This window comes from Eurypyga helias, unplaced genomic scaffold, assembly GCF_000690775.1.
Source record: "Eurypyga helias isolate BGI_N326 unplaced genomic scaffold, ASM69077v1 scaffold3884, whole genome shotgun sequence".
NCBI classification, from domain to species: Eukaryota; Metazoa; Chordata; class Aves; order Eurypygiformes; family Eurypygidae; genus Eurypyga; species Eurypyga helias.
Genome location: NW_010246663.1, coordinates 42,465 through 114,553, shown reverse-complemented (window position 1 = coordinate 114,553; position 72,089 = coordinate 42,465). Strand labels below are relative to the sequence as shown.

Sequence of the window (72,089 nt, the reverse complement as noted above, 5' to 3'; positions counted from 1 at the left end):
TAGAATTACAATTCCTTAACCAAATGTAGTCCTTTGTTTTCCTCCTAATATTTTTTTCATAATAAAATGTGACTGTGGCATTATTGCAAACACAATATACCTTCTACATATGCACAGTATTTCCCTTCTCTTTACCTGGCAAAGAGAAGACATCAGAGATCTCATTTAAATACTTCAGACATAAATATCTTTTAAGATTAGATTAAATCCTTTTAATCTTTAGCTAACAGGAATATGAAATTTAAAATGCCCAGCATTTCATTATCTAATATATGTCAATACTTTGATTGTTAATCAAAAAATAAGCAAATTCATAAACTTATTTTTAAAAAACGAAATGTGGAAATTTTTGTGTGTGTGGAATTAACATATTCAAACCTTTTTAAAGCATCATTTGAGTAATTTGGGAAGATAGAGATTCTATAAACAATAGAGCATTAAATTATAGTCTTCAAATATTTACTCTCGCTCTCTTCTTTCTTCTTGTTTCAGTCTTTCTTGCCTAAAACATGTTATTCACATTTCAGTGTGCATTGTAAATGTTGCTTTTTATCAAATGGCAGTCTTGTTGAATATTTAACCATGAAATTGTTGTTGGTTTCAACACCAGACAAAAAGTTGGTATTAATGAGGGGAGTTGGGGGAGGGGGAGGTTGGATGTTGAATTAATTCTACATTTTATGCTGTATATTAGTGTCCAGCATTCATGTATGAAAGGTTTGCCTTTCCCAATGCACATGCAGTTTTGAATTATTTCTTCATTAAAGCAAAGGCATATTTTCTATTCTGTAGGAAATAACAGGTAGTAGCTGCAGACCAAAGAACAATCTTACTTTTTTCACATTCTCTCTTAGAGACACAAAGCTTCTTCAGGGAGGACTGATACATCAGTCTGAATTTTGCTTTCCTTTTTACCTTGATGCTACTTTTTTCAACACAGCTAGCACTAAGCTAGGGATTGTTTTTTTAAGAAACATTCAAAACTTTGTCAGGTATATTTTAACACCTGTGGCTTTTTCATTGACAGTTACCTGCTTAAATAATATCCTCTTTGTCTATATAGACAGAATTTACATATCATGAGCAAAGTCAGGAACCCTAAAGAGGAAATTATGCAAATAAACTGAGCTGAGTTGTACAGGTAAAAACTGTATACCATAGGCAGAAATGTTCACAAGTATTCACACATTTGTAAAATGGTGTATCAGCTGTGCTTGAATTACATAAAAAAGAGGAGAGGGGGGTGAGAGATAATCAGCATTTGGCATAACACAAATATATTATGTGTCTTCAACTAGCTGTATTATTATTATAAATCTGGTTTTAAGAAGAACAGTTTAGGAAAAAAGACAATATTTACATGTAAAATATTAAAAATGTTAAGTGAAACTGAATGTTATTCCAATCTTATTTTAATACAGATAATTATCATTTCACTTGTGCTGTCAAGCAGATCATGTTCTGATTTTCCTAGCATATCCATCATATCAAGTAATATTTTTTCTAGTTCCTTCTAACTCCCTTGGAGTTTATTAACAATACCAGACAGTACTAGAAAGAGAAGGGATTGCCAGTATGTTGTTACAATTTTTTTAAAATTTTATTTTACATGGCCTAAAGAAAGTAAAAAATCTTTCAGAATCTAAAGTATTAATGTTCTTATCTATATGACAATGATAACACATGATGGAGTATCATAATTTGTTTCTGCATCAGTTGTTAGAGGGTGATGTTTTCAAATGTTTTATGCTCCTGAATTCCATCATGTTTTCCATATAATAGACTTCAGTCGTGTTGCATTTTACATAGTTAAATTCTTCGTGATACTCTCAGCAAAGGTTCATTTACTGTGCAGTGTCACCTACCATTCCTTTAGTCACGTTTCAGTTATTTCAGTATTTATGTTTATTTCTAAAACATATTCCATGTTTACTACTGTGCTTAAACTATTAGCAGTAATTTAAGATACAGTCTGCACTGAATTGAAGATTCAGTGCTGACTATAGTATTTTGATGAGAACAGTCCTGTGTAGCTGAAACAAGACCTTGCCTATCCTCACATCCTTTTGATGCAGGCTTTTTTACTGACTGGTATCCAAAAAAATCAGGTCTGATAACTAAGCTCAATTAAAGCCATACTAATCACCCTCCTCCTTCTGTGATGACATACTGGCTTTTTTGCTTGTAAATACCTATATGTATACGTAAATGCGGGTGTGTGTATATGTCAAATGTACGACACAGCATGAGCCTGGAAGACGCTGCCTTTAAGCATGATGTCTGAACAAGGAGAGCTTGGGAATACCTACAGAAATAAACCTTAATGGTCTGAGCTATGAGCTTAGACAGTATCTGCATCTATGCTTGACAGTTGCCTTTCCCATGAGGGCCTTAAAGGCATGGTAGTGCTTTCCTTTAACTTTCTGCATTGGAGGGAGTGGTAATCCAACAACCAGACTTAGCAGTAATTGTTCTAAATCATCAGTAAGAGGTGCGTGAAAGCTGACACCATTCTCATCCAAGATCTACTAGACTTAAGAGGTGCTAAAAAAAGAAAGAAAAAAAAATCAAAGTTTGTCCAAAAAGTTCTCTAGGATAAGAGATGATATAAGGATGAGATATAGAGATAGATATGGCTTTGAGCAACCTGGTCTAGTGCAAGGTGTCCCTGCCCATGGCAGGGGGGTTGGAACTAGATGGTCTTTAAGGTCCCTTCCAACCCAAACCATTCTATGATTCTATGATTCTATATAGATATATAGATATATATATTATCCTTAGCATTGACAGTGAGTCTCCTGGTAAGCTCTAGCTGACTTACATGGGAATCACTGGGTATTTTTCACTTGAAAACCCAATTCCATTTTAAGGTTACTAAGTACAGATTTAGAAGAGAGAAATTTAATCTCATAGTTGTGTAAAGTCTGTCTCTGAAGTACTCCACCTTTTGAACTTCTCTGAAGAAAAGAAAATTTAAAATGCAGCCCAGGAGTCAGTATCTTGACTTAGAGCTTTCTTTCTAAAGGGAATTGTATAACTGAAGTTTCTGAAATATCCGTAGGGGAGAGATACAAGCAGGCATCCAGAATCTGGAGGGTTCTGTGTAAATGGAAGGTCACATCTAAAGAATTTTTCTTCTCAAAAGTACGGCTCATCAGTATAAGATTGTTTTTTTAATATTTAAATGCAGAGTAGATACCTAAGAAAATTATCAACATGTCTTTTGGGTCTGGGAATATTTTTAGGCAACTTAAATAATGTATTAAATTTTTTAAAACAAGTATAAATAACGTTAATTAATGTCAAACAAAGTTTAGCTAGGTTCAGATGTACAATACTGAAAAGAATGCAAAAGTCTTTCTAAAGACTTTCAAAAGTCTTTTAAAGATACATGCTAAGAGAAACCATTTTTAATTCATGTCAGTCGTTCATTCAAGGAACATGATCTCTACCATTTAGAGCTAAGTGTCATTTTTAATTAACTTGTATGCTTGATGATTGCATATTTAGGTTCAGACAAAGATAAAAATACATTCGTAATAGAGTATGAGTGAGAAACTTGGTTTCTCCCAGTAAACTTAAACTGGTATGTTGGATGGCTGCTTATAGCTCTGCAAATTAATCAGATCAGTGCAACTATTTCTAGTTGTAATAGCATACGCAAGAAACAGAGAGGGGATGGAAATGAAATTAAATTTATTAGTAGTAATCAAAGCATGTTTTCATTTTACAGGTGAGTAGTCTAGCTTTGATGGTCTGATTCAAAGCACTGGGCATCTTTTACTGAAGCTCCTCTCTGTTGCTGTACTTATGCTATCATCATCCTTGTTCTTCTTGACAGATAAGATGTTCTTCTGGGTCCTATAAGGAGATTAAAAGTGTTTGTTTAACATGGCCAGTACATGTACATTCAATCGAAGTTCAATGAAATATTAAAATGGTGCATCAATATCCTACTTTCAGTTCTTTGATGTTCTTCATGACCTAATAATGGGTGGGGGGAAAAATTGCTGTGAAGTCCTCATTTCTTCCCTCTTCTGTTCCTAAAACTGCTCTAACAGAATTCAAAAATGGCCTAAATATGTCTGCCATTTCAGACTCGATGAAGAAAAGCTTGTATTTTGAAAGGAGGCTTTTTTGTAGTATGTGTGCTTTCTTCTGAATTGTTTTAGTTCATTTACTAGCTGATATAGTTCATCTTGATTAAAGACCTATAGGTTCTTCTTCCTGCATAAAGTAAAAATGAAAGGTTTCACTGGGAGTTTCTAAATTGTTTTCATTACTTTTTATTTTAGAAAGTGCTTTTAGAGAAAGGTGTGGTTCCTCTGAAATGAGAGTTGCAGACTTTCATGCAATAGTGTGTTCCGGTTCGAGTTAACAATACTAAAGATCTTATTTACTGAATCAAAATTTCCTAAAGGTATTTCAGTAAAAAAGAGTATGCATTTCTCATTAGCATCTAAATGTGTTGGTAAACTCCATGTTCAAAGCAGCGTATCCTTAAAACTCACACAAGAGTATTTTCTCCAAAATAACCTTTGACCTAAAACCAAGGACAGCATGTGTTTATCTAGTGATTTCTCCAAATGGGCACTGATTCCTCATTTGTCAGGCAGCTACACATTTGAATAAAATGACCCCCCGTTTTCAGCCACAGTACTGCTCCTCAGGAAGCACAAAGTCCTAATGGCTCTTGACCGCAGTCGGTGTCATCAGTCCTACTGTGTTCTTCACCATAAGAGACAACGATGCTAATTTTATTCTGATAATTATTTTTCCATGTTTTACATTCACAGATATAATAAGAGTTGTGTTTGGCTGATTTTATGATTTAATGCATGAAAAGTAAGAACAAGAGGTGTTGATTGGTTTATAGTCTTTGTAAGGACAGTAGGCTTAAGAAACAGACTCTGAGCATAAAGTACTATTTGTCCTACCCCCGGATTTTGTGGTCAAGAGCCAGAGTTTCCATTTCTAGGGCATAAACATGTTAAGATAGGTGAAATTGCATTACTGGAATGAAAATGACAATACGAGTTCAAAAATTATTGTAAACACTCTCTGGGATGCAAGTCTTTTTGTGCATACAAGGTACAAGCAAAAATAGTTCTTTGTGATTCTAACAATTTGAATTATAGCTTATGTGCCTGATGCAGGGGAAATAGAAGAGAAATTCTAGCTGAAGGGCCAAATAATGCCTTCATTTCCTGTAAAATATATTAAAACAATTTTATTTCTGTTTAAGAGGCAAAGTGATGCTTTGAAAAATGAATTTATTTCATTTTATTGCAGCGTTTTGAAAGGTTTATTATTTAGCTGCATATAACCTCAGCAAAATGAGTAATGAACTCTGCCGTATCTGAAGTCTTGTCCTTCATGCTTTGCCTCACATACGATTGCCTTTTCTTAGAGCTGTTTTATTCATCAGATTAGGTCTTGTCATCTTCGCAACTCGCACAACAGGAAATCAATAATTAATTATGGATAGGTAAAGCGATGCCTCAGTGATTTCCTGAAATGTCCCCAAGTTGTAGTATTTAATACAAATGGGGACAGCTACCTAGCTGTTTATCCCTTGGATAGATTTGGCAAGTAATTAACATATCTCTCCCTTATCGTGTGTCTCTTCATAGCTCAAATCAAGGAATGAGATGTAAAATTACAATACAGGATAGGTGATGACAATGCTGCACACATAAAAAAAAAATAGCATTTGAAAAAGAGAATACTGGCCAAGGCCATATGTGGTATTTTGAAAGAAAAAAAAAATGGGTGATACTCTCAGAAAAATATGGTTCCTCAGGCTCTGTGATGACAAGAGAAAAACAGGGAGAGAAAATATTCCTAACGATATTTGCGGGGGGAACACTGACAATAGAATAATGGCTTTGCTCTCAGAGAAGCTGAGATGGAGGCTGGGAGGTATGTGTTGTGTCTTGTCTTGAAAAGAATGAGTTTAACCACTGATTCTGAAAATGTCACTTTAAATAGTCTACAGAAAACTTAATAATCCTCATCCAGTGCCAGACAGTTTTGCTGTGGTTAATGACTGTTTGACTAGGAGCGCTTTAGGTGCCATGCTGCCCTAAATACATATTTCTCTTCCAGCTTAAGCAATTCGACTTCAGCTGTGTCTGGATGCAGAAATGGTCACTTTTAAATAAAAGTCATTTGTACATTGAAATTCCGAGTAAAAAGGAGAGAAGTGCTGAGGTCAAGCCCACTGCTCACCGCAGGAGCGGAGACTGAAGCGGTGCATGTGTGTATCGCACAGCTGTGCCAGCTGGGGAGCGGCGGGGCAGCCCCTCAGCATCAGGCACCGAGGCAGGGGACTGAGAGCCCCTGGGAGAGGTGGCTGCTCCGGTGGCAGCTCTGCCGCTCAGCCGGCTTGGGCATTGGTCATTCCCTGCCCGGCCCAGCCACCGCTGCTCCTTGCCCTGGCTCGAGTGCTGGCACTGCTCCTCTGGTGCTCGCAGCGGGGTCTCCATCTCCTCCCCTCAGTTATGTCTGTGCAAGGGAGGAATGAGTGGCCCTTCCTCCCAGGCTTGCACAGCAGCAGGTGTTGTACTCCCGACATAACCAGTAACCAGTAAGTAACTGGCGCCAGTATCATCATCAGAAGGCATGGGAAGCAAACTGTATTTTCCTTTAATCACTTCAGCCAAGTGGTCATACTTTGAGAAATTCCTGCACTTTTATCCAAATTATTAGAATATTTATGAATCCCACAAACTTGAGTAATTTCTCTGTTTTAAGTAATTTTCTGGCTTTCATAAGCTGTTGAAATAAGACTATAAACATAAATACCAAAATCCTCAAATTAAGGTGAGCTTCAGTGTTCCATGTCTTCACTTTGTTGATTTTGAGGGCCTGGCTCATAGCATTTTGGGAGAGGAGAGGAGAAAGGACAATTTGCAGCCCTTCGGCTTTTGAAGTCACTGAAATTACTCCAGATTTCCACTTGCAGACGTAATGCAGAATTAGTCCAAAGGATTTAACAAAAAACAGCAACCGCTGGTGTGTAAGCTGGGAGAATGCCAGGATCTTCCAGGGTCAGGACCTACTCCACTGTTCAACGACATACCTTGAGTTCCAGCTTTTGAAGCAAAAGACACAATCCTAGGAGTAAAAATGTCAATATTCTGCTTATACTTGTTTGTAACCTAGCTGATGGCAGTAAAAAAACATCAGTGAAGTAGATTATTCAGAATACATCTTAAAGCAGATCAGTGTCTGGGAATTCTCTGATGGTTTTGAGTTTTTCTGGAAACAATATAAACAAATCCTGAAAGGCCAATCCTTTCAGGAAGCATTCACAGATAATAGGATTTGGCACTGTAAGTTCAAAGACAAAAATGAAAGAACATCATTACTTTTAAATTCGATACTTTATCTAAAATGGTTTGTTTTTCAAGAGTGTTTTTAGAGTTGTTGAAGTTGTAAGAATTTAGTTGAAATACCTCTTCCAAAGTCAACACACTTCCATACAAAGGCAGGGGCATTTTTAGAGAACAGGCACCTCTCCATCTCTTCTCCAGCAGCTGACATCTCCTTGTCAGCTACTTTGGTGGCACGCAGGCAGCACTCCTTCTAACAAACTCGAACATTCAAGTGTGTGGCTTGGTGGTTAGCCTCTCCTGCCGTGGGGCTGGCAGAGGGAGGGGAGTCAGGCTCGGTACCGCTGTTGAGAAGCACTGAGAAATGTGTTTATCCTTCTTGTTTTAAAAGAAAACAGTATGATCCCAGGCTGTAAAGCCAGATGATAAATGTGGTGGTTGGCGAACATTTAAACCACTTTGTTTCAAAAGTCCCATTTAAGAGCTCCGTGAGATACCTCCATGGATCACCCCAACCTCATTACCATTTTAGATTTCTCACCGCAGTCAAGCCACGCACATAACTTTTGTATGTCAATGTATGTAGATAATTTGATCCAGTTCTAATTTCTGTTATGTCTTATTAGCGTCATGACAACAAATTCCCAGTGAAGAATTGCCCAGACCTGTGTAAGCCTGATGAGCCTTGACTTAATTCACATCAGATTTATCTTTCACTCTAGACAGTGTCACACTGGTACACACCAGTCAGGATGTTTGATTTGACCTGACAGCGGTGCTTCAGCTGGAGAAGGAGGCAGCACCAGCAACTCAGAGCAATGCCTGGCTGAGTTTCAAAGCGAGCAGATCCCTACGTTACGTACTTACAGGCACTTTGCCTTGTTACTTCTAACCTACTTCTGACACTGGGGTGGGACTAGTTACTGATTTCTGCAAGTGGTTGCCTATCAAAGCTTCACATTTCTCCAGCTTATTACCATTACAGGAGCAGTTATTGCTGTAATTAATTCCTGGAACCAGTAAAATGCTGGCTTGCAGATAAGGAAGTAGGATGGCAAAACAAGTCTGGCCCTGTATGCTTCAAGCCATTTGGAAAAATGTCTGTTAAATCAAGACACAAGAGGATCAGGCCTGAAGCAAGAAGTAAGATGCTGGAGAGGTGTAAACCTGGGAGAGGCAGGACACAACATCATCTGTGGTTTCTTAGGTTTTAGCTGTTTCATGATTGGACTTTTTGCATCATTTCTGTTTCTTTCCCAAGTAGGATTTCTCTGCTTCCAAGAAGTTGCTCTCTTCCTTCCTGACAATGTTAGGACATCAGTGGCCCGGAGTCCAGGCAGACTATGCTCTCCAGCATATGAAGACACTGACGTGCACGCAGCCACCGTAAAGTTTTTCTAAACCACTCGGTGCTTTTTAAAGTCAGTGTCTTCTTAGCAGCTGATGAGCATAATCAGCCAGAGGGTAGGGGTTGTTCTTATTTTTTGCTGCATGGCTATTAGCACATGAGCTTATGGAGGGTTTCTTTCTGCCTGGATCCTTTGAGGTACTGGTTATCCAGTACCTCAAAACTCAGTACCTTGAGGTTATCCAGGCACTGCACCGAGTCTGGCGATGTTGGTGCTCCTTCCCAACTCCACCATGCGTGACTTGGCCACCTCATTGTGTCCTACCCCCTCTCTTTCCTCTCTGTGAATTCTTCAGTCTGTGAATTCTTCAGGCAGAAGGTCTGGTTTCCCATTGTGTCAGCATGGTGTCAGTTCCCGTCAGAGCTTAATTTTATTCAGTCCTCATACTGTTACTGTACTACAAGTGAGAAAATGGTGTGTCTGATGTGACCTACCTCCTCAAAGCATTTCCTCAAGTCAGGAACTCTGCTACCAGAGAGTTCTGAAATTTGAAATCCTGCAAACACAATAGCAAACTGCTTTCTCTTTTTGCCTACATTGTTAACACAAAAAAAAAAAAAAAAAGTGGAAAAACCACATTATATTTTCATCAGATACCTAACAAAATAAGTATTTCTCAACAACCCAGAGAATTTTATTTTCAAAACAACCTAAAGCTGAGTGGTGGGTCAAAGGACCTGTACACTCCTTATGCCCACTAAAAGGTGATCAATGAGACTGAGTATCATTTGTGTTTTCTACAGTGGTTATCCAACCCCTGCCCCACATCTAATCTCTGCAGCTTTCCCAAGAACATATAGAATCATAGAATGGTTTGGGTTGGAAGGGACCTTAAAGATCATCTAGTTCCAACCCCCCTGCCATGGGCAGGGACACCTTCCACTAGACCAGGTTGCTCAAAGCCTCATCCAGCCTGGCCTTGAACACTTCCAGGGATGGGGCATCCACAGCTTCTCTGGGCAACCTGTTCCAGTGCCTCCCCATCCTCTCCAGGAAGAACTTCTTCCTGATATCTAATCTAAACCTCCCCACTTTCAACTTAACCCCATTACCCCTTGTCCTGTCACTACAGACCCTTGTAAAAAGTCCCCCCCAGCTTCCTTGTCGCCCCTTCAGGTACTGGAAGGCTGCAATAAGGTCTCCCCGGAGCCTTCTCTTCTCCAGGCTGAACAAGCCCAACTCTCTCAGCCTGTCCCCATAGCAGAGGTGCTCCAGCCCTCTGAGCATCTTCATGGCCTCCTCTGGACTCACTCCAACTGGTTGATATCCTTCTGATGTTCAGGGCCTCAGAAACATGCCAACCAAGCTTTGATATTTGGACTTTATGAAGTATAATTGCGGGAGAATACATGTACTCATTATAGTCAAACTATAGAGAAATTCCTGGGGGAAGATACCTTGGAAGAGATGATAGAGATATATAATGGTATTTCTGTACTCTGGTTGTTCTGTGCCCTCCTGTAGTGTACAGTTGCCACCTACTAATTAATTGCTGCCAGTTAACAGATGCATCCATTCTGTAACAAAATTGCATTGAATTTTTTTCCAGTTTGTCAGATTTTTCTGTCTTGCTTTTCCTCTTCTAGATCATGTTTGTGGTAAATTGGTTTCTGAAATGCAGTCTGACACACTTTGCTTTTGAGATGGCTTTCTTCTCTGTAGGACAGTGCTATACTGTACCTTTAAGTACCCAAATCAATTTAATTAAATTTCATTACAGGCACTAGAGCTGAAACAAACTAATGAAAGCAGCCATCACGTCAGGTAGTATTTATCTCGGCATTAAATTGAAAATACTCCCTTTAGGGTCTTAAAAATTAGTTTCAATATTTAACACTAATAGCTTTTAGAATTGTGGATGAGGATGGTTTTAATGAATTTGTTACAAACTGTTTACCTTTCCAAGGAAAGAAGGTTGTTTCTTGCAGGAGAGGAGAGCTAAAGATAGATGACTGAAAAGTATTAGAGTTTTGAAATATGGTGAGGTCTGGGAGCAGCCCATAATGCTGTTGAAAAACACTGTGAAGGTTGTCATACAGTGATAGCAATATGCCTTCTTTAGTCAAAAGCAATGCCAAGTCACCACAATACTTGTGTCAGAGTTAATTCTTTGCTAGACTTGTTTTATTGAGCTGATCAGGCTTGAAAACTCAAATATCTGTTGCAGATTTTATTTGAAGACCTCATTACAAGCACTACTCTCAGCAGAGACAAAAATGAAAATTTGCAGGCAGGAGAAGGAAGAACATCTGCCACACGGAAGAACACTATTGCCAGCATCCCAACTACAGCTGGATTTTGCTCCCTTGCTTTTGAGGCACCTTGCAGTGTTGTTTCTGAGGAAGCAATGTTGACAAACTACCTGTCGATATTTTGCTGATAACATAACAGGGATTTATTTCATCCACTTCCCATCAGAGCCAGGGTCCAGGTATTAATGTAAATGATAGAGATTAAGTAGACACAAGGAAAAAAGCTTAAGGGGAAGACACAGGTCAGTTTTTTCTGATCCACATGACAGGGATTTATTTGAGGGAAGCAAGAGTGCAATAGGAGTGCAGTAGGAGAGTGTACCTGGCCATGCATGCATCTGGATCCACAAAGCTGGAAGCATCTCTGACTTGCACTATGTAAGCATGGCTGATGTCTCCTTCTTTTGCAGGCAGACAGTAATAAATAGTCTATTCCTTTTTTATCAGATCCAGAACCTGCCCTCTTTATATCTTACTCTAGAGCATTCTGTTTAAAAGAAAATAAATGATCATAAAACTATAACTGAGTGAATTGTAGAGTCACCTCTCTGGTAAGAACTCCTGACCTCAGAGAAGGAGGAAGAAGGGAACCATTTTTCATCAGGATAAATCCATAGGCTTCTCACTTTTTTTTGCTACTTCATTTTTATATTCGAGAAATCACCGTGCAAGTTATTATTAACAGGAGATATAAAAATTATGTGAAGTGTGTTATTTACAATCTTGATTAATTTCTTGGACTTAAGCTATCCATTATAGCTATAAACTATTAGTTATTTTTTAAAATATTTAAGTGGTACATATATACATATTACATACATATGTTGAAAAGATTCTAATAATTTCCAGTTTGATTTAACATTAAGGTGTTATGGCTTTACAGGTGGGTTTGTTGGCATTCTCATTGAGCATCCCTCTAGGCTGGAGGACGCAGCTTTTGTAGAAGCTGCTTGTTGGAAATGGAAGACTGGATATAAGAAATTTTGGTTTAAGCAAGTGGCATTAAAGTTTAACTATTTCTTTTTTCAATTTGCCTTGAAATTTTGGCAAAGGCAGAGAGTGGAAGGAGGTGGGATTCATGGTTGGATGCCTGGAGTAGCCTGGGGTTGGGGGCTGCGAATATTCTTTACTACCCCAACAGAGAATTATTTGTCTGTAAGCATGAGGAAAATTCCAGCTGGTTTTGGGTAATACTATATTGTGTTTGTTTTTATTCAGCATTTCTTTGCAAAAATTTTGTTTAGCACCATGCCAGGTGCTTGGCTCCATTTCCACTGAGCCCAGCAGAAAGTAGGCATTTCTAAAAGGCTTATGCCTTTGGTACAAGACTGGGAAAACTGTATTACTGATTTAGATTTTAACATTAAGCAGTGATAAAGACAGTTAAAATCTATCCATACTTTAAGACATTTGAAATATTGTCATTTAGTAAGAGCGCTAGCAAAAGTCAATGTATTCTCTCACAATACTTTCAAACTATTTTAAATATCCTTTAAAAAATGTAAATTACATTGTTTTGGATTATTGCATTATGTTATGGTGCAGGAACAAAACATGAATAATTAAAACTCTCCTTTTTTTTTTCTAAACTAGCTGTTTCTCATGTTTGTATTACTTTGCTTCTTTTTTTTTTTAATACATCACCATTACGCCACTTTTAAATAGAAGGAACAGATTATTTCTGTACATCTTGGAGAAAAATGCAGTGAGGAAAACGGGATTCTTTTTTCCTCACATGTGAACAAATGAGCAGTTAATATAACTAAACTATAGCTATGCAAATAATTAAAATTATTCTGATAATCTGGGAACTTCCCCATCTATGTACTCCAAAATTTCCTTATAAGTTACAAATTATTTAAAGCAAAAATTGATTTTCAGTGTTTTCAGAATTTGAGTCTTTCTGAAATGTGTTATTTTACAGAACTTTCTGCATTTTAATTTTTCTCCAGGTGTGTCAGTAGTCACCGCTAAGAATATTTGCCCCCCAGTGGCAGGAAAAAGACAGTAGCCCACTTGCGTAGTGAAAACACTAGAGGAAAATACTCCGTACTTAAAATGAGGGCCCGTACGGCCTTTTCGCTGACTGCTGTCGTAATGTTTGATGTTGCAGGACGGATGGTCGCAGTATCACTTTGTAGCCTCATCTTCAACGATAGAAAGGGATCGGCAAAGACCGTACTCCTCATCACGCACGCCCTCCATCTCTCCCGTGCGCATGTCTCCTAACAACCGCTCAGGTAAGACCGGGCTTTCAGGACTCAAGTGAGGATGGAGGTAATCCATCACTGCCGTTTTCCTTCTTTAAGCAATGTCACTAGCATCCGAATTTGTTGTTCACAATGTTGGAAGGGCACAAAATACATTCTCCACTCTTACCGGAATGATCTATTCAGAACAGGATTTTTTTTTTATTAACACCTTGCAAAGTTTTACAGCAGAAAGAATATTCCATAACCTGTTGTCATGAATTCTCATGCAGTGTTTTCCTGATTGGGGTTACTTGGCCAGATCTCAGGGCAGCAGCGTCCATTTGTAGCATGAGGAAGTTCTGTTGCTCACTTTGCTTGTCATGAAAACCGCTATGTTGTTTCAATTTAGCAGAAGTTGAAAGATCCACTTTACTTTTTGCCGGCTTTTATTCTGGTTATATGTGTATGTAAGCGTGCATACACTGGCATACATAAGTTTCACAAAACATTGACTACAGGTCTTCGTGTAACATTGATGGCATGTTTACACCAACTGTCGTGAATTCTGTATGATCCATACAATTAATTAATGTATCTCAACTTCTGCCACAGTGTTAATTAATTTTTCTATTCCGAAATCTGGGCATTTTCCCCTCAGCTTATTCTAAGGTAGAACATACCTTGGTTAGGTAAAACCATTCTCAGTGAAAAATCTTCCAAGATAAACACAACCAAAACAGTCAGCCTTTCAATATGCTTTTTACTACTTGTTCCATCAAATGCTCTCATTCGTAGGTATACCAACTAGGATTAAAATTGGCCACACTGATTATTGCCATCAGCATTGTGCCATAGTTTTGTGTTTAAGAAAATTGTTTTGTTAATTGCGTAAAATCTGCATCTTAGTCCTGCAGAACAACCACTGAGGAAATGTGAAAGTGTAGCTAGAAGTACAGTGACAGCTGCTTTTCAATTTTCAGAATCTGTCATTACTCAAGGCATAAAGGGCTCTTGTTCCTTTTTTTCTTCTCCAAAATCTCATTTTGACTATAAGTGCAAGGCACTGGAAATGTCTGGCCCTGAGATCTTACTTCTGTCTCTTACCAGAACTGTCTTCTCACTTCTGTTACACAGTTGCTTAAAGAACATACTTTAAAAAAATTTGGATTAAATCTTACTGCCATCATCACTTATCATAAGACTGGAAAAAGACAAATATAGTGGCTGTTTCTGAGGGAATAGGAGCCATTATTACAGACCAGTCAGCTTGTTCTAGGTAATTGCTGGAACAAATAATCACAATCTGTGCACCTCAAAGACAGTGGGAACAAAAGATACTGTTTACCTCTAGGAGTTATCTATTTCTACATAGTATTGTAAGTTACTGTCCTTTAGTAACCTACAAAATAAGTTTAAAACTTACAAAATCTGTATCAAATCCGAACAATTGTTCAGTATGTTTTATTCATATAAAATCCACCTGAATTCCTGCTACATCACACCTTAAACTCTGTGGAAAGAACAGTCAATAAATGAAGTGTACTGTAATCAGTAAGACACCCTCACACAAGATTCTTATGGGGAAGCTAGGGCAAGCTAACACAGGCCAGAAACTACCATGTGTGGTAAATACAAAACCGGCTGAAAACTATTCGCAAATAATAGGTATTGCTTACTGCCAAAATGGAAGAATGCTCTGCTTGGAGATTTTCCTTGGGTCCAGTACTCTTCAGTGGTTTCATGAATGACCCAGATAATACAGAAAGAATACCTATTATCTTTGCTGGTGACATAAACCTGGGAGAAACTCATGTACCTTGAAGATCATTATTGGAATTCAGAGTGAGAAATTGGAGATACTGGCAAAAGGGAAAAAAAGATCCAGTCCTTTGCAAATACATTATAAGGAGAATATCTGGCTAGACAAAAGTTATTTAGAAATTTAATCGCTGAATAGGTATTTAGGGATTTTTGTCAGTTGCAAACATGAATCAAGAGATGGAGAAATCAGGATGTGAGGAAACACTGAATGGGCTGTAATTGTTTAACTCAAATAAGAGGCACATCTGATGGGGGCAGCGGGCAGAAGTACACCTTGAGTATTCAAGTGTGTAACAGCTGGCTGTGAAGAGGAACAGCATGAACTTTCTCTACTTTCAGAGAGGACAAAAGGAAATGATGAGTAGCGAGGAGTCAGGGAACAGTACGGAAACAAAGCACTGGAACAGACTGCTTGGAGCAGCTATGTGCTCTCTGTCATTCGAGATCTTTAGTTTTAGATGAAAATCTGTCAGGAATTATTTTGGTATACTGGATCCTACCTTGGGGTAAAGAGTTGAAGTGAATGAAATCACAATGTCCCATCCATCCCTAGGACTTGTTGATAAAATGCTGTAGCTAGTGTAGAGACCACTGTCTTCTGCGGCCTTTGAGAATAAGAGCAGAAAGCCTTGATGTCACTTTCCAGTCTAATGTCAACCAATAATTTCATGTATGCTTCCAGTAAAAACTCTGAAAGAGGGCACTTCTGGATTCTAACACTTGCCAGAAAGCAGTTATTCTCACAAGGGAGGAGAGAGATAATTCCCCCAGGGTACGGAGACAGACGATTTTGTCTTTATCAGTCAATTTTGTTCAAAACACCAGAGCGCTTAAAAGCGTTACCAGCGTATGTGAAACAAAATGCATCCCCATGTTAGCAACTTTTTCAAGGTTTGCATTCCGTCTTGTTCCCTACTAGAGTCAAGTTGCCATTGGCTGAGTTGGTAATTTACTGTCACGTTTCTTTATATCTGCTGCATTCTCAGCTTTGGAGTTACGTCACTACTGACAAGCAATTTAAAAGCAATCCCCAATTCTAATGGCTTCATAAGAAAAACCATCTGTCCCACGTTTGCTCTATAAATTCAGGGCCAGCAGAGTCAATCTAAGCAGAATTCAACATCACTTGTGCTTCCTTAATCCTTAAATAAGTACAAGTGCTTCCCTACTCTTTAACTAAAGACAGTAACGTATTTTAGAGATGCTGAAAGACATAACTTACCATCAAGCTTCATAAATGAGTTTGTCATACTTTTCTTCCCCACTTTTTTTAAGCAAAGACATTGTTATTGCTTTTGAGGTTCTTTTGACATATCAGATATCTGGGTGGAGGCAGGGGAGGGAGTGGAAGTAAGCACCAATAATTTAATTATTTTTGGACCACTGTGCCTTCATGAGCCTCTGGGGTGCTCTGCCACTCACCTTGTATTCCTTCCCCTGCCCTCTTTAACAGGGAAAGTGCATCTTATCTACCAACACCTGAATGTACTGGTCAGTTTACTTGAAAGCCGTTATTTTTAGCTCTGCTTTTCTTCTTTTGCTCAGCATTGCAAGCTCTTAAGTCTTCATGATCACTGCCAGTGATCACCTTCACATTTTCCAGCGTGTGAGAATCAAGTACAAAACCAGTTCTCCTCCTGGTCACTTCGTACTTTCCTCCTTTTAGTCGTACCACAAGTATTGGTGATGAAGGATTTAGTTTCAATGATACTTTAAGTAGCAGTTGTTGTTTTGATGGCAGTTGTTCATACATAGATATTTAAAGACAGAGGAATTATTTTAATTACCCTTAAGTGTTAGGCATTCTTTGTTATGTGTTTTCTATGAAACACACCTTTATTTTCTTTTCATTCCCCTTAGAATCAGAATGGTCTTGTTTATTTTCAACAGGGAAGGGAGGAAACCATTTTATAAGGGTTTTTTCCACACTTCAGCAGAAAGAAATTAACCATTTTTAGAAAAAGAAAAAATGAAGTGCCTATACCAGAAAGGTTTGACAAGTTAAAGAAACTAAAAAATCATAATTATTGTACTTTTTTCTTAATTATCATCTTGGATGTTCGGTGTAAGTGAAAAGAAGTAAAACATTCAAAGAGAAAATGATGTTTGGAGTTGATTGTCCCATGAATACGTTTGTCTTGTATTTGAAGTAACAACACATTTGCTTCCATAATGGGGTAGTGTTTCTTCAAACAGCTTAATGTTAGTATGGTAACAAATATAAACTTTAGTAAAATGTTTACAGTGTAAACGCTGCACTCAGTCATATGTGTTGAGAAAAAATAAATTGTTTTTGTGATTTAGCAAGTGCCCCAGCCTCACCTCGGGAAATGATCAGCCTAAAAGAAAGGAAAACAGACTATGAATCAACTGGAACAAACGCCACTTACCATGGAAGTAAGGGAGAACACACTTCTAGGAAAGACACCATGACAGGTGAGATTATGCTGGCGTAACATGTATAAAAATCAGCTGTGGTAGGCCACTGATTTTATAGCCTTGGCTGGGCGTAGTGCACTACAGAGAAGAGTCAACCTGCTTTGGTCTCACCTAGTGAGCTCACTAACCTGTTAGCGTTTCAGTAATTCTAAAATTCTGAGCGCTTTGCCTATTGCTGCACCTCTTTGTCGATTCTCTTGCGAATGTTAGTCTCTGTCACCATTGCACAGGCTTGTATAATCTCTGCTGAACATTTCTGTACGTTTATACGGTGCTGAGCACCACGGTGTCCTCTCCTCCGCAGGCTGCTTCAGGGTAAGCAAAAAGCCACAGTGGGGAGCGTACTTTCTGAACGCCTGTTACCTCCTCCCACACTCTCTGTAGAGGTCTTGCTCAGAGGGTGCCAGGTTGGGCTGTCTTTGTGTTCCTCAGCTCACGGGGGACACCAGTGGCACGCTGACTCGGTGTCAGGCCATCCATACTGGCTTTCAAGACTGTACGTAGGATATGATGGTACTCGTACTACATCTCCTGTGTTGTATGCTCTTCTGTAATCGAAACCTGAAGGCCAACCCTTGAATTTGGGTGAACAGAATGTTAATTAGCATGAAAGTGAAAATCTGAAGAAGAGAAATCACAGTCAAGAGCATTTGGAATCCACAGAAATGAGGAGCATCCTGAATGGCACCTGCGTTGTACCGCATGGGGTTGCAGCAGCTTCAGTCAAGGTACTGCTTTTTATGTATCTGTAATATTTTGAGTGTTTCATAGTCACTGCACCAGGTGGTTCTCTAAAACACATCAGTGGTCCTTACTTGTGTGATTGTGAAGGACAGGACTGGGTTTTTTTCAGCATTTTGTCAAGGATCCGTGAAGAGGGAATCTCAGGAGTAAGAGCAGCAGGCTGAAAAGGCAGAAACAGTAGTGGTTTGTTCTAGCAGTATCTGCAAATTTAGACTACCAGATTATATCAGAAGGGAAAAAAAGCATTTCCATGTGGAAAATCCATGTTTCTTGCAGATAGTCTTGTCTCTCTCCACACTTAAAAAAAAAATGGGGTTTTCTTTTTCCCCATCCCTTTTCATTTTGTCTTTTCATGTAGTGTTTTTCTTCTCCCATTCCTGTTTTCCTTGTTTCCTTTCTGCTTCAATATAATTTTCAGAGCGTGATGTTTGTACTTCCCCAGCAACCTTTCCTCCACTTTGATTTTTGCACTGTGTTTTCCTTTAATATCTGCTTGTGTTTTGTCTGTTCTTATTGATCTTTTGGGTGGGCTTTTAGTAAAGAAAATCGAAAGTCTCAGCATCGTGCTCAACTTTCTACTATTTTTCCAGACACTAAGCTCAGTGAGAAAAATCAAAACCAAAATCAAATTGAAAAGTTTATTAATATTTCACAATCTTACGTGACCATTCTACAAATGAATATGAAATTAGCAAATCACTTTCTCTCTCTCTTTCAGGTCACCAAATCTCTGCTTGTTTGGTCTGAGCTTAAATTAAGCACCATTTTAAGAACAAAAGACCATGAGAGTTAGAAGGAGTCTCGCTCGTCAACATCCAGCGTGAAATTTGTGCGACATATTTGTAGCTCATAAAATAAATATTTCATTAAAGAACAATATAAAACCAGTAGTTGTGATTTTAATTGTGAGACATTTTGACTTTGCTTGGATGGTCTAATATAAGCTCGTGTAGCAAGTTCTTTGCAATGCCTGTGTTTCGTTTTTGTGCAGCAGACAATGCGTTGCAGCTAATACATCCTCAGAGCTTAGGGTACTCAGAGAAATGTGTTCTCAGGTTCCACCTGGCGTACACATATTTTGAGCTGCTCTTGGATTTTGTGCCAAACTGATGTATTACACAAAGCTTTCTTTGACTTACGGATTGACACAGAATGTAGAGACACAGCTGTAGTCCCAGTTCATCCATGGCTGTCTCCATGCTTTTCTCCAAAGCTCTTCTCAGTTTATAGCTCAAAAATTTTATGACCTCTTGGCTGGGACTGAAATGAAGGGGTTTTGATAGATTTTCAAAGTACAAGCGTTCGCTTCTTGCCTTTGTGGGGAGTTGTCAGAAAACCTCTGGGAAAAAATGGAGAATCTATGAAGTAAACAGTTTGGCTGAAGATGGTAACTTATATTGATTTCACAAGGACAGCTGAAAAATAGAGGAACAGTATCAAAGGTCTCATTGCCCTCTTCCCTTCCAGGTTTATGATGCATGGTATATTTACTATCCATCTTCTCCATAGAAAATAATAACCAATGATAAAATTTTATCACCTAAAGTATATTTTTAAGACAAAACCTATTATATTCCTTTAAAAAAAACCAGGAACTGTAAGTGCATGTGATAACGTTATTTATGCCATGGTGTGTTCGGTCAGAAGAGGGAAGACAAGCTCACTGTATACGATCATGGGACTCCTACTCTCAAGTTTCTTTCACTTTGCTTGTTCCTTTGCTGAACTAATACATGTGTCACAGCCTGCACCCTCTATCTTCACTTCCACCAGCAGAAACACCTTCTGATTAATTTATTTCTTTTGGCTATCGAGAATCAATATCATCTATATTTTTGGTTATTTAAACTTGCTCGCAAGCCCCTGCCCACTCAGAACACAACCAACCACCGTGATCAGCTGCGGTAGCTGCAGATGCTCGCGCCACTTGAGCTCACTATTACTTTAAAAACCATAGTACACTATAATCTTTTCTCATACCCTTACCTCATCTTTCCCCGAACAGGGAGGTGGCAGTGATAATGACAGGTAGCGATTTCTGTTAGCTGAGATTTGTGAGGAACAGAGCATTTTCCTCTTGAACTAAATTTTAGAGAATGGAGCCCTGCTGCTTATAGGAGAAAAAGCAGGTTATGCAATACCGGTTGAGGATGACTGCCTGTCCAGCTGAGCCGTCCTTCCTTACCGTCTGCATTTTGTGAGGGCAGAAGGCTAGCACCTTGTTATTTCAAAGTGCTTGTAAATGTGTTCAGAATAAGTACTTAGAAAAACTGAAAGCTGAATGTTAAACCATGAATCAAGTGACTGGGGTATATGGGGATGGCTTCGGTCAGTGGTATCTTTGTCACATAAACCACCACATGACATAATTTTCAGAGCTGTTTCCAGCTTTGCAGAAAACTGCTGTGGGAAACTATATGATTTAAAAAAAAAAAAAAAAAATTACCTTGAAAGCTGAACAGGAGGAAAAAAGGAAGATATTTTTCTATATTGTTCTTTACGCAGTGCAACCACAAAGGTTGATCATAGTACTTATTTTAGAATCTTCACAATTTTGCCCAGTAAAAACAACCTCTGCAGTACTATCATGTGCTGTTGTTTAGATACTGCATAAAATACACACACACACACTCATCACTCCTCAAATCATTTCATGTACAGCTACAATTCTCACATCTGTGTACAGAAGTGTGGCTGCTGTAAAATCTCCACCTCTTGCTCCTTGTACCTTTTTCCCTTCTCTAGCCATGTTTTAAAAAAAAAGAAAATTACTCACCTCTCTCTCTCTCTGTTTGATAATTTTACTGTGATGGTACATACACAACATTAGCAACAAAAACCATATACTAACCACACAATATCTGTCCATTCCTCTAGCTCATTCTTTCCCTTCTTTCTTTTGTATTTGCCCTCTGCTTTTGGACAGCAAGAGTCAACTGCTCACTGAAGCATGGCAGAGGGGGAATGGAGTTCCCAGGGATGCTGCCTGCGTGTTCAGAAGCAGGTACTGGAGCGGGGCTGCATGCACTGCTAGCAGCTACATTGCTTGACTTACGTTTCCTCCGGAGGCAGGATTATCTCAACCTCCAAGCTAAACCAAGCCAAGCTTTCTTGTTCTTGAACTCCTGACCTTCATTTCCAAGCATTTGGTGTGTCATTATATTTCTTTTTATTATATTAAGAAAATAAAACTACTCTTTTTTTTTTTTTTTTTTTCATTTTAAACTTGTGATTTTGTGTCCATATCACTGCAGTGGAATCAGCAATGCAGACTTTGCAGCTGTTTTCATAAGCTGAAACTATCCATTTTTTGCATCGTGGAATATGTGATCCGGGAGACTGTAAGTCTTCAATCTGGCATGTGACAGTTCGGAGCCCATCAGTGCAAATGTCACAGTAGTGCACTGGACAGCTATGCACCAGCTCTGCGCTATTTCTGTGGTTTTTAATAGTCATGGCTATTAGTGGCACACAAGTACCATGTGCCTTCTTAAATACCTGTAAAAAGATGGGGAGGTCATGACCCTCCATAAAGTCTCTCTGATTGCCTGTAGGAACAACATATAAATTAGCATGTGTCCAGTTTGCTGGTTTTCATCAGATTCTTCATAAAACCCGCAGATATTACATCTTACACCATTTTTTTATTCTTGACATTAACCAACCATGAACAGTATTGCCCTGTCTGGACTGAATATGACTGACTAAAAACTTGCATGCATGAAACTTCAATTCTGCTTACCTTGCAATTTGTATACATGAAAACAAAATGCTTACAGAAAGTTTTTCCCCTCTTTATGAAAGTCCAACATATTGTATATCACTTTCATGGTTTTTTTCAAGAAGTAGCACTTCACAAAATGGGTAGCTGAAACACTGAGTATCTTCAGGTCTTTAGAGGGGGAATTTGTATAACCCAACTTCTTCTAGCACTTTGTAGGACAAGAAAAAAGCTCAGAAAAACAGCATTAAAAAGATGGTATCAAGGAAAGATCTGGCAGTTGTACTACTGAGAGTCGTGCCATCATGAGATGCACCGTAAATAGCAATCGTGATTCAGACTCCCCTAATACCGAAGACTCTCATCAGGAGGGAGGGGTTCAAACACTGAAGCAGAGGATGCAGCTGGAATATAAAAAACTCTGAAACTACAGTCAGCTCTCACACATCACTGAAGTTTGGTGAAAAAATTCAGCCTGAGCATTTGAAGAACCTCTGCAGATTGGCCCTTTGGTGCTAACATTTATGGCAAAGGAGAAACTACTCAAGCAGTCATCACTTCCATCTGTTGCCACCTATTGGCACACAGGCAGGATTAAGACTACCTATCACTGGAAAAGACCAATCATCATCTGTTACTAGAGTTCGTGTTCTTCTCACCTCCAAAGGAAGGGTCTCTGCTGCATGCCTTGGAGACCTCCAGAGCTCTTCTCCAGTTTCTACACAGGACTATGCAATGTTTCCGTAACTGCATCCAGCGCTTCAAGAAACAGGAGTTCATTCTTCCCTATCAGTTAATGGTTACCAAGTTTGCCTCTTTTTCCAGCGGTTAGGGCTCACTACCCCACCATATAAGCCCTGTCTTTATCCTGACTCAAGAACACGCTGGAGATCTCTGAGAACACCATCTGAGATCTGTAAAGGAACAGTGTGGAACAGTGCACCAAACTGACAAAAATTACACCCTCAGCACAGACCCTGTAGCAGATGTGAAGATCAGAGTCGGCGCATTACAGTCGACTTTGACTACAGACTGTGCCATTCCTTTCTGCAGCGAGACGGCGGTGGCGGGGAGAAGGATGGAGGCAGTCGTACATGCTGGGATCCATGCTAGCAGGTTGCCAAAGGAAGAAAGTGGTTACTTGTTCAGTAACTGCGGCTCTTCTTAGTGATGTGACTAGCATGGGTCCCATACCCAGCTCCCAGCGCTGGTGCTCAGTCCTCACCCTCAAAGGTTTCGAGTGGCGAAGTTGTTTAAAGCAACTCTTGGTGCCTCCAGGTTTTACACCATTGCACAGTGACCTGAAAGAGGTTGTGTGAGCAACCTGTTTCAGTTCCACTGATGGCTGATTCACAACATGTCAGTTTTTACTCATGACAGCATCAAGTCATTGGTTATAATGTCTGCAATGTTAGTAATGAGTGCCCATTAAGGACAGCGCACAGCAGCCACACAAAATCCTACCCTCATATTCTTTCAAATATGAGAAATAATAACTACAATCATTCTGATTCTCCCAGCGAACTGAGCTTCCTTAGCTTTTTATGTGGTTGGGGGATGGGGGCAGGCTGGGAAATAAGTTTTTTGCAAAACTGTATGGTGTTATCCTTTCCTTTAGAATTACTCCTGACTTTGAACTCGTAACACAGTTTTGTTCTTGCATTTTAGTAGCAGGGCATCCGAGAAGAGACAGAAGCTCATGGATTTGAGAATATCTTGGCCAGACCTTTTCAGTATAACTAACTACGTTTTACTTTTTTGCATAACTCATTTTGCAGTTGCATTTAATCACTTCTTCCATTAATAATTTTACCATATAGCAAAAGCACTGTAGGATAAATAATCCAGGATTTGGTGTAACATCATCGGACTGACATGAAAGGAATGAAATGTTTCTTAATCTCAGTATTTGCAACTGTCACCTGTTCAATGTGTGTGTGATATAAAATCCCACATATAACCAGAAATACGTTACTGAATGCTCGCTGTATATGGAATTATTTTGGCGATTTATAGGTGAAGTGCACAAGATTGTTTTGAGCATGACAGAGTTCCTGTTACTGTTAGCAAGTGTGTACCATGTACCTACGTGTGCACCAAAGACAAGGTTTTGATTGTCAGTGGAAGGAAGAGAAAACAGAAGTCTGCAGATTCTTTAAAAAATTTTTGTGTACAGGAAACAGATGGTGTATAATGTGTTTAAGGAAACCTGCAGAATTCATTTTGAGGCTGAAGAGGTATGTTTGGTAATCCTGCTTTTTCCTTCTTTTTTTTCTCCCTCCAGCTCAGAACACTGGAATCTCAACTTTGTACCGGAATTCCTATGGTGCACCTGCTGAAGATATCAAACATAACCAGGTAAGTAAGGAGGCTAAAATGTTTCTGTTCTATGTGGCATGTTCACGAAAGCTATCTGGGATGTTTAAGCCTGTAATTTATGATGAAATCAAGAGCAGCTTGAGACCTGAATGCCTTTAAAGTTCTGGATATGTGTGACACAGATGTCATGGTTTAGGCCCAGCTGGCAGTAAAAGAGAGAGTGGCTGCTCACTCACTCCGCTGCTGCTGGGATGAGGAGAAGAAAATATCAGGAAAGGCTCGTGGGTCGAGACAAGGACAGGGAGGGATCACTCACCAGTTATGGTCATGGGCAAAACAGACTCGACTTGGGGAGAAAAATCAATGTAATTAGTTACCAGTGAAATCGGTGTAGGATAATGAGAGATAAAACCAGATCTTAAAAACCTTCCCCTGACCCCTCCCTTCTTCACAGGCTCAGCTTTGCTCCCCATTTCTCTACCTCATCCCCACTGGTGTCACAGGGGGACAGGGAATGGGGTTGTTTTCAGTCCATCATGCGTTGTTTCTGCTGCTTCTTCCTCCACAGGGGGAGGACTCCTCACACTCTGCCCCTGCTCCAGTGTGGGGCCCTCCCTGGGCTGCAGGTAATTTATGATGAAATCAAGAGCAGCTTGAGACCTGAATGCCTTTAAAGTTCTGGATATGTGTGACACAGATGTCATGGTTTAGGCCCAGCTGGCAGTAAAAGAGAGAGTGGCTGCTCACTCACTCCGCTGCTGCTGGGATGAGGAGAAGAAAATATCAGGAAAGGCTCGTGGGTCGAGACAAGGACAGGGAGGGATCACTCACCAGTTATGGTCATGGGCAAAACAGACTCGACTTGGGGAGAAAAATCAATGTAATTAGTTACCAGTGAAATCGGTGTAGGATAATGAGAGATAAAACCAGATCTTAAAAACCTTCCCCTGACCCCTCCCTTCTTCACAGGCTCAGCTTTGCTCCCCATTTCTCTACCTCATCCCCACTGGTGTCACAGGGGGACAGGGAATGGGGTTGTTTTCAGTCCATCATGCGTTGTTTCTGCCGCTTCTTCCTCCACAGGGGGAGGACTCCTCACACTCTGCCCCTGCTCCAGTGTGGGGCCCTCCCTGGGCTGCAGGTGGGTCTCTGCTCCCCTGTGACCCTGTATGGGGCAGGGGCAGAGCCTGCCCTCTCACCATGGTCTGCAGGGGAACCTCTGCTCTGGCCCCCTCCTCCCCGCCTTTCCGCACTGAGCAGGCAGTGGTCTCTCTTGCACCCCACTCCTCTCTCCTTCCTCTCCTCTCTCCACGCTGTTTCCGCTTTTGCAGCTGGCTCTCTTTTTTTTTCCCCTCTTCAATATGTCAAATCACAGAGGTTCTGACTGGCTCTGCCGTGGCCAGAGGTGCATCTGGCTTGGAAGTGGGGGAGCTTTTCTTGAAGCTTCCCACAGGACCCAGCCCTGTGGTCCCTTCACCGCTACCAAAACCCCATCGCAGAGGCACACCACAACGGGCTACAAAAGCCAAGTTAATGGGAACTTCTGCTGGCTCCGGTGTCTGATAATGGCCTGTGCCAATGAATTTTGTTAAGTCCAGTCACACCATATTACCTGAGTATAGCCATCACAATATTCAGCACTGCTACTGACACCCCGCGGCTCACGTGCCGGGGCATCCTAGCAGAAACTCATGTACTGAACAGTCCTGGAGGAAAAACCTCCTGTATCTTTTGCGGAGACACGTATGTTATGCTGACGTGTAGCAAAGGCCCTCAGATTCGCCATTTAGTCACTCCAGAAGCATGATTTTAACCAGGCTTTTTGCTAGGTTGTTTTTTAATGTATGCAGTGAGGTGTGAGCGAGAGAAAACGTAGCGTTTCATCGGCGAGGACGCTTTCTTACATATATACATCTGAGCCAATCATTCTAGAACTTTGGGACTCTTTTAAAATGTCTGTCCCTAAAAGCCATAATGCAGTAAGTATGTCTGGATAAGGTGGACGTTACAAAAGCGTAATTGGCACCATGGGTGCCAAGTTAATGCGCTCACAGAAAAAAGTCCAATATTGACATATATGGCATTCATACAGCTAGTATTTCCAGTTTCAATCCCTGGGAAACAGACATTTTTCTGCACCCATAGGCTTTTGTTTCATCTTTATGTGTAATGCTACTTTGTGTTTAATTATGCCAACTCAAATGTTTTCACAACTTCTCTGTGTAAGATGCAGAAGTTAGAGCATTTTTCAACTAGAGAAATGGGACCAAAAACCATTTAAGGAAAGCACTTAAAATGATTAGTAGTGTCAGACAGGTAAATGAATATTTAGTAGAACTGATTAAAAAAAATACTTTTCTCTGAAATTTTTTACTGGATTACATGAAATTTCAATGTGAGTGTCTTAAATCTTGGTTTTAATCCACAAACATTAGATGAAGAGAGTTTCTGATATTCTGTGCCCCCATGTCTCTTTATTGGTTTTGATTTTTAATTAGCCAGTGTTTCCTGTGGTGCACCATATTCCTTCTTTGTGTGAGCCAGGTCTGTGCGTGAAGGTGTCTCTGCTTTCATTGCATTTAGAGATGAAGCCCTTCTAATTAATACAGTATTTAGGCAAAATAAGGGTATAAGGTATTGTAACAGCAGATGCACTCTAACTGCAGTCATGAATCAACTAATTTGATTTTTAGGGTGAGAGTTTGAGCGAAAACAAAACAAACCAGATTAAAAAAAAAAAGTTTTCCAGCTTTTCCCACTTGCGTTCTCAATGAAATGTCAGGGTCATGATTGATATATCAGAAATAATGTTTTCAGCTAAAAAGAACCCAGAAACACTCTGTCAGTCCCCTATTTTCTAGTGAAAATTTGACCATCTCTAACTTCTGGCATATGAATAAGTCGCTTAGTATGGAATTTTTCTCATGTGTCCAAAATTAAACACCTGTGCTTACGTATGTGAAATGACCAGAGGGGCCCAAGGTCCTGTTCACCTTGATAGCAGTGTTAGAAGTGAGAGTAGTAAGGCTCCCTTCTGCTGTCCTAATATTGGACCCAGTGTGGGAAGATTACTTGTAGGATCGTGAGAAGACATTTTGCACTCTATGCATAGAGTCTGATGCAAACATGCTTAGGAGGGATATCACGGGGTTTGGGACATGGGAGTGCAACTCTTCCTCTCTTCTTGAAGGAGCATTGCTAGCTCTTGCAAAGTCAGCAGGACCTGCAGAGAGTCTCCCGACACCATCATCTGAGTGTCAGTATTCCCAGTACGACCATGTGAGGATGGAAGGTCTGTATCATTTTGCAGTCACAAAGTCTACCCGAAGAGGTAGAGGTACACACTCTATAGAGGTGACATAGAGTGAAAGGTAGTGTTCCACTATAATATTTAGCAAATGTTTATAAATTTCAGATTTTAATTAGGTTCCAGCTATAAAAACAGACTCACTAGGGCTGTCTGCAAAAAGTTTATTGCAAACTTAGGTGAAGGGACTGCCTGAGACTTTTAACTGCATAGCAGAGATGTTTCAGCTCCAGAGCAACTTGCTGGAATGCACCAACAACACCAGATTGCCATCCTGAAGCGTTGAGGAGGTGGTAGGAAGATGGTTCAGCTTAACAGCAGCAGAACACATTTCAGGGCACTCTTGCTTGAAATTTTCTCATGTCAGTGCCCTGAAGGCTATAAATGGTTCTTTAGGGTACGGTATCGCTCTAAATCTCACTTGTGGCAAAGGCAGCTGCAGAATGTGAGGTATCTTTGGAGTGTGTATCGCTTCCCTTCAAATTCAGGTCTGAGTTTTGGCCACCAGTGTTTGCATTATCTGGTCAGAAAGCTATATACAGATTACAGTTACAAAAGTAACTGTGAGCTACGCTGCTCAGAGCCAGATTTGAATTACTTTCGAAGTAAACCAGCATCTTCTAGCAGCAATATCATTAAAAATAAATCTATTTAATAATATGAAAATTTATAGATGTAAAAAAAAAGTAGTGACAAGTCATAGCTGTGGCATTAATTCACTACCAGGCAGTATTTTGAGCAGATATTAAGATTACAAAGGTAAAACTTTGTATTTCCAGCATGATAAACACAGAGTGAGGCTTACTCATCCTTTCCTCTCGTCGCCCACAGTAAGTTGTATCTAACAAGCTGTGGTTACTCCTGTCTTTCAGGTTTCAACACAGCCAGTTCCACAGGAGCCCAGCAGAAAAGATTACGAACCGTATCAGCCGTTTCAAAATTCCACGAGAAACTATGATGAGTCCTTCTTTGAGGACCAAGTGCATCATCGTCCACCTGCAAGCGAATACAACATGCACCTGGGACTAAAGTCAACTGGCAACTACGTCGACTTCTATTCAGCTGCTCGTCCCTATAGTGAACTTAACTATGAAACAAGCCACTATCCAGCCTCTCCCGACTCCTGGGTTTGAGACTTGGGCAGATACAAAAGCTCCAGGAACTGTGCATGTGCATGCATACCACAAGACATTTTTTTTCCTGCAAATTTAGTTTGTTAAAGCCTGTTCCATAGGAAGGCCCAGATAACCAGTATGGAAAAAAATAAGAGAATTTTTTAGAAGGCTAAAAGATACGAAAGCTAATCCTGGGAGTAATTAGAAAGAAATATATATACATATATATATATATTTTACAGTGTGGGGCAACTTTACTGTTGGCCTGTGGAGTCTAAAGTTCGGTGCTGTGTATTGAATGTGGCTGAAGGAAGGAGGGAGAACATGAGAGTGGATGTGGGTCAAGAGTTAAGCACAAGTAACTGAGCAGCGTACATACTTTATGGGGAACAGCTTCTCACACTTTGTTTAATATCCTCATTCATTGTGAATCTAGGCTTCAAGTTGCATTTGGGGTTTCCTCTGTACAGCAAGATGTTTCTTGCCTTTTGTTAATGCATTGTTGTAAAGTATTTGATGTACATTACAGATAAAAAAGAAAAAAAGTGCATTGTGTATATTACACCAATGCCACAGTGTTTCTTCATCTATGGTTCTAAATATTGCTTCAATTTCAAATTTTGAAAGATGTATGAATTTCCAGGTTTTTGTTTTCTTTTCCCCGGTGCGTTTTAACAAAAAAAAAAAAATCAAAAAAATCAAAAAAAAAAACCAAAAAGGAATATTTAGCAGTATTGTTCGTTCTGATATGTGAATTTGTTTGTGGCAACTAAAAGAAAAAAAGGCATTCAGCAGTTTCTGACAATTAACATTCATCATTCCACACTCCTTGTCAACGAAGTGCTTTTTCACTGCCTAAAATTTTAGATGTAGATATTTGAAATAGATTTTTTTCATTTATACCAGTTTTCTTTATGATGATACAGTGTTAAAAGAAAATAAATTACAATTGATCTGTCATCCATATTTGCTAAGAATGTCTATTTCCAAGAACCTAGTGTACAAATACGCATTCTTACTTGTGCGTGTCCACGTATGCACAGTGTTCTGTGTGCGTGTGTGCATTTGAGCGTGTGCGTTTGTGTGGCTTAAGACTTCTTTTCATCCAGTGTTTTCCTTGTTCAAGCTTCAGTTTTTTGTTTGATTTTTCAGGGTTTTTTTTAAACAGTGGAAACTCCAGTATGTGCTTTCTCTTACTCACTTTCTCAACCATTGATAGCGATTCAAAATTTTTCGGCCGCATACTCACAAAGGAAGGGGTTATCGGATTTTTTTCACTGACTCCTTCGCTCTTAGGTACCATTTCCCTTAAAGTAGCATCTCCTGATCTTCTCTTGAGGAAATTGCATTACTCTCCAGCCGCCAACCAGCAAGTGCTCAAGGTAGGCAGAGTTTCATCTTGCCATCTCCCTGAGAGGATGGAAAAAACAAAGACCCAACAGACTTAAGTCTCTGTAGTCTCCAAACAGTTTGGGCTATAGAAAAGTCCAACATGTGAATCATTAGGACAATCATTTGTTTTAACCCATACCAAAAAGAAATCCTGATACCCAAAACACATTCCTCAAATATGAAAGTTACCAACCATTTCTGTGCATTTAAAGTAAAACCCTGAAAAAATAAAAAATGTAAGGGACAGAGATTTGTTTGCTTTCTTTTTTAATTAAAACATAGAAGAGGAATCTAGGCTAGGTGGCCAGATGAGCTGGCACGTTCGTCTTAGCTCTTAGGATTCTGGAAGTAAAAGAAAAAAAGAATCTAGCATTTCTTAATTTCTTTGAGTCAGGCAACAGTTCAGCGTAGCATTTTCACAGTGTAAGACCCACCACAAACAAAGTAGTTGTAAATTGCTTAAATTACGATTAAGGAATTAGTTGTTGCAAACATTTCTGTGGTTAGTCACTGTAGTAGTTTTAACATCACCCGGCACAACTCTGGCTGTGCGCAGGGGGAGAAGTCTCTCGCCCGTCATCGCCTGCTCTATAGGACGCAGCCCGAGTAGTTCGCGCAGGCGGGTATTGTGACATAGAATTGGTTTATCGGTGATCTAGGACCATAGTTTAATCTTTTTTGGCAGCTTTTCCCGGTGTACGATATGTAACCTTATCTGCTCTTTGTAGTAAACGGGGGAAAAAAAAACGCATGCAAAAAAATTTTTAAAAAACTTAAGAAAGGGTGGGCGGGAGGGGCACAGTGGGCCAGATGTATAGTGAGGTAGATAAAAATATTATTCATAGTTTTGGACACAGGTTGTTTATATTTTATTTATTACATTGATTTTAATAAGTGACATTTGCAGTGCTGTTTTGAACAAAGCACTTTTTCAGTATAAGAACTTTTTTTTAATAAAGAATGTCACTCGCAACTTGAAGTTCTTCTTGCCTGCCTGATAACCACCAGGCTGCGACGGTTCTCCAGGCGCAGGATTGCCAACGGGCCGGAGGCATCCCTCATTCTGTTTGAAGATCATAGGACGGGAGGTTATTGTAAGTTGGATTTATTTCCATTCTTCAAACTACTGAAATGCCCACATTGCCCCCTTTCAGCTCCTCTTAGGAATTACTTGGAGTCAAGTGTTGACCATTGCTCGAGTGAGAGGTTCTGGATCAATGAAGTGGCATAAAATACCTTTTGTCCATAGTTTTGTGTTGTTTCGTTTCCATTCTTCTGTAGTGGCAAGTGCTCCAGCTGCTGTTTCCTCTTGCTGTACTGAGTTTTGAGAAGGTGTTGTATTACCTGGCTTCATTTCCAGGCTTGGAAATCCAACACTGCTGCCAGACTGAGCAAGATATCTCTGATGCTTTCTTTTTAATATTGAGGAAAGTAAGGTTTCCTACTGCTGTTCCCTTCATTCTTGTACTAGATCACACACAAAAATAGAGAAGAAACAAAACTGTTCCAAAAAAATGTATAAAATGCAACTGATGTACTGTAAAATGTTGGATTTTTTTTTTTTTTAACAAGCTTAGAATCTTGTTCAGCTGTGTAGAGCTATATAAATCTCACTGTTTTATTAAATGCTGTTTATGGTATGGAAGGAATGGTTAACCTATCTCAAGATTAACAAATTTGCACTAACATGAGCAATATTGATCTGAAAAAAAAAATAATATTGATTCAATATTTAAAAGATAAACTATGATTTTAAAGGTATATTAACAGTGAAAGTACATTTTGACAAATAACATATTTAAGCCCAAAATATAAATGGTTATGTCAGATAACACAAAAAGAACTATAACAATATAGATTGAGAAAACAAAAAGTGTGTTTCACTGTACATGTTGCTAACATGTACAAAGACAAACTCATATTGACATATTTTCTATTAATAAATCCTACTGTATTGTGGAGAATCGCTGGTCATAGTGCAATATGTTTGAACTCGGAAGGTGACTCCGTAGCCGGATGGCCCCAGCTCCGCACGGCCAACGAACCCCGGCCGTTTATTTATTTATTTTAAATATTAACTGCCTGGATAACTTTTGGCTTTCCAGTCATGTGCTCCCCTCTCCATCGGGTTTATGAGCACAACCTCCTCTACAACAGGAAGTGAAGGGGAAAAGGTATTTTTGAGAAGAGTGTCAGCACTCCGTCCCCCCATAATTATGGCTGCAAGCTGCCACCGCCCTCAGGGAGACAGTATATCTACACCTGTATAAAAAACCAACCAGCTCAAGACTGGTGCTGCAAGGGTAGGAACACGCTGTAAAACATAGGGTCTTGGCCCCGGTGTTACCTACACCGTGGCCAAGAAGCGGAGAGCGAGCCATTAATTTATTCGTGCGTTGCTGGGAGTCCTGGCCTGCCAAAGCACACAAGAGCTCAGGAATAATTTTGTCCTGGGACTGGGTTGCATTAGCCTGGGGAAGCGTCGTGACGGGGAGACTTACAACTAAAATCAGCAATGCTGACTGGTTTTTTTTATACCTTGGCGCAGCAGAGGCTGTGCACGCCAGCGCGCTCCAAGGGAGCCTTTCTCAGCCCCGTGGCTCTGTTACTCATCCTCCCCTGCCAGCAGTGCGGTGTTACTGCTTGTATCACAGGGAGCAGAGAGAGGGGCGGGAGGGATGGAGACAGCAACGCGAAGCGGGGGGGGAAACAAACAAGAGACCTAAAAATACAGAAACCGGAAGCTTGTGCGTGTGAAGACGGATACATGCCCGTAACTGCTAGCAGTGGGATGGGCCCAACAGATTTTATGCACTGAGATGATCAAATATTACTAAGAAGCGAATGCAGTGAACATTTAATAGCAGCTATGTGATGCACGCAAAGTTCTGTGCTAGAAAAGTGGGAGGGAGCAGCAGAGGGGAATCCCAGTTGGCACTGCAACCAGCGGAAGATGTTGGGCACGAGGGCAGACACTAATTACACTGCGAAGGAGAGAGGAGGGGGATGAGATAGGCTCTCGATCAAAGACTTTAAGACTCTGTCCAAGACTTTCAGACTAGGTCAAAAGGTCATTAGGCAGCTAGAGGTACCTTTTGGCAAACCCCATCCTCCCACTCCACCATCCTCACTGGCAGGGTGGTCTCCACATGCAGGGACACAGTGCATATGTGGGACAATCCCGTCAAGGACCCAGCTCGCAAAGGCCCTTTACTGTCAGCCAGGCCGTGCCCGGTGTGTGGCTGAGCGGCCACCCGTGCTGACCTCTGCTGGTGCTGGGACTAGGTTTGCCAAGAAGCAGCCCCAGCCGCTTGCGGTTGGAAGCCCAGAGTTTTTCCTGGATGCCAGATGTACACCGGCATCTGCTAAAGAATGGTTCAGGGACTGCTCTTTCCCAGAGAAGCAGCCAGTTTCTAAATAGTGGCCTAAATCCAGTTTCAGATACGTAGGCTGAAAGTGGGAGATTTGAGTGTCATCCCCGGGCAAGGGGATTGAAGCCTGCAGCTGATACCTATAGGGAAAGGGGCATCCCTGGCTTCCAGGCTGATCCAAAAATTGTGAAGAGCAGTGACTATCACATCTGTTGCTAAGTCTGGGCTAGGAGCTATTCCTCCTAGCTCTTGTCCCACTCTTCTGAAGGCCAAGCTGAGCAATTCCATTGAATACCAGTACTTCAAGTTCTTTCTCCCCAGTGACCACCCCGAGTTTTGCACCATCTCAACCGAGCCATGTTTTCAAAAGGTCGGCACACGACAATCCTCTGCAAGTCCAGCACGGTGCACGTGTGAGTGCTGATGCTAGCCAGACACAGTGCTCTAGCAAGACACCATGCCAAAGCGGTATTCTTAAACCTAATTCCCAACCAAGCTCACTGTGATATTTTTAATGCTGTTTTAAAGCAGTTTTCTTCATCTGTGGGCATTGGTATTGCTTTGCCATAAGAAAGCACGTGCTAAACTCTTGCAAAGTGTAAACCTTTAGCTTACCCCTAATTACAAAGCGCACAGAAGTCCCTGGAAAGAATTCCATCAGCTTCACTAAGCCATGGATCAAGCCCAAAGTGAAAATAGGCAAAGAATTGGTGCAACCTTCCCAAAGGGTGAGCGCATCGTGGCCACCCTTGACAGCACGCCAAAGGCTGCAGCCTTCTAATAACTAAAGGAGAAACAAAGCGAGTTATTTACGAGCACCTGTCTGTCAAAATTTACTATAGAGCCTACGGCTCTGTGCAATTTTATTTTCACCGCTCTAAGAGAGTGACTTAGATAAAAAGTACTCGCAGTGACTGAGTGTTGCGGTTGATTTCAGTAGTCAGATGAATAGTTTCAGACACTGAAATACCTTTCTTTCCCAGACAGCCAAAATCTGAAGCTTGCTGCTAAATCTAAGAAAGCAAAATAGCAGTGGTTTGCTGATTCACTATTTTTCACAAATTCAGTTAATACACAAATTCACATAAGCATTTTAATTTATACATAGCCCAGTGGCTATGGGGGTTGCTTTTTATATAATTGACTTATTTTACATTAATGTAATATAGGCAGAAAATGTTGATAACTAAACACGTCAAGACAATAGCTAAGACATCAAGGCTGAAGAGCAAATGCATGGCAGAGAGTTCAGGCTGCTGTGTACAGACACAGTCAATTAGTACCTCCGTTTGACATCAACTGATAAAGAAAAAAGGAAGAGCATCTACTGTAGGAAGCCTGGCATCTTCCATAGCAAATATGTCTTTTTTAAAAAAGATTAATACCCTTTCTTCCAAAAAAAAAATAAACAATCCAAAACCTTATCCTCTAAGCTACCCTGGGTTTCACTTTTTTTTGTGGTGGCAGGAGGGGAAGAGAATTTGCATTATATGCAATATTTGAGCTTTGTTTTCTGTTGCTTTTGTTTCTGTCTGAGGTCTGTGGATGTGAATAAGGTGGCCACTCACTAGTACTGCAACAGCATTAAGCAAATCATAATATGCAAAATAGCAGTCACATTAAAAAAAAACAGTGAAGAGCATCACTTCTAATACCCTGGCTGCCACTGCAGGCTCACCATCGCGGGGAAGACAAGGAAAATCGAGTGACTGAAATTACAGCCGCCTCTTGCACAGACACACTCGGCCAAGAGTTAACAGAGTGATGGGCACAAAAGCTGCCCAGAAAAGACCCACTGACTTTGGGGTGCCCTCAGCCATGGAGCGGAGCAGGGCAAGCTGTGGCAGGGCTCGGGGCAGCCTGCTCCATGCAGGGCACCATCGGCCAGGGACAAAGGGATGGCAACAGTGGGCAGGAGCAGGCAGAGGCATCTCTGGCCTTGACTGCCTGGGTAGCGGGACACAACAGGTGCCGGAGCCGGGGAGCCAGGGCTGGCTGGAGGAGCGCTGCGACCTGGGGGTGACTGGCACTGACCAGGGCGCTACTGCCTTACATTTCTGCTGCAGCTCAGCCAGGGGCCTTCTCGTCCTGTTTTTTGCTTTACCTCCAGTTAGAATAGTTTGGGAGGTCACCCGTCTGGGCTTTTTTTATCTCTGGTTCCTTTTTAATGATGTTACAGTTATTATGATCTACTCCGATTACCAAAACCTAAGGTGCACAGCCAACGCTTTGCATGTCAGCAACTCGTTCTGCTCTTGCAGTCACAGTTCATCTGTGATGGAGGAAAAAAACCCCACACCTCCGTTAGTAGAAACTGATAATTATGCTTCTTGAACAAAATTTGCCTTTTGCTCAAATTTTAACATGAAAAACCTGGAAACTTTAAGTAAGCCTGGTTTGCTGACACTCTAAAATCTGGGCAGCGCTTGGCTCAGGGCTGGGTGAATGGCAAGAAGGTGTTTGAGCAGGAGGCTTACAGGTGGCCAGCGTGAGGAGGTCCACCAAGCAGGAGAGCTCCATGCCATCACACAGGCATCTGCAATGGCTTCTAAGTTAAGAAGGAGAGAACATGAAGTTGGAAGCCAAAGACCAGGAGAATTAAAGGCACATTTGTTAACACAGGGGAAAGTGCGGGATACCCTGCCCACAGCAAAGGTCTGTGGTTTGGACTTTTTTGGCTTGTTTTTTTACTGTCAGTAATTAGGGTTTAGAGCAATAACATTTTTGAAGTAACTATCTGTGGGTCTTGTTTTGACTAAGTAAAAAGAAAAGTGATGTTAATACATATAATTGAAAAATACACTTGGAGACAAGCTGTTTTGACTTCCTAAAATTTGATGTATATGTGTATGTTAAAAGATAATGATTTGGTTTAACAACACTGTGATATAAATGCAAATTATGTACTCTAACAGGCTGTGAAAATCCAGATCAAGGTATCAGTGTATACCGTATGTAGTTAATTAATGACTGTGCAAATCAGCAAAATTAAGGTTAAACAGGTGTTAGAAGATAGCAGAATTTTGGAGCTGCTTCCTAAAGTGGCAAATGATGGCTGTCATTCGTCATGTCTCTGCCATGCCACAGTTTAAGTGTAATGGCTTTTTGCTGTATTAACTTTGATTTAAAAAATAAAAGCAGTTTTATAAACCAGAACAACTTCAGTCACAGCTAAGCCTGACCTTAAGGATGTAAAAAGTGAGAAATTAGGTGTATAATCTTTTATTATATATCCAATACCATGTCCAGAAATCATGAATTATCCCAGAAAGACCGAGACTCTTCTACTTCCAGGGATTTACTGTGCACCTTGCTGACTGCCTCTCACAAGACCATCCATCATGGCATCGATGGAACCCCATATTACAGCCAATCATCTTCCCATGAAATCTCTTCAAAGAAGTATGTGTTTTGGGAAGCAAACAGCAAGTCTGTGTCTTGCTACAACTGAAATCCTGATCTTTACTGCAAGAGCTTCATCCATCTTCCAGCAGGGCTGGAAGAGCAGAAGAGGGAATGTAAGCATCCCCACTCACTATATGAAATAAATCACCGCCTGGAACTAGGAGCATCTAAAACTGTTTAAAGACATCTTAGCTCTAGGTGTTTTTTTGGGGAGTGGGGGAGGGAGCTCTAATATATAGGTTGATTATATGATTTTATCTAAAAGGCAATAGAAGACTTTTTTTTTTTTTTTGGCTGCAGGAACACTTTGGGGCAATTTTAGCTTAGACAAACCCAGTGGAAACATCAGGTAATTCAGATGCTATAAACCACGAGGTACCAGTTGCTACTTGCTCTTCTGTGCCATCTGGATAAGTCTAGTTGTCAATGCCTAAGAGCAATCCTACCTGCAAAATTATTCCAGAGTGGAAAAGGAGCTAAAAAGAGGAGAAGTACTCTACAAACGTGGTGGAGAGAAGGAAAGATAAGTGGGATGAGCAGTGGGCAGGCCTGTAACTGGTAGAGCGTGCATTTGTCATTTCATTGTGCTTGGGAGGCATTTCATTTACATCCCACTGTAAAACAGTGAAGGGTTTGTAGCTGTAGATATTTGCATGGCCGGACCAGTTAGGTGCCTGGGGTGAGCAATTGCTCTAAGGTAAAGCAATGGCATCCAGTCCCCTCATGCAGAAGTTAGTTACACTCTAAAAATAAAGCACCAAACACTTTTTTTTTTACTTCTGACCTTTGTAGTCAACTGTAAAGTGAAGAAGCTCTTCTAGGAGTCTCCTGTATGCAAAAGGACTCCATAGGTCCTAAGTGGTATATGGATTTTGTGGCACGGTGAAATAACAGAACCGCTAGTGGAGCTGGCTGGAGTAGCTGGCAGAGCAAGGCACAGTGTGGGTCACAATTAGTTGCCATGCTCACCTTGTTAAGTTCTCATTTTTCTCCCTTTCAATAAAATATTTTAAGACAATGGTTGCACCATGGCAAAGAGAGAAATTCAGCTTATTGAATGCAAAAATACTTTAATTTTCTTTTTTTTTCCCCCATCCTTCTGAAGGCTGCTAATGCCAGTGTTTAATTAGCAACCTCCTGAAATGTGCCCACTGCTCCTGTTACTGCCAATCAAGTCCTTGCAGACTTGACTAGTCATCGTACCTGGGTCAATAAGCAAGGTATGAAATACTGCCACCAGGAAGTTAACTGGAGCTTAATGCAGTCAGACCGGTTTAATGAGATGGAAGTGACTTGCAAGGCGAAGGTCCCGAGAACATTTAAAGTGCCCTCTGGAAAGAGATCTGCCCTACCACAGAAAGCGATGGAGGGCAGTGTGCCCACTGGAGGGGCAGAAGTGAGCTGACTCTGTCAGGATACCAGAAGAGGATGCTCTGGACAGAAGGAGCTCCTGATGTTTCTCAGGCCTGTCAAGCTCGGGGAAGGAAAATCAGCTTAGCTATGAATGTACCTGTTCACATGGGCAATATCTTGCTAAAATTACACCAAGAATCAGGAAGTAGTGTCAAGTGGTTGTTGTGCAGCACAGGCAGTACCCAAGACCTGTAGAACAGTGTAGCACCTGTGCCTGTCCCAGAATGAAAACTCACCAGAAGGGGAGTTGCTTCTCCCTAGAACACCTTTGGCTGTGAGTTTGCGGGTAAGGACCTCAGAGGTTATTTATAAGATACTGCTTCAGTCAGTTCTCAGCTGACAAAGTCACAGAGCTGCTCAACTTTGGTTTTGACTTACTTTGCTGGAAACGAAAAGTTCCTTGGGCACATCTGTTAATGCAGGGCCAAACTTCAACAAAACCAGAAGCTTTCAGGAGAGGAAAATGCCGCATGGCATTCCTTCATGCTGGAATATGATGGGAATGGACTCAGTAGCCTGTGGAGCAAAGGCCCTGCTGAAGGCTAGGTCCAGCTGAGGGGATCTCTGCAAGGCAATGAAAGAATTGTATTGATCAGGTGGAGATATTGCGATATTCAGCCTTTCTTTTTGACCTCAGTTTTCTAAAAGCAGAATGGGAGTACCCTTTGCCTACAGCCTTCTGAAGCTGGCTCTGATTAGGACAGATGCTTTAAAATATAGACAGAATTCAGTGTAGATAGATGAGATCAAATACTGGTTTTGTTCTTTGAGCTCTTTATGCTGTTGTTATTGTCCCCTGAAAGGATCTTGAATGTTATTTTTATGTTTGATAATTGATTTACATTTTTAACTTATTTAATTTCCTTAATGTTGATAAAGTTAAGCAGTACGATATGGATTATATTGATTTTTCTGGAACCAAAATATTTGTCTGCAATTTCTATTAATTCACTGAAGACATTTATGCCTTACAGTGATAATCAAATAATGCATAACTGGCTTTCTATTGCTTTCAGAAAGCATCAAGGGTGAAGTATGATCAATTCAGAAAGTTCAATAGACACTGGAGCACTGTTCTTTATGAAACTGTCTTAATTGTCTTCATAAAAGGAAAAAGGAGATCCTAACATTGGATTTACAACAGAGAGTGCCTAGGGCTCTTTGTCCTGGGTAAAGCTTGGTTCCAGAATTCACTTGCTCATGCTGTTGATCAAAGTCAATAAACATTTTGTGTTGCAGGGAGCATCTCTTGTTTTGGACTCCCCAGATGTGATGTAGGCCAGAGGAATAACTTCTGAATTAGTATAAACATCCATTTCAATTGAGCTTTTCAGCTATCTATGTGTTTTTTTGAAAAGCACATGCTCAGGGACTTGTTAAAGAGAATTTTTATAAATTTAAGTAAGTCAATATTGCTTTTCAGTCCTGAAGGGAAACCACACTCATTAGAAAAATCTTCCTTGCCTGGGTCTGCATTACAAACTATGAAGAATCTCTATGGCAGTATCCCATGTCAGGCTTCAACACTTACCTTCCACTATCCTTCTAGAGCAATGTAAGTGAAGTCAAATGTGTTTGCCAATTCTAACACCTGCTAGCATAGAAAGACTTCTTTTGTCAATATATTTTCCAGATGGATTCCTACAATATGTCTATGAGGACAGCCTATTTTACCATGTTGAGTAAGGATTGAATGTATATTTCGCCCAACAAAATAAGAAATACAAGGCTGCAGCATTTGTCAGAAATGCAGTTCAGTTTCTGTATGTAATCCTTCCCACTAATTTGGCTCCTATTTTTGTTAATATCCTATACAAGACTAATTTCTTTTTCATGAGGAAATGATCTTCCAACTTAATCTGTTCTAAAGGGTTAAGTAGCTTTTTCATCATGTTTAGGAACATAACTGTAACCTTGAGTTTTTCATAAAAGCCTTTCTCTCCTTCAAGGGCATGCTGACTAAATTCATCCAACATTGCTGTTCTGATTTGCATATTAAAGAATTGTTTCTTCTTGCAGAAAAACAGTGTGAGCAAAATCCATGGCTTTTGATGCCAACTGTAAGCTAGATTAATATTAGAGAGAGGAATTACAGAGACCAAACTAACATATAACATGCTAGAGAATTAACAAGGCAGTAGCTAGTCACAGGGTTAACTGCTTGAAGAGAATTCTGTTTCAAAGGCTTTTATCTTCCAACAGATTTCTAGTAAACAAAATCATCATGAGACTATCTAATACTTAAATACCATGCTGTATCAGTAGAGCTGAGTTGGGAGGGCATGGATTACCCACACAAAAAAACCAAAGCCAGTATTTGGTGGCCATATGCAGAACAAGTCAAGGACGGGGTAAGTGCATGGTGCTGTGGACTCTTCAAACAAAATTCCAGCATTTAGACCCGGTTTTCAGCCTCTTTTGCCTAAAAGTGCTGAAGTGGCCAATATGACAGCAATCTCATGAAGGATTTAACAGGCAGCGTGACTGATGGTCACAATCAGACTGTAAACTTGAACGTTGAAGGTGATGGGACAAAGCTCTGTGCTGCTAAAGGGAGGAGGGAGAACCAAAGTGGCACTCTGCTGGCTGGCTATACGTATGCTTCACGTACCTACAGGCCATGTTTTTCCTTTGGAAAGATGAAGGAACTGAACACATCCATAATATATCTTATTTACCTGTGTTTGAGGAGCCAAATACATTTCCCCGTGTTTTTTACTCCCAAAAGGTATAGTACCTTTAGATAATGTTAAATATTTAGAGAAGAGACACAAATCATGAAAGTTCTTCTGGCATGCAGTTTTCTTTTGTTGGCCTTAGCAACATTTGCACATTTCTTTACCATGTCTGTAGCCAACTATCTCCTACAAATTTATGTGCTGCTAAATCCTGTCTGAATGTGAGGTCTATGGCTTCTTCTTTCACTGTCATTTTAGGACTATCCTACTAACACAGTCCTGAGGTGCATATATGCCACTCAAAGTTCAGCCCTTATGTTTTTAATCCCAGAACTTGTCTTTGACTGGAACAACCTAAACTAAAATCCCCTATTCCTTCCTTTTTTTCCTTTCACAGATCAGCCAACCATTTGATCAACTAAATAGCATCATTTCCAGGAATTGCAGCATACTGATTCCGCATGCTGAGACTATCTCTAAAGAACAGAGTCAGCGTAAGCTGCATTTACACCACAGACCTAAGATGCAAAGAACAAGCGATCCTAAAGAAGCATTAGAACTGCTTCCTCTGAGGTGTCGTCCTTCGCTCTCGTTTGTGGAGGATGTCTTTCACCACTTGTCAAGGCTTCAGTCTTACCAACAGTCACTCTAACTCATGCCTATGTAAGAAACTGTTGCCTTTGTAAGCATTTAGCTAATATGACATCACAACTTTTGTGTGTCTCCTTAAGTAACAGCACGTTCTGTGGCAGTTCTCCTCATATTTTCTCGCTTTTGAGCACCTTTTTTGGTAGAGGTGGCACATACAATGTTCTAAAAACCAGCTTGCTTGTTCTCATTACATGAGCATTTTCCATTTCTACAAAGACCATACCAGTAGCTACCTCTTTTCTTAAGTTTCCAAGCAAGTACAGAACGCTCTCCGTTGGTTCCACTCTTTTTTACAATGAAACTGTCCAACACCTCTAAATTTCAGTTTCTTTACAGATGCTTTCAGTAATCTGTGCCAAGGCTTCATATTCTGCAGTACTATTTCATCTGGATAATTTGTGCTGAACTTAATACTTCTCCACATTTAAATATACACTCCGTGAAGCTTTTACTACACTGGTTTAGTACTTCTCTGACTTAGGAAAGCAATCAAACATGCCTTCCATAACAAGTCACTTCAGAAAATGCATTGGCACTTCATCAGGGACTTTCCTCACTTTCATTTCCCTACCTGCTTTTATGACTTGCTACTTCTAAATACAGGCAATCTCATCTTGGTTGGATTTACATGATTTAATTCCTCTCTTGCATTCTCTTCATGTGGTACTCTTGCAAAATAATCACTCCAAGCATTGCTAATTAATTCAGCATTCATTTCCAATATTATTTACTTCCAACATAAGCAAGGATGTTTGTATCCCTTATCATTTGTTCTCTTGCCTGGATGAGCTTGCAAATGACTTTTTTTTCTATATCTTGAGTCTTCCCCTCCCTGGAGAGCTGTAAAATTCACTGCTAACTCCACTTTTAGCTGACATTGCTTCTTTGGCTTCCTTTCCTTTTGTCATATTTTCACTGTTCAAGTGGTTGTCCCTGTCTTTTCAACTCAACAGATTCTTTTACTCGAGTTTTCAATACACAAGTCTATTTTATTATCCAATTCAGCTCCAATATTAGTACTGGGGAATTGTTGCAGAAAACTTACTTATAGTTCCTAGGCTGCTCCATTTGCCCTAATTGTCTTAACTGATCACAGACCTCAGAGATCTTGTTAATACTGCCTGGAGAATGGGGGCTGCGTGTGCACAATAGGATATGGTCTTGCCCACCCAATGGGTTTGTCTCAGTGATTTTTCTGAGGTTGCAATGGTATCCTAGGCAGCAATGAATCCCTTTGCCACAAGGTCTGTAAGTACACTGTTATGTGGATGACGAATCAAGATAATACAAAGGACAGAGGTAAACCTAACAAGCATTGAACAGATTTTATAAAATGCTCAGTGCTTTAGAACTTCAAATATAATTTTCATGGACAGATTTTTTTCAGAAGATCTCATTAGCAAACATGAGTTCCTTTTGAAAAATGGTAAAATGGCCCTTGATCTTTTATCATGAAATATATCTTCTACCAAAGAGCTGATGGCTGCACAGTATGTTTGTAGTAAAGCCAGGGAAACTGGGCACCGTATCCTGACTCACTATGTTGTGTTTTTCCTACCCAAATTCCTTCCACTGAGCAACCCTTGTTTTGTCTGGCTACTGTGCATAAAATTCAACAAGAAAACAGAGGAAAAAATTTGCTTTCTGAAGAAAAGGAAGGATTAATCATCTTTGCAATGCGTCAATGTTGCAATGGAAAATAATTTCAGTGGGGCAGCGGAAAGTGTGTGCGCAACAGCCACTTGCAGCCAAGAAGCGAGAAATGGGATAACCTCTAACCAGAACATCTAAAGCTCTGTCATTTCACTTGAATGTTAATTTAATTCTTTGACAAGGTTACCTTAATTAGTTGGCAGATGACAGAAAGAAACCTGACAGGTAAGCATAACCTGACAGGTCTTGAATCACTGCTCTCCCCTCTGCCTTTTCATTTTGAGGTGGAATTCGAGCTAAAATATGCATTGCCATGAGGCTAAATGTTGGCATGGAAGTTCCTGCACCAGCTGTTAGTTTTACTTTTAGGAGATTTTGGAGGCACAGTTAGAATATTTTAACGACAACAACAATAAGAGGAACAGAAATGTCTAAGACCTTAATTTTTAAAGGACCAAAGTCAAGGTTGACCTTTTCCAGTTTTAGTCAGCAAATAGGAACTGACAAAGACTTCCCAATTTGAGAACTTTTATTTCTTTACTAAAGGGTGTGGGGACCTGACAAAATATGAAAATCAAACAGCTTTCAGGGTCAGTGAGAAGAAAATGTAGTAATATGCATTTCAGAGGGAAAAAAAAAAAAAGTTTAAATCTGGTTTTATTTTTAATATGATTTAAAGAATTACACAGTGATTAATAGCCCATATAATTAGGACAGCAGGCTTGCTCGTTTTCAGCCTGCCTTGTGGTGGTTAGAAGTATTCCTGAAAAAAGAGAATTATGGACAGAATGCATGGGACTGCCACCAATGACTTGAGCTTGATCCTGCAGATATATCTGCATGTGAGGACCACTCCCCACATGAAGAGACCCACAGCTCAGCAGCACCATTCATAGGTGTAAAACTGCACAGGGCTGTGAACTATTTCCATGGTCAGGAATATGGTTTCCCAATTTCTGACTCTGTTTATGAGGTGCAAAGTATGCCTCCATAACCTGAACGAGAGCACAGCCCACAATTTTCTCCATCTCTTCCAGCCAAATCAGTGGAATTTCTGCTTAAAACTACTTTTTTCTCTTAAGCTGATCTGATTGTGTTCAATCCCTGGAGCCCAAATGGACATGATATTTAAAATGTCAAAAACTTCTTTATGGTATTCCTGTTTTGTAATGTTCTGACCAGCAGTGAGTGTGAGCGAAATGACAATGGAAAATCTGTCAGGGAACAATTCAGGGCACTGCAGCTCAGCTGGTTGCATATCGATGTGATAGGGGTTTCCTTTGTTGCTTTTATGTTACCCCAGTTGTAATATTACACACTACTCAGTAAAGCCGCTTGTAATTTCTCTGTTGAGACTTTTATACCTTTCAGGCTCACCAAGCAGTCCTTTCTCTGACATCTGAAGTGTATTATACTGACAACGGGTGACAACCTCTCAGCGCAAGCCGTTCTTGTCTGAAATTTTGAACTTCTCACATACTTGACCACAGGTTGGGAAATTTTTTTGTTGAGCTTAAGAAAATATTTCGCTTCAAGTTATTCACTATTTATCAGTCTTGTCCAGTTTGGCCCAAGGGACATTCCTGTTTTCTGTGTATTATAGAAAGACCTTGCTCAGCCCTAAGTAAGGGTCTGCTGACTTTTCCCGCAGAACCCGCTGTCAGAGCTTAGCACCTCAGTTATAAAACATCTGACATGGCAAGCAACGTCTCTTCTCATGCAAGATACTATTTCAGTATGGAAACATTGCATTGTAGACTAGTCACCATTTCCAGCTTTTCTTTCTGTCTTTTCAATAATCAAATGGCATTTCTCTTTGAGAGAAGCATGCAATACATGCTGCTAAGACCCCCATTTCCAGGGAAATGACCCCTTCTGCATCTAGTAACAGTCACTGTTTTCAGGCTGCCAGGAAACATCCATCTGACAGAGCCTTCATTTCTTGTCCTGTCCCCAAGGAGAGGTGTTGTACCTATACACTGCCAGCTTGTGTCCCCTACAGGTGATGTGCTTTGCACAGGTCTGAACCTTGGTCCACCTGTTACGAATGACAGCCCAAGTCATTGCTGAGAACCTTCACAGAGAAGTTGCAGGTACATAAACCAGGGACATGGCCCGGGGTTTGCTTTAACTGCCTAGGACAGTTTTCATTCCCAACTGAAAACCCTGACAATCACCTCAATCAAAGCCATAAGGAGCCTCCAAGAAAGGAGACAATTCTCCCCATCATCCCAAGACGGTTTTTTCCTGATCAGGTAGTCATTTGGGTAAGCATTTGTGATGGTTTTAGTCAGGATGGAGTTAATTTTCTTCACAGTGGCTGGTATGAGTCTATGATTTTGGATTTACCCTGAGAAAAATAAGGTGTCATTTTAGCTCGTGCACCAAATTCAAGGTCTCTCTCAGCTTCTGATACCGCAGCTGTGATCCCAGCTCTCTCTTGCTACAGGCAGTGTAAGGGACACAGTGCAGACAGCTGACCCAAACTGACCAAGGGAGTATTCCATTCCATAGCATGTCGTGCTCAGTACATAATCAGGGAGTGGGCTCGGGAGTGTGGCTGCAACTCATTTGTTACCTCCTTTGCTAACTTTTGCGCTGGCTCATTCGTTAGTGAGTTGGTGCAACAGTTGGCTTTCCTGGCCATGCTGTCACGGACAGGGCTCGCTCGGATATTGCTGCGATTGCTCTCAGGCTCTGACTCTCATTTCTTGGGACCCGGCTGCGTATTGGTTGGTTGGTGGTGAGAAACTGTAGCATATGTTCTACTTTCTGTTATTTTAATTACTTATTAATAGTAGTGTTAATATTATTAGTATCACTATAATATTATTTTATATTCAATTATTAAATAGTTCTCATCTTAATTCATGACCTTCCTTGTCTTTTCCTCCAACTCTCCTCTTGCACTGGATGAGGGGAGGAGGTGTGCCAGCCGCTTCGTGGTACCTTATTGCTAGTGGAGGTTAAACCACAACAGTGTTGTATAATTAGCAACACACAATGTGGTCCTTAAAGGTACCTCTCCCTCAGCAGAGAGGTTGTGAGCTGGTCTCTCGTGCAGCTGGAAGGGTTCATTGCGCCTTGACTTCTGACTGAGTGACAATCATTTCAGAGTTTCATAAGGGATATACCAAAGGTTTTTGGTTATAATATGAACATAAACATCTGAAATACTGACTTTTTTATTATTATGATTAGGATTTTGCATTCCAAACCAAAAGGTAAGTTCCTCTTGAAGTCAGTCGTAAACTTGACTATATGACCAGCATACAGGTATGTAACTTTGTTTACTGTTGCTCACAAAATAATACGCTTTGAAATATTTAAAAGATTCAGTTTCTGGTTCTCAGAATAGTTCCTGCTCTCTCAAGTTTTATTTCCGTTTTATATCATGTCATTTTGATGTCTATTTACAGCACCTGGCTTGGGATCTATAAATAATAACCTCACTTTCAAAGCAAAATTTCCTTTCTAATGAAAAAAGATAAAAGCTCTGTTAAAATTGCAACAAAGTTGTGGGGTTTTTGAAACAAGAAAAGCCAGAACATTGAAAGCCAAATTAAAGCTGATGTTTGTAGATAAAGTGAAAATAAACTTAAGTACAGAACTTTTTCAGAATGCTATTAAATAATTCTGCAGTCATTCATAGTTACATTATATGTATGTATATATTTTCATAGTTTTTTGCATGTGTGTTTATGCATGCACATGTGGAACAGAAGTATTTATTTCAGCAGCTGGCTTAGCACAATTCTAATGTTGTTAATGATCTAATCCAATTAGACCTTTACACGTGTAATGTACAGATCCATAATACCAAGACAGGCAGAAGTTTGGACCATCAAGATTGCAAAGATCAATACTAGACCAAGAAAACAATGATGACAGCACTCAGTCTAACCGGCCAACCCTGCAGTATGGCCCAGCTCTGCTCCCTAGGGTCACATCCCTGCTTTATAGCAGGAAGATGCTTCAACAACCTGGTGCCCTTCCAAAACAAGAACTATGCACAAAGGCAGGAGAAATCCACAATGAGATTCTAAACAACCCTTGTTGGAAACAATAAGAGCTGGGAAGCAGGACACCCCAGGAAATGCCTTTGCTTGGGCAGGTGAAGAGCCTCAGTTTCTCTTGCTCACTTACTCTCTATAATTTTAAAATCCTGATTATGGCAAAGTATCACACTCAGACTGGAGCAGTTATCATCTCTAGATTCAAGCCTATGTTCACAACTGTTCAAACAGTTCTTGACAGTAATTAAGTCAATGAAGTTCTGGAGGCTCTATTAAAATTGTGAGAAGACAGAGTCCCTAGCCTTCTTTTGCAGTTAAATAATTTTTCAGCACTTTTACAACGTCTCACATCATTTGCACAGAAATAGATTTTATTAAACTCTCGTAACACATGCTTTGAAGAATTAACTACTGTGTAAAAGAGAACAATTTTTATTAAAAAGGTTTTTTTTAATTGAAAGACTCATTTGAGCTGGCTGTCAGCTTGCTGCCTCTTTTGGTGCAAGCATGTAAGAGAACTGGGAAATTGCCTCAGACCACTTCAAAGAGATGGGGTTTTTCCTTTTCTTTTTGGAGAAGGGAAGAGTTCAGGCATTGCCATTGCTCCATGCACAACCCCAAACATTGTTGGATAAATTAAGTTGAGGAGTGCAGTCGTGTTTTTGCTTATTGAGCTTGTACCTGTTGGTAAAGAAGTGGTAGGCCACAGGTTGGGCAGGTTTTACTCAGATTTTACAATCAGTTTTTCCAACACACATTTCTTTCACATACAACAATACGTAAGATATTGCTCAAATGTTCACTAAGTCTGTTGGAAAGCAGATGAAGGACCTCACTCTGAGGCATTTTTCTTTATTGGAAGGAGGAGCATTGATGGTTTTTCTAGCAAAGCTAATTAACTAGAAGATTATATTGCAAACACCACGCTAATTGTGCAGGTCAGTGTAATGCTTTTGAGATGCTGTCTTAAGGCCAATTGCCCCACTGCAAAATGTTAAATACACGTTGTTTCACAGGTGGCTTTGTAGTAGTGCCATACAGATATGACAGCGATATACTGATAGTAGAATAACTGTGAGTAATCCAAGCCTTTACAAGTTATTTTTCAAAGCAACTACTGAGCTGCAGGGGAATTGGAGCATCCAAGTTTGAGAAGGGCATGATTTGAAGTCTGTACACATTGCATGAAGGCAGGTGCAATTGCTCCTCTCCAACGTTGCTCTCAGTAAATACCTAACTTAGTTTTATGAATTGGCTCTGTGAGTACATCATTAACCAGCACAGGGTAAATTCATCATGGTGCCCAAGATAAACATGGAGAGATCCACCACAGGAAAGAGAATGTGACTAATGGGTGCAGAGTTTGGAGAAGAATTTAAAACTACAAAGCAGCTGCAGTGCAGGGGGTTTGGCAGCCAAGAATGTTGTATTTCCAGAAGAAAAAACAAAAACAAACACAAACAAACAAACAAACAAAACCCACCAGTTAAAAGTAGACAGAGCCCTATGGTTTTGGAGAAGGAGACTGGGGTGCTTCTTTGAGAAAGGACACAAATTGAAAATAAAGAAGAGAAATTGTGTCTTGTCTGGCAAGATAATGTGACTGGGGGAGGTTCAGGTGGGAAACTGCTTGCTTATTTTCAAAACAAACAAACAAACAAAAACCCACATGGAAATATTAGCAGTGAAGTCAGAGAAAAACCTTAAGCAAAATGTATTAGCTGGTAATTTGGGGTTTGGTTTTGAAGATCTAGGATATGTGTGCTTCTACATGCATATGCATACAAATACATGCATAAATGCATGCACGTTGTTATATATAGGTATGTATGTATACATACACACACAGACACATTCAGTTTCACACATAGCAGATGTCTGGTTGTCAGTTCCACACCTCCTGCATGCTTTGAGTGCCAGTTGTTACCTGCTTTAAGAATAAAGTGGGATATTGAGCAGGTGATGAAGCAGTATGCTCCCTTAATGCAAGTAAGAGGTAAATCACGTTAACAGTTAGCCAAGACATGCTTATTGTTCATTTTGTACCTGCAGTGTATTGCAATGAACCTGGCCATAGGCTTAATGTTTTTTTCCTTTTACCAAATGACCAATGAAGTGAACCAGAGAGATATGAAACAGTAATTGTAATGCATTTCTTTTGCATCCACAATGTTCTATTTTAGCAATACCTTATCACACACAGAACGACTATGGAAATAGAAACTCATCATTCCAGTTGCATGATAAATTTCTCAATCTGCCAAACACTAAATATAATCCAAGGTGAAGAAGTTTTACTGTTCCTTTATTCTGTTTCCAGGTTTTATTCTACTCAAACAGTCGTAGAAACTGTAAACTGGAAAATAGCTTTAGAATGAATCACTGCAAAGAAGTTCGCAATATACTGCCTGAAAATTTTATCAAAGAAATCCTTGAACCTCACTAGTCATTTACAATATCTGTGGATTTCTTTTACTATCTTTTTATCAACACTTTTTTTGAAATAGAGAATGTTCTTGAAAAGGCTACCATGAAACGGAGTCTCTGTGTGTCACTATCAATTCAAAGTCAGAAGAGAAGCCTCACAATTACCTTATGTTTTCTTTGTGGACTTGGGAGAAATTAAAAGAATTGTGAATACAGCAGAAAAAGTATTACACACAAATATACTTCTGGCTACATTTTGCCTTGTTTTAAAATACAAAATGAAATATGTAAGCATAGTAAGACAATAGGATGAAATGGAAAACAGAAGAGTTCTTGTTTCAGAAATCCATAGCCATTTGAAAATCCATTTGCATTGTCCTTTTTTTGTTTCTATCAGGAAATTGGATAATTAAATGAAATTCATCAACATTAAGTATAATCAACACATAATACTCATTAAGACATATTATCTTGAAATCCCCTTGCTAACCTTTAGTTGAAAACTTGCATCTTGCATGAACATGTAACACTTAACACAGCCATGCCTACAGGCAACACATGATGGCTTAACAATTCTTAAATTCTATATATTATACGTTATTCAGTCTACCAATAAACTATGAAATCAGTGGCTCAAACTTCAGCAGCTACGCAAAGCTGCGACTGGACCCTTTGCTGTAGCACTGAGGCGGCAAGTCGAGGACAATGGTTCTATGAAGTGTTATCAAAAGCCAAACATCAAACACGCAAACACAAACACTTGTGAGAGTGTCTGGAGGAAAAACTTTCTCAGCGCTGCAATGCTCTTGGTAGACTTCAGAGCAAAGACATATTTAAAAATTACATGTATTCAATGAATTATTTGCTTATATGATTGTTGCCAAATCAGTAGAGAGAAACATCATTGCAAATTTGAATGAATATTCATACGGTGCAAATAAACAATGAATACTCATCATGGCAAGCTGACAAAAATTATGCTAAAATTATGTTGAAATTGGCTTTGGAACAAATTCAAAATTCATAGCCTGTTGGCACATAGTTTGCTGAAAGAAAAAGAGCTACAATTGTCATAAAATCATTTGCATACTTCACTTATTGCACTCAGTTATTTTATTTAGCCACAAGGACTCTGAGACTTTCAAGTCTGAAATCAGTTCTTATGTGAAATAAACAGGTTTTAGGAGATATGCTGATAAATTGCCTTTGGCTCCCACCATTAACCCTCTTATCAAGACAGATGAGCAAGCCTGGTCTACAGACCCTCTTATTTAAACATCATTACATATCCTTGGATATCATTACTGGAAATTAATACATATTAATTTTGAATTCCTGGTCCAATACTGAACCAAAGCTGATCTTTCATTGTCTTTCTCTTCACGTCAGCAGATGTTTTAGGTGGGAGTTAAGCAGGCAGCCATCCACAGCCTGGCCTGACTTTTTCATACTTTTTGGGTCAAAAATCAAAAAAATCACTTAACACCTGGTATACCTCTCAGTCAGACTTTAACTCACTCTTGTGACTTGTTTGGCTGCTTCTTAAGGTGGCTTTCACTGCAAATATATCCACCTTTTCTTTTGTTCTTACTGTGCCCCTTCCAGCACCAGTTTATTACCTACTCTATCAAAGCATTTTACCTCAAATAGTCTATGCAGACAGCTGCATTGACAGGTGCCCAATTTCCCTGGGATGGGTTTAGCTTTCTGAGATTGCACTTTTCATAGGAGAATCTGAAGACATTGTTTCTAAGGACTTTAAGTTTGTGCTTTTATTAATAACACTGAATTTCTTTGGGTTTGAAATTCAAAACTTCCTTTACGTTGTCTGAATCACTACTGAATAGGATAGAGAAGGCAGATTCTTTTTTTAAAACAGCTAAAGGCAAATGTGAACCCACAAAAGGTGGTAACAGGATGCAGATATATGAGTTTAGCCACGGCTGGGGCCTGATGGCTGAACTGATGACAGTGTGTGCTTTAATCATGTAAGCTGAATGGTACCTACTCGTCACCATATCCCTGGACTTCTACCCACAGTGTCACTCTGCTCCTTAAATAAGGGACTTAACTAAAAACAATTTGGAGACAATTTTTCAATTATCTACAGGCATCACATTGTCAAAACCCGTTTCTTTTATCAAACCAATAATGTTGCAAATAAAAGCAAGAGGCTGAAAAACTGAACTCTCTTACAATGACTTCACTCACAAGATTTCCACAGCCTCAGCAAAGCTCCAACTAATTACCACAGTTGTACAGTGTGAAGATGGAGACAATGTGAGGCTGCTTAGAGGAAGATCTCTTTAGAAAGGCAGTATGAAAGGAAGGCAAGAGTTGAAAACCAGTCACGAAGCCAACATTTTGAGCTTAATTAAAACAGGAAAAAAAAGCCCTGCTATCGAGACACCGAGAAGTAGTTGGGGGAGTATTTCCAACTCCAACACAGTTTAATGTCAGCTGAAATCCTACAGGTACTTGAAAAAAATCAACACAAATTTAATCGAATATCCGTTGAACCCCTTCTCTGTATCTCCTTGGCAGCCCATTCTCATGTTGCAACTCCATCAGAACCTCTGTACTGTCTCCATTCACAAACGTAAGCAGTGGAGTTTTGTGTTATAATGAACCTGGGCTTTTCTGAGTTTAAAATCTGCTTGGGGAATTCACCTCAGGAAAAGGACCAGACAAATCCTCCTCACATTTGTACACCATCTGGAGTCCTGTCACATGCGGTTTTGAGCATAAGGTGGTAAATGCTGAAGGGCCTTTGTCCCATTAGACTTCAATTTACATGTCCTTGCTCTGTATGTGTTTCTGGGCAGCACTGCTTCCAAGAAACATATCTGGAAGTCTCCAGCCTTTCTTTCAGGCACATTCAACCCATGGTCTATCACTGAGCTTGTGCTGTCGTTGAAAGGTAACTGAGGAGCACACTGGGTCTCTTTCAAAACATTGTTTTCAGATCATAAGTGTCCCCAAAACTCAGTGACTTATTCCACCTGTCCCATGACAAAATATTCTCCTTTTCTCTCAGAAACGAATCCAAGAGTAGCAGTTAAGAATAAACTATTGTCACAACGTGGAAGTCCTTACATAGTTTGCGTTGCCTGGAGCCTGATGGCTAAAACTTGCAGTGGCCTTTTGTGAACTGCACAGTCTCTGCTCTGGAATCAGTGGGTGCTGGACTTCAAATTTCAAAACCACAGCTGTTGCTAGGCTCTCATCAGGCAAACCCAGCCACCTTTGCTCCCTGATTTCTGGAATTTGGGGGTGACATTTCTTGTGACTTTGCAGAATGGTTTTGTCTGATGTGACTATCCCACCTGCATCTGGGCTGAGCCCCTACACCACTTCTGCTACCTGTATGCTCTCTTGCTTTTCCTGGGTGATGACAGTAACTAGGATGCCAGGGTAAACTTCTTCTTTTGCTGTTGGGTTTTATTGCCAACATTGCAAGGTACGTTCCTTAGCCTTAAGTCCATCACAAATGATTTTGTTTTCACCTTCTGTGGTACTCCCTGTAAACACAGACAATACAGGTTCTGTGCCTGTGAAACAGATCTGCAGTTAACTGAAAGCTGGTAGAAGGATCAGAATTGAAAAATGAGGGCATCCTCTGTGTGATTCATGTTGGCACCTGCTGTTTGCAGACCCAAAACAAGGGGTTGCTTTCAGCCTCCCAGGTGTCGTCCAGGCTTCTGGAGAGGTTCAGCTTGCCTGGAGATTTTTAACTGCTTCTTCATGCTTTCCAGGCTGTTTCTCTGTGTGGATTTTTTGTTTGGGGTTTGGGGTTTTTTCCTCACCCCTCATTGCACACCAGGTCCAGTGATCACTGGAGAGATTTGACAAGGATGAGCTGCCTGAAGTGTCTCAGTTGTACGTGAGCTTTACACAGAGGAGTGACCCACCACTAACAGGGCCGGACATGCTCAGCACTTGCCCTCCTACTGATGGGGCCACTACTATCATTAATACATTTTTTTTTTCTACTGCAAATATACAGAAGGACTTGCATGAAAGTTTCCCATCTCTTTATTTTAAAAACATACCTTTTATTTTTAGTTTTTGTCCCTTTGTTCCCAGCAGGAAAAACTTTTGCAGCAGGTCACAGATAAAAATGCTGCACCCCTTCCAGAGAAACCCCATTTGTTTCCATTTAAAGAGGGTGCTACCGCTCCTTTTCCTTACATTTGCATCTGCAGCCCCCTTTCTTGTCAAAGCAGATGGATTCTGTTGTAGCACAGGGGCTTGAAGTGGCTGATGCCTAAAAAAGTAAAGCAACATCTTTGACATCTGATGGAGAGAAGAGATTAGTAAAGCAGATCCATGAAGCATGTGTTTTTTAATGTATCTGTGGGGATATCTTTCCTGTTATTCCTTTATGCTTTTTTAAGCCAGTGAGTTCATTTTCTACAAGTGAGGAAGATTAGGTTATTGAGGACCGCCAGTTTAATTTAAATTCCCCCAATTATCCTATAGGAATGGAAGCCAGTGTTTTTTAGTGACTTCTGTGATTTGAACTGGGCCCTTATTGCTGTCAGTCAGGTCCTGGCACAAGGGTTGCACATAGATAGCACAAAGCAAGAATATTGCAGGTGCAGTGCATCCCGTATTCCAAGGCACCTGCGTTTACAATGAGCCACAAGGATGTGTGGACTGTCTTGTGGCGTTATCTAGGTATGAACTGACACCAAAGTATGTCAGATTGACCAGGAAATTTGGATGCTGACTACGGTGGGAGAGTAGATTTATAACATAAAGCATTTTAAATTTAATAGGTTTTGTAATGCATTTCCCCCTAGCAGAATAGAACAGAGTTTTTGAAAATGCTTAGTTTTGCTCCAACTGCTCAGATTTTGCGGATATGATACTAGTTTTTTGGGGCTACAGGGGAAAAAATTACGTCTTCCAGAAACATCAGTAGCAATTAAAGCCTCTGTAAATCAAAATTTCAGCAAAATGTTTCTTATAGTTGTGACTTCACATGGAAGTAATATGGTAGGTGAGTTATCAGTCATTCCCTTTTAATTTAGAGGTTCAGCACTAGGAATAGCTCTTGGCAACATTACTGCACAGTAACGTCTAACGCTCACATCAAGAGTCTCTCATAGTACAATATCTATGTTTAATAAGACCGTCATGGAGGGAAGGAAAACCAGAACAGCAAAACATGTCTAAATGTTCAAGGGTTTGTTAAACTAGAAACTCAAATTTAAAAAAAAAAAAAAAAAAAAGAGTTTCTTTCATACAGTGACTAGAAATGCCATCTTTGAACTCACTTCATGGTGTTAAATACACGAGTGAATGCAATCTAAGTTAAAGAGAAAATAGCCATACCCCCATTATAACTTCTATTTATTTGGCTGTTGAAAGCCTGGGTTTTCTGTCAGAGTTAAAAGTTATAAAAATAAGTGTATTCATACAAAACCATGTACGCTGTCACAACCTGGGGTTTCATTCCTGTTTTGCAATTATAAATGTTTTCCAAGCATTAGATTGAGGACTTCACTGATGCTACTGGAGATTTTACTGGTCATGGTTCATTGTCTCTCAGTAGCATGGAGCTCAGCTCTGGCAGTCCAGGTCCTGAAGATGGTCTAATATAAAAACAAAAGAAAAACAACTCCGTACAGTGGCAGATAATAAGAAGAAGCAGGACAAGTTGGCAGACATGACAATTGGACAGACACAGACTCAAGAAAATGTTTCCATGAAGGAAGTTTACAAATATATGGGATTAATGAAGTCCATCAGCTTTCTTTTGTGAGCCAAAATCTGTGCATTGAAGGAACTGAACCCAGCAGCCTTCCCTGAATTCATAATTGCCACAGTTAAGGAAGCAGAAGTAAATGCGTTTGCATTTATGGAAGTTACCTTCCACTGCCTGCCCTTTAAAGTCTTTGCCCTTGCAGAAAGTGACAGTAATACACACTGAATTAATTTCCTTCTTCCACATGGGCAAGAGAATAACTGTGCCAGAAAACAAACAAACCAACCCAAGTCATACTGTGATTAACAAATTATACACAGAAAGAATATCTTTCTGTCTTCAGGGATTAGCTGACAAATATTCCTCTTGATGTTACCCTAATTGGTGGATAGGCTCCTGTCTGGGCTGTATGACCTACTTAACTCCATGTCATTCACAATGATTCCCATGAATTCGGAATATGCAAAACAATTTCTATTTTTTTTTTTTGTTTACATTTTGCTGATTTTGGAATAAATAAAATATCCCTTTGCTTACATTTTATAGACTGGTGGTAATGAGATCTCCCAATTACCCTTTGCTATATTATGTATTAAGATTGTATAAAATGCCTGATGGGTTTGGAATAACAGATGACACCTTAGAGGTGGCAAATGACTGCCACTGTCTGCAGCCCTCCCTCCTCGTATCTCCAGCATTTGAATACTGTGTAAGAGATGTTAGAGGGTAGGTGGCCTTTCTTGGCCCCATTAACATGTGGACCTGCAGACCCTGAATTAGATGACTCCTCCCTCCCATTTGGACCTGCTGGATGGTGTCTGCCTCCACAACATCCCGCAGCAACAAACCCCAGATGCTCACCACCCGCAGCCCAAAGAGGTGCTTTCCTTTCTCTGTTTTGAACAGCTATCCTACTAATTTCCTCGAGCATCCCCAGTGCCAGTACTTCATGGGATCTGGTTAACAGCCCAGTTCTGCATTTGCTTCATCTGCTGCCTTTGTGATTTGTAAACCTCAGTCATATACCCCATCCACCTCCTCCTCTACTCACTGAAGAGCTGCAGCCTCTTGAGTTGCTCCTTATGAAGCAACCTCTGCATCCCTTTGATGGCTGCAGTTTCTCTTCTCTGTACCTGCTCTAACACCAGTACACCCTTCTTGAAATATGGCTTTCTCATTACTTCTCCTGATGATGAAAACAAAAGCCTTGTTGGCTTTGCTGGCTGCTGTTGCACAGCAGGTCAGTGATTTTGGAAAACAGTCAGCAATGGCTCCAAGATCTCTCTTCTGAGCTGTAGCTGTCTGTCCTGAGTTGCAACATATTTTGTGCTTCCCTATCATATCTTCTCTTAACGCCCTTTTCGAGTAATAACCATAGTCTATTGCAACTCTTCACAAGAGGCAGCAGCTCCAGCTCTCTGATCTCCTGTTGCCCTTCTCAACCCCACTGCTTCTATTTCCCTTATGTTACTTTCGGAGTGAAGCAATAAATTCTGATTGGGATACCTAATACAAGGAAAAGACGACGTGGAATTTCTGAAATATTTTTTATACCACACTTCTGATTTTTCTTTATATAGTTTAACTTCCCAATCAGAAATGTTTTTTGGTATAGAAACTATATGTTTTTTGACAGACAAATTATGTCTTAAGTAGCTTCTTCATTCTATAGTTCAAATTTATTCCCAATATTTGCAGAAATTTCAGCATATCCATGAACAATGGAGTATTGTATTCTTTGGGGGGTTCCAAATATTAGTTTTTTCTAGACTTAGGAGTTCTTCACAAGCATTTCTAAAACACGGAACACATTGTGCTTTCTTACTCATTTCTGTTCCTCTTCCTAAATCCATCAAGACTTCCACCAGGTCTATGGGGACCAGCTGCATACATGCTCGTGTATCGCTACCTTGTTCTTTATCTGTGGAAGTGTTTTTGTACATGCTAGGGCGTCTTACAAACATTATACCGCTTATCACAACACATCCTTCAAGCTCTCAGGTGTTGGAACAGGTGTGTGAAGTCTATGAGTAGGTTTCAATAAATATTGCCCTAAAGAAGCTCCTGCCTGGCCCAGCTACACTGTGTATATCAAGAGAGAGTAGGAATATGCAAAACTGGTTCATAAAAAGAATGAGAAGTGTGCCTAGCAACAAATTTTTATCTAAATATGTAAGAAACATTTTTAAGTGCTAGGAAGTCACAGCAGTCTTTGGAAGGTGTAAGTAAAAAGGGGTTACAAAACCACACAAAATAACACCACAGGAAAGAGAGAGAGAGAATTAATTTGAGTCTTAGGAATCATGGTCTGCAGTGGACTTTATTGTTTTCCAAGGAAGGTTGAAAGCAATAAAAGCACTGATAAAAGATAACCTGAAGAGCAGATGTAAGGTGTCTGGGTTTTTGCTGCAGTTTTTTGTTCTTCTGTAAAGATCTGTGATTTCCTATCATATATATATACATAGTATATCACATATTTGTATGTGTTTATATAATACATATTGTACATTACATATTTACATAAATATAACTCAGCATTCATATATATATAATAGTCAAAGTTTTTCTTTAGATCACAGTCTTGCAAGATGTGTTAAACAAGAGAGATTTTTCTATCTGCTTCAGGTGGAAGAGTTATGAGGAGGGCAGTTCAACCAAATACACAGATGAAGACACCAAAGGCCATTTTAGTCAAGAGAATCAGGTTCATGTCCTACACATCAAATTTAGCCAAATACAGTCTTGAAGATATCTGGAACTATGGTTAAACTTCATATTCTTGCAGGCTCCCCAACACTCATTTCTTGTTAATACTGAAACAGCATCCAGAATATCAACATAACTTTCTACTTTAAGTCCTCTTATACACCCTGTTGAGGAAAATCTTTTCTCTGCTAGTCTTTTCACATCACAAGATTTTTCCTCAAACATGACCTCCACTCATCAGCTGCTGTTTTACTTGAAGAAGTCTCTGATAGCCTTGCTCCCCCTAAACAGCAGTTGCCAACCCCACCCCCTTTCCCCACACCTTTAAAATGAGTTGCCAGCTGGACTTTTCTTTTGATCTGGGGCTGCTCTTTGATTAACAGTTGTCTTTCCTTCCCCGGCTTGCCTGTGGCACCTTTAAATATCTGTTGCATTAAAGGGGTCATATCATGGAGCATACTAGGGACTGGCCATAAGCCCTGCTATCTCTTAAACAAGAAAGATTGCTTGCCCTCTTGCAGCGGCAAAAGGTGTTTCCACTGATATTTTAGATGATTTTAGGAAGCATTCTGTTTTTTAAAATCTGTTTTCTGTGGAAGAAGTAAAGCACGATCTTTATTTGAGTCAAGCGTAGGCCTCCTAGCCACAGACCCAACAGATGCAAAAATCAGTGCTCTTGGCACCTATGTGTATGCTGTGAATGCATGTAGCTACATCTCCTATTCACTTCCAAGGAAATTGTTTGCCTAGACTTGCATTCAGTGCTGTGAAAAAAACAAGGCAAATGGCACTGCTGTGTCCCAGTGCTCTTCTACACGTTTTTCCCGTCTTGGTTCTCAGTGAATAAGCCAAGGCATCACGTATGATGTTTGTTGACAGTGCCACAGCTTCTGTACCATTAGACGCTTTCTAATAGGTTGTCTAGGCTAGCTGCTGGGCTGTGCACCGTCCATCATCTGTCTGGCAACTGACTGGCTTCAAGGGAAGGCTTGCAATTTGTAAGACCTTGGACTACCCCTGCACGTTTGCCTGTCAGCTGGAGTAGCTGAATAACTCTGGTGGGCAGGCTCATTGGGATGCAGCCCATGGGGAACGCAGCTGCAGGCACTGGTGCAAGCATTTCAGGAGGCAGAGCCCAGCCCCAGCTGTGCTGGGTGCCTCGGAGCACGAAATGTGTTGCTGTCTCTTGAGACACTTCTCTGCTGTGGATTTGGGCATATGGAGCAACAGCTTGGTGGACCGGGAAGATGGTTAAGATAGTCTGTAAGTTTACTGACGTAAAGTCTAATCAGTCTTCCTGAATGATGATTAACATATTTGCAGTTGAAAGGGTACAGTTTCAGATCTACTTTCAAGTGAAGTGTCATTGTTTTGTGATCTCTGGACAGATTGTTATAGGGGAATGTTTTTGCAGGCTGCTAGTAAGCTAATGTCATTACTGCTAAGCATTCTGTCTGGGTGATGTTTAGCATATTTTCCTTTTAAAGTGGTCTGTGGTTGTATTCTACAACTCTGTGGTTGTGTTCTACTTGTTAGAAACATGTCACCTTTATCTGCTCCTGAGAAAAACAAATGAATAAAAAATTAAAAATGGCTTTCAGCAGTGCAAATAATATTTAGTCCTGTAATGCTATGAAGGAGATCAAAGCCAAGAATAAGATTTGGCACTGTAGATTCCAGGACACTGAGATGTGATTAATATGGCCCTCAAGTGTGTCCCCTTTGGTTGTTAATATTTGTGTTATGCCAACATTGTTCTTCACAGTAAATTTTAGGACCATGTATCAAGCAGTAAACATCCAGGTGTTAATAGTGTCCAAGGTACTGCTAAACAAAATGAGTAACATCAAACTCTTTCTAAATAACCTCAGTTTTGCAAGAAAATGCCTGTGTTTACCGCTAATGTAGAGTAGAAATGAACCGAGCACAGGCAGTCATTAACAAATTAGTCGCGTCTCTCAGGATTCCTTTTATATATATTTTTGGAGTGGTGTTTTGTTTGTTTGTTTGTTTGTTTCCCATGAGATATTGTCTTCCATATCTGCTTGTAGCATGATCACCTTGTTTGGAAATTGAAATTCATAACTCTAAGCACATACTATTCTACAGCTACAAAGACCAAGAAAATAACCTGGTGTCATGGTTTAACCCAAATTGGTAACCAAGCACCACACAGCCGCTCGCTCACCCTCCCCATTCTAGTGGGACAGGAAGAGAGTCAAAAGAGTAAAAGCGAGGCAGCCCGTCAGTTGAGACAAAGATAGTTTAATGATTGAAATAAAATTTAAAATAATAATAATAAATTGTAATGAAATGTAAAACAACAAAAAGAGAGAGAAGCGGAACCCAGGGAAAACAAGTGATGCAACTGCTCACCACCTGCCCACTGACAGACACCCAGCCAGTCCCTGAGCAGCAGGGCTCAACTCCCCCTAGTTTATATAATGACCATGACATCATATGGTATGGAATGTCCCTTGGGCCAGTTTGGGTCAGCTGTTCCAGCTGTCCTCACTCCCAGCTTCTTGGGCACCTTCTCACTGGTAGAGCATGGGAAGCTGGAAAGTCCTTGACTTGCCGGTCAAGGCCACCTAGCATAAGCACCACTTAGCAACAACCAGAGCATCAGTGTGTTATCAACATTATGCTCATAATGCATCCAAAACACAGCACTATACAGGCCACTACAGGTGGCAGAGTATTGTGCGTTTGCAAAAGGCGACCTGTCTCCCACAGCTGCCGTGAAGTGGCTCTTACATACAGAGGCAGCAGGCATGAAGCTGCCTGTGTTTATACATTTATGACTCTAATATCATGCTGGGCTGGTGAACATGAAACAATACATGAACCTCTTCTGATCAGAGTGCTTTATTGGGAGCTGTGTACAAAGAGTACGTGCAAAGTGCAGATTGAAAGGTGTGAGGGAAAAAGTGAAATGTTTTTATGTATTTATGTATTTACATTTTTACTTATTTACGTAATCTGGTGCATGTTTGCTGTCATACAACGGGGACAAGCATACGCTGTGCGTATGTACTACAGTAGGCGGAATATAAATGGCCTAGTAGGTGTATAAAGCCAACATATAACAGTGGTTTTCTTTCGTTTCAAATCAGGAATCCTAACTCTTTAACGATCAAAAATCTGGGCTCTCATTAAAAAATGAGAAGCTGCCATTCAACATAGTACATTGGAAAAAGAGAGCAGTGTAAGGTCACAGTTTTTTCCCAGGATGAGTGGGTATTTGAAGTTGTTATGAAATGTATTTGTAGATGCAGAAAAGCATAACTGCAGGGTGTTTGGAAACAATCTAAGTCTTCAATATGATGATCAAAGGAATAAAAAAAAAACACCTGAAGAGCTTCCAGAGATACAGAAATCTTTGTTACCTGACTGATTCCATTCCATTCCATTACGTATGAAGTAACCTACCCAGGTCCTGGATGGATCTCCGGAGAGGTGGTAAGCAGGACTTCTCTCTGAACACACAGAAACTAGAATATCTGAAGATTTTATTCTCTGAATATAGCCTACAAGCAGCTGACAGAGACCTGCCTAAACTGTATAGGACAGGAAAGAAGTGCCTGGAGTCAGGAATTCTCAATTGATCCACAAAGCAGAGAGAATGCAGGTGGCGTAATATCCAGAAGGAACTGGAATATCTTTTTTCTTAATGACATGCAACTATCAATATAAGCTGCTGTTAGAATAGAGTGTTTTAAACTTGTAACTGCCTGATTAGGTTATGAATAGGGCCCATGTGTCATACTGTTTGGTTATCCTTATATATGCTTTCAGAAATAAAGGCGTCAGGCTTGGAAAGATTATGCTGCACTTTGAATAGCTTACCTTTTGGTAGACGTTACAGAAAATAATTTGCAGGATTAGGTTATGAATAGGGCCCATGTGGCATACTGTTTGGTTATCCTTATGAAATAAAGAAATAAAGAAATAAAGGTGTCAGGCTTGGAAAGATTACGCTGCACTTTGAGTAGCTTACCTTTTGGTAGACATTGCAGAAAATAATTTGCAGAGTCCACAGAGACTGCACATTACACAGTGCGTAAGACAAAGAAATGGATACCATTGTAAACTGTGAAGGAAAGCGTAGAGATCGGATCTGAAAATAACAGGAACTAATTTTGCTTTGCTACTACTTACTCCAAATTGCAGAAGAGGGAAGAAGCAAAGTGAAAATTTTGAGGAAATAGATAACTGGATGGTGTGTGAGATGAAAATATCCTTGTAAAATTACAATCTCAGTATTACTTGTAAGCCTTTAGTGTTCTAACCTTTATATGTTGTATGATGAGTAAAGACAATAAGTTTAATTATTAACACCACTTTCCAGGAATACTAGTGGCTTGGAAGTACTATACATTTTAGTGGTATTATCAGGGCTGACCTTAGAGACGGAAGACACTACATAATGGATAGATTCCCTTCCTCTAAGGGGGACCGTGCTGTACATGGTCTGGCTGGAGAGAGCTTTGGAGGGGGTTGTCCTTTCCAACACCCTGGCTGCTGTAGGACAGAGCAGGCTTTCACAGCAAGCATGCCTTTCTGATAACCTCTCTGGAGTATCTGAGAAGATTCAGGTTCATGTGCCCAAGAGCCAGGTGGGAAGCATATTTAAAGTTTCTTCCCCTTTTGATGAACATTAGGGTCTTTTGCTGAGGGTCCTGGAGAAGGCTTTGTGAAAAACAAATAGCTAAATACAGCTTCTTATGTTGTCCTTGGTTCCCAGAAGTAATTGCTGTCCTCAGCAGTACACAAGCTAGGTACATTTGAAACAGACAGTTGAACTCAGGGAAAAAAATATGCCTTTTTATGTCCTACTCTTTTAGTGCTTCCTGAGGGAAGCTTCAGATGCTGCTGAGGAGAGCAGTCATTTCTGGAAACCACAGCTGCTTCTCTGTATGTAAAGACTGGTTTTCAGACCTTGGTTTTAATCACAAAGCACTATTTTTCTGGGCCTCAGTTGCAGTCAAATCCTTCTATATCTCATTCTCGGTGCCATTGCAAGCTGTAGAAACTGAATATATGGAAATGTTTTCTGGGATAATCTACAGGTCTGCTTGACTGGGTTTCATCATGAAGTACCTAGGAGCATTTAAAAACTTTCCCTCTTAGATATTTTTCTTTCTCCAGTAAAAGACAATCATAGTTGACAATAACCAGTAGGTAAAGCCAATTTGCAGAAAAAGGAAAGTGAGTTAGGGACTGACTCAAGGATTTAGCACATAAATTTGGTGCAGCTATGTGCTTGCTGTCTTGCCTAACTTCCAACAGGAATCCTGGATTTAATAATTGGTTGCTGTTATCTACCGACAAAAAGGACTTGAATATCTACATGAAGTTAGAGTCAACATGCATTTCCATCCAAAGCTGCAGGTGAAAGAGCTAAGCTGGGACCTCGAGTGGTCCCCTGCAATAAAGTGACTGCAGCCTGAAAAGAACAAAAGTTTTGCTGCTGCTCACTGCAGTTCTGGAGAAAAGTGGTATGACCGCTTGGAGATCAGATACAAATATGAAATTAGCTTGAAGAAATTTGTCATGTGCACTGAGGTTTTGAGAATATAGCCAGTTATGACTAAAGAATACTCAAAAATATCTTCAGTTGAAAAAAGTCTCAAAATAGGGAAACTTCAGGATAAAATGTTCTAGCCCTCTAACGCAACCAGTGGTTCACTGGGAGAACTCCTCATGTTGATTTTCTTATGTCTGTGTTTGCATTTTAAAAACTACTGGCAGTTGTGCACAAAATGCATTCACAGGAAGGGTGTTATGGCAGTTGTGAGGTCACACCTAAGTCAGCAAGAGCCAAAATGCCCTGTCACCTGAGTTTGTACTGCTGTGACTATGTGTTTATCTATATGTGCAACTACCCAAGAATCCGATTTTCCACTGCGTGGGGAGTTGCATCATTTTACAAAAAAAAAAAAAAAAAGCGCACTGGATAGAAAACAACAAAAAAATTTGGCCTTAGATGGGGAGGTTATGCTTATTTGATCAGAATGAAGGGAGGTCTCTGCACTGTACATGGGTTTGTGTTTTCTGTATCTGTAACTTCATCTCTATATTCCGGGTTGTCACACACTGCCTTGAAAGCTTTGTGATGGAAAGAGATGGTGTTGGTGCCTGTGATGGAAAGAGACCAAAAGAATTAAAAAGAGATGGGAAAAAGGCAGAGGAAACTTCAGAGAGCAGCAGCTGTACTGGGTGGGAACTCAGTAGCTCCTCCACGCTTTCAGAAGTGGGAGTGTCAGAAACACTTTGCGGTTGACATTGGGTAATGGTAAAAAGCCAAAATGAAGAGCTAGAGCGCTGTAGAAAATAGTGTTTCTACTGCTCGCATTAACAATCAGAGCATGTAGCTGGACTCCTTCCCTTGCCAGAGACTAGGCAATAAATGAAATTTCAAGGGTCTGATGAGCAAAAATTCCAAGGTCACTCAACCTGAATAGGATAAATGATAATAAGCTTCGCTATAAATAGCAATTCAGTGACCTGTTGTTGCAATTCTGGGTGAGTTATCAGTGATGAATTTTCAAATATTCCCCATTAAGAATATTATGCACCATGTTGAATTTCAGTCTGTAGAGGTTGCAGCTCTTTTTCTTCCTCAGACACAGAGGTGAGACACATCCCATCAAACTGCAGACATTTACGAGGCATCTAGTTTAAGCTAGTTATTTAGGCTTCCTCTGTAATAATGAGGGATTCATCTCAGTATTGGATGAATTGACTTTTGGAGGTGCCTATTTTCTTTTCTGTTAACTATGAAATGAGCTTACATGACCGTCCTTAAACCAAGGATCTGTCTTTTAGGGCGATAAAGCGTAAAGTCCATGATTATGTCTAGTGATATCCAGTGTCAGTATGTTCACTCATCATGACCTTCCATCTCTCATGACCTTCCTTCACCCCTAGAGGGTTAATAAAATAAGGGATGATACTTACGCCAGATATAGGCATTTAAAACACAAATTTTGCTAAATTCACGTGAGAAGAAAAGGACAAGATAATGGCAAACACGTGGCAAACAAGAAGGCACGCAAGTGAGCTTAGAAAGCACCACTGAGTGGAGTCAACCATGGGAGCTGTTTCTCCTTTCCTCCATCAGGAAGGGTCGATAGGTTATGCTTCTGCGGATAGTTGTTTGTAGTGTTACCTACAGACAAAACTGACACAAGAGGCAACTCTTGATGTCCCATGGCCTCCAAGACTTTAAAAATTATCTTAAAAAGAAAGGTAAACCCCTGGTATTCCAGGACCTGAGACATTAAAAATAAGATTTCTGAGGGGGAAAAAAAAAAAAGAAAAAAACAATCACAACAACATGACAGGTGACAGCCTTAATTGCTGCCTCTCATTAATCTCAGGAATGTCACGGCCTGACCTTTCTCCCATGATAATATATGTCAAAGTAATTCCACTGTATTTATCTTCATCTTTCTGGGGAAAAAAAAAAAAAAAAGAGGGACAGTTCAGATTATCAGGTGCACAGGCCGCCTTCTTCTATTGATTACAAATTTTGCATCACAGCAACCACAATGAATTCAATGTAAATATTGCTAACTTTTTACAGTGCAGGCAAGAAGAAACTGATAAACGTGATTATTTGTTCTCTGTCAGCCAGACGCTATTTAGGTAAGGCATATTCTCTGTTGGGTTCTCAGTGATACTCCGTGAACATGAACTTGCATCGTTTCATATCAATTTGCTGCTAAACAAAGCCTCTTCTGACTTCAGTGTGATTCATGAATAGCAAATTAATCAAATTTGGTGCTGTTTGTTTGGCCTTTAATCAGACACAATGATTTAATCAGACATATCTCATTTAGAAAGTAATTTAATAACAGAGGTAAAGTAACAGTTAACACTGAAATAGTTGTGCTTCAGCATGAAGCAGATTGTTTAGATCAATTGGCTTATGAAGGCAACATGCAGTATATAAAAATGCAGACCTATCACCCTAGTCTTTTTGGATCAAGAGCTTCAACAAGTTCCTAATAATATGTTCCAAAAAAAGCATACTTAAAAAAAAAAAAGCACCATTCAGACAGAAGTTTCTTATAATTGTGTTTGGTGAAAATAAATGTTTGGATTGAATACACAATTTTAATGCACAATGTATCAAAAAATCAGTATAGGTCAGATTAATATCAATTTACAAAATCTGAAATGCTGATGCTACTGAAGCTACTCTAGTTCATTCCCGTGATGGATGTATCCCTAGACATGTGAATGCATTGCAGAATAGGAAAAGTGTTCTGCAACATGAAAATCATTCTCTGTGGAGAAAAGACTTGGTAAGAAAAGTCATGAGTAATCACTTGTCAGATCCCTAACTCCATAAGGAAAGGATTGCACTTGTTTAAGGAGCAGCATAAAGACATACTGTCACTACTGTAATACTGTCACAGGAAGAGAAAGTAGATAGATACTAAGTTTTGGGTTTCCCAGCAAGCATTATCATTGCCTTCTAAAATATATGTTTTAAAAGTGCACTACAATTAGTACAGCAAAGGTGAAACTAATGAAGAAATCTGTCACTTGTATGTTCACATTGGCATGATTCATGCTCCTATATAAAAAACCTTCATGTTTCATCAGGCACAAAAATAGGAGTCAGTGGGGATACAATGTAAACTATTTTTTCAGGTTACAATCTTAATTCCTTTGTTATATAATTTGGGGTTTGTATTTATCAGTCTTCAGCTGAGACATACAAACAACTGTTCGGTGCCCAAACAGGGACTCTATGATGAGTCAATCAGATACACATTAAAGACTTCCCTAAAATCTGCAGTGGATCTCCTCTTGATAGAGGTTTACGTGTGGAATCATCACCATCTCAGCTCTCCCAGATTTCCTACCCACAACTTCTGTGCTGACCTCACTCTCCCTGGCCTCCCACCACATGTTCAGCATCATATCATGCTCCTTACCCTGCTTTGCAAACTCTCACACATCTCACTAATATTCCCTTTCTTCCTTCATATCCACTACAAACCAGGCTGCACCCCTGCTAAAGACGTGCTCTTTAGGTGGTTGTTTCATAAACAAAGAAGACCAAGAGGCACTGGCATCCTGAGTAGATGACAGGATCCTGGTGCTTGGCTCCATCTATATTTACAGAGACATAAAGAGGAATGCAGTGCGTCAAGCCAAGCATATGTCGAGTCCAGGGTCCTGAGTTGAGCAGCAGCCAACAGCAAATTTACATTGAGGAGTCTATCGCGTAAGGTATCGTACAACAAGGGCAATATTTTCTTAAAGTTTGCTCCTAGCTGCAGCTCTGTAAATATGATGACAATAACAAGTAAAAGGACACAGGCTTTAGCTGTGGCAGCAGTTGCCTGTTGGCAATGTGCTTATTGCACACTTGTATTTTCTTCACTTAGGAGTGCTTGGGGCAGGTGTCTGGCACTCCTATGTAGTCACTGCAGGACAAACAGCCCTTCTGTGGTACTGGGGCTGGGGGAGTGCAGCCAACGGCTCCCAGGCTTTGCTGGAGAAACAGGGAGAGGGAGGCAGGCTGTAGTAAAATGTTACATTAAAATATCCCCAAAAACAGCCAGGACTGAAGAGAAAGGGACCACCACCATGAACCTCTCCCAGCAAAGTGCTCAGGACACTGAAGATGTGTTGCAAGCCCACTCTATTTTTCATGAAGTAGATTCAGGTCCTTGACCCTAGCACCTAGAGGGAGCTTGGAAGGTTCCTCAGAGCACCAGAGAAAAGAAGGAGATACCAATAAAGCTGATGGTAAAGGAATTTTAACTGTATTACTAATTAGGTTTGTCTATATTAAATTTGGACTCAGTGCATGTTATTGTCAATGCACTAGTAATTTGGACTATTAGACTGTTAAAACTTTAATAGGGCTGATGCTAGACTGCGTTCCCTTTTGCCAATAACATGGGTTTGGGTGTAAATAGATCCTTCCAGTAAATAGATTAGCTTCCAGTAAATTGACATCCCTCTAGGGACTTCCTGAACCAGAACTGTTGTTTTCTGTAGTTAGTAGCTGTGAATGGGCTGTTTCTACCATGATTTTGTCCAGTCACTTTTTAAACCCACACAGACCACTCCTTTTGCAAGGTTGGACTGTACACCATGTTATTTCACAGGAATTAGTGAGCTGAACAAGGGCTTTGGGGCACATGCATTTTGTAAACCTGCTCTGCTTTAAATTGTAGAAAAATAGAATATTCTCATAAAGCTTTGCAGAATTGTGAAGAGCATATGACTGTGCATATTATTACAGCATACACACCAGCACCTTCCTAGTGTCCAAAAAGCTCTATCTATGCTGTCCTCCAGCAGTGGGGAATTTGGGGGTTTGTAATGTGCCTACCACTGGTAGCTGAAGTGTGGTTACTCAGGCTCCTTGTAGGCAGCACTTCACCTTGATATGCAGAAATGAAAGGGTGGGCTTTGAACAGAACCTGGAATTCCTAAAGGAGGAAACAATGTTTGAGGTGTCTGGCCTTGGTGTTCACCCTTGGCTTACAGAAACTACCAAACAGCACAAGAAAAATCTGTCAGATCAGCTAAACCCGAGGAACAAACCAGCTCAGGACCCACTGGGGACCTTTTCCTGCATTTGTACACAGCAAGCCATGTCTTTACATCCACACGTTTCTTTGCTGACAATATTGTTTCTCACCCTTTATGAATGAGTCAGGTATGACTCCGATGTTAGAATACCCAAACATGAATCGTGACTTCAGTAATTTGCCACTGAGTTGTGCCTCTGCCCTGAGCAATATGTATACATTCTCCAAGGCAGTGAATGAAATGAAGCTGCCACCAAAACTTGTCTGCAATTCTTTAGGAAACAGTCTGTGGGAGCTTCTCTGCCTGTGCAGCAAGCAGCAGGAGCAGAGACCCAGGACACTTCATCAAAAGCATTACAAAAGTGTCTGTTTTTCCTGGGAGGCTGAAGAATATGATTTTCTGAAAACTCCACTCTATTCATTATTGCAACCGCCCCCTCCCTCCCACCGTCCACCCCAGTTTTAACAATTATTGGAAGATAGCTATGTTGTTGTAGTACTGAGCTAGACCTTAGGAGAACAGTATTTATCTAATAGCTCATCTTTGCCTGCTCTAAGCAAACTTCTGCGAATCACTATACATACTCCCTTTCTTCCATTCTTTGTCTGCCTTAGGCTGCCCATTCATTAAGGCAACGACTCGCTTTTATTATGGCTAGCAACGCACACTGTAGTGAAAGATGTTTTGGCACTGCAAAATGTTATCATGATGCTAAAATCTAACAGTGTTTAGCCAATCTTGTTCAACATAACAACAAACATCAGAATGCTGTTTGGGTAAGGCAGAAATGTATTGTGTACATCCTTATTTCAGGACGAAAGCACCCTTATTTTGGATGTCCTGTGCCTAAAACGCCTAAAGTAAAAGGTAAAATTGAAAAGTGAACTGTTGGAACTGTTCCTCATCAGGAAAAATGCTAAACAGTACTTCTGGGAAATTAATATTGTGGTTATAGCCAGCATGGGTAGGTGATCTAGAATGGCTTTGCAGCTGTTGATGGTACAAACCCTCTGATTTGTACTGTACACTGATAAGCAGATCTAAGAATCAAACAAACAAACCCAACCAACCGAAAAACAACTCGAGTGAGTTTTTTAAGCTTTTGCAGAATAATCTTTCTCACAAGACCAGGGGGTGTATTTTTTTTGTATGAATGTCACATGATGTTGAACTACAATTTTTTGAGCAAACTCTGCACAACCAAGCACCTTAACAGTACCATCCCCTGTAATAACTGTAACTGCAGTTTGCATTTTCATGGGTTTTGGTACTATTGAAACAGTGCATCAATTGCTATTTGCATATTAAGTTCAACGAGCAAATCTCCACCTAGCACAGCAGTACAACTGTGCGTTATACAGGATCCAGCATCTACATAATATGTATCAAAAAACATGTTTGCATGCAGGCAACCAACTACACAATACTAGTTTAAAAGTGTTAAACTCCAAAAGAACTGTGGGATAACAGATTCAAATATGTGCAGAAATGACTGAGTTGATTCCAAATTGATTTAGCGTGCTGGAGCCATCCTGATATACCTTGACAATGCACTTCCTTCCATCCACAGCAGACGTGGGTTCTATTCCTGCTCAACACACATCTACTACAGTAACTTTATGTGCTTTAGGTTGGACTCTCTGGCAAACCTGAGCACAGTGTCTGCTGTTTCTGCAGTATTTTCACTTTTTTTTTGAAAGACATCTGCAACAATCGACAGAAAATTGCTGTTTTTTTGGTGTGTTTTAGATTTGCTGTCTTGCAGCTCCATAGGTGTCACCTTTGTAAATTTTCACAGGTTGCCCCCTGAACTGTGTCGTCAGTGGTTGTATTCTGAGAGGTTCTCGCTGCGCAGCATCCACTCTGTTTCCAGACAGGCACATGATGATCAGTTCCCTGGAAAAAGTTGTGTCTGTTCTTTTGACTGTCTGATCTTTGTTCGGAGTGGCCAAATATTCAATCAGAGAGACTGTTTGGTTTAGATCTTTAATGCCATGGGGGCAACATGACATTTTTTTATCCGTGAAGAGGAGCAAATAGAGTACAAGCTGGCCTACTGCTCCAAGCAATGGATACCTTCATGCTTCAGAAAGATCTTTGTCACTGGCCGTAAACAAGTAGTTTCAAACACCCGGGTTTCAAACACCAGTGACGGGAACTGCAGGCCCCAGCAGTCACTGCAGGGATGGTGAAGCTGGACATCCTTGTCACTAGCCTTTGGTATACCCAGGAGAAATGAAGGCATGGGGTCCTTGGAAGCTGTTTAACCAGGAGAGCCTCTGACAGTACTGCACGGCCAAGGCAAATAGCAGGATGGCTACGAGGTCACTGTAGCCATCCCTGCTTTTCTCTTCACGTTGGCACGTCGAAGCGTCGCCCTCTCTTATCCAGCACCAATCCTGCAATGCTGAACAGTTTCCCATCTTTAAATAGGTAGGTATGCAGGGTAGCTCACTTTTGCCATCCTTGCAAGAATATTGTGCCTGCTGTACTGCTATTTCATATTTATTCCTTCATGAACCATCTTCTATATATAAATCTCTCAGACTAAATGAAAAACAGTCTGTTGGGGGATTTCAAAAGATGCTCTTTCTAGCTCTGTGCAATGAGCCTTGAATAGCTTGGTTTTCTCCAGTCATGAAACATAGTTCTCTGTTTCTGGGAGGGGAGAGAAAACATACTGTTCTTTTTAAGGATTATTGAATCTGTAAAAAATAAACACAAACCATTAAGGCAAAAAGAAAAAACAAAAGGTAGTGTTAGATCATCTTGTTAATGAAGACCCTGTTGAAACCGAGATAGAGTTTGTTCTCATTGGAGACTGTCCAATTTCTGATATGAAGGAAATACCCTGGGACTGCTAAGAAATACTTGCTAGTGATTCAATTTTTTTTCCTACTGAAAAAGTGGTGCAAGTCTGCGAGCTGAGATTTCATAATCCCTCTGTGAGGAAATCTTACTGAAGCAGTGCATTTTCACTAGAAGGGAAAAGAAAGGGTAGAGAACCTGTTAAACAAGATGAAAGCAGAGAGGGTAGATTTATATAGTAATACTTTTGAATTTTGTTTTCAAATGCAGAACTTTATGTGCTGTTCAAAACAAGAAAATAATTTCCTCTGGTCTTAGTGAAATCCAGAAATGATGGCAACCTGCTGCCTGCTGCTGCTTTACTTCAATGGCAGCTTCTAACAGCAACTCCCTTTAAAGAAAGCTATCTTTTATCTCTGAATGGGGGATGAAATAAGCTCATTAGCACTTTTTCTTTGTAAACTAGGGATGCTCTTCTGTGTCAGTTCAGGATGTGGGGAAAAGCACTGCACAGTTGCTGGGACCTCAGGGCTGTCCAGTTTCATTTTTCCCTTCCCTTGTGATTAGAAAATAGTCTTAAAAGTGAGGATACAATGGGCCAAGAAGGGCAGAATAACAGAAATAAAGTCTA

The 72,089-nt window shown here is 40.2% G+C and overlaps 1 protein-coding gene across 1 annotated transcript; it reads left to right on the top strand.

Moving 5' to 3' along the window:
- Positions 1–13,111: 13,111 nt before the first annotated feature.
- On the top strand, positions 13,112–29,616 carry LOC104508742 (catenin delta-2-like; the record flags this gene model as incomplete). The annotated part of the gene is made up of 4 exons (XM_010150465.1): positions 13,112–13,238; positions 17,316–17,447; positions 24,200–24,273; positions 28,414–29,616. Coding segments are annotated over 4 exons (594 nt in total), but the record flags the coding sequence as incomplete, so codon positions are not given.
- Positions 29,617–72,089: the final 42,473 nt, after the last annotated feature.